The sequence below is a fragment of the Phyllobates terribilis genome, unplaced genomic scaffold (assembly GCF_046119375.1).
Source record: "Phyllobates terribilis strain yellow unplaced genomic scaffold, ASM4611937v1 Scaffold_5__5_contigs__length_657084704, whole genome shotgun sequence".
NCBI lineage: Eukaryota > Metazoa > Chordata > Amphibia > Anura > Dendrobatidae > Phyllobates > Phyllobates terribilis.
Window position 1 is genome coordinate 607,293,214 of NW_027362765.1, and position 72,089 is coordinate 607,365,302.

A 72,089-nucleotide genomic window follows, 5' to 3' on the forward strand; every position below is an offset into this window, starting at 1 on the left:
CTGCTCTACTCTCGCTCACCGCTCCAGGCGGTCTCGTCTTGCTCTGCTCTTGCTCGCCGCTCCGGGCGGCCTCACTCTGCTGTGTTTGTCCACCGCATCTGCGGTTCTGTTCCTGAGTCCCAGTCTGTACTGGGACCTATCCACTCTGTGCTCCAACCTGTTGTACCTGCCAGTACCTCCCTGCCTGCATACCAGTCGTGCTTACCAGCATCCACCTGCCTGCATACCGGCCGTACCTGTCAGTACCTCCCTGTTTGCATACCAGTCGTGCTTGCCAGCAGCCACCCGTCTGTGTGCCAGCCTAACCTGCCTGTTCCTGTATTCCCCGGTGTGGGTCAACAGCTGTGTCCGGGGTCTGACCTGGAGTAGCCCCTGGTCCCTCTGCTCGGTTCCTCCTTGGTGCACTGGCGTCGTATGCCGTCGTGCGACCTTGGTCGGATCGGGTGGATACTTAGTTACGCCCCTCCAGGCATTCACTCTCCGGTACGGTCTAGTGGAATCACTACATATACACGCACACGCCAGTCAGTCCGGGCGTGTGCATTACAGACAGCACCGCTTCTATTCCGATGTTGCTCGCGTCCGTGTGGAGAATAAAGGGCTGGCCGTAATCAGGGTACGCCAGGATTTCATCCCCTGTGAGGGCCATCTTCACCTGGCGGAAGGACTCCTCTTCCAGCTTGTCCCACCTGAAGGGTGGCTTCTGGTTTCTGGCCTTTCTGGACTGGCCGATTAGGAGGTCCTGCATAGGAGCGGCCATTTTGGTGAAACCAGGAATGAATCTTCGGTAGTAGCCTACCAACCCGAGGAACTGCCTCACTTCCTTTATGTTGGAGGGTCTTGGCCAGTCCTTAATCACTGTGATCTTATCGGGGTCAGGAGCTACTCCATCAGCACTCACCACGTGTCCCAGGTACTGCACCCTTGGTTTCAGTAGATGACACTTGGAGGGTTTCACCTTTAGGCTGAAGCCTGCCAGGGCATCGAACACTTCTGCCAGGTGCTTTAGGTGGTGCTCATAGGTCTTGGAATACACGATGACATCGTCCAGGTATAGCAGGACCGTCTCGAAATTTCTGTGCCCCAGACAGCACTCCATCAGCCTCGGGAAGGTCCCTGGTGCGTTGCAGAGTCCGAACGGCATACAGTTGAATTCACTGAGACCCATCGGGGTGGTAAACGCAGTCTTCTCCTTGTCTGCCTCTGCTACAGGAACCTGCCAGTACCCGCTAGTAAGATCCAAAGAGGAGAAGAAGTTAGCTGATTTTAATGCAGCTAAAGATTCTTCTATCCTAGGTAACGGGTACGCATCTTTGTGTGTGATACGGTTGATCTTTCTGTAATCTACACACATCCTCATGGTGCCATCTTTCTTTTTCACAAGAACTAGTGGAGCTGCCCAGGGGCTACAGCTATCCCTGATTACCCCAGCCTCCTTCATTTCTCGCAACATTCCCTTGGCATTCTGATAGTGTGCAGGGGGTACAGGCCGGTATCTCTCTTTTATGGGTAGATGGTCTCCTGTGGGGATTTGATGTTCTACCCCCTTTACTTGCCCAAAGTCTAGCGGGTGTTTTCTAAAGACCCTTTCGTACTCCTGAACTACCCGGTAGACTCCCTGTTTCTGGTGTGGAGGAGTGGAGTCAGTGCCCACATGCAGCTTCTGCCACCAGTCCTCCATTTGTTTCTTGGAGCCGTTACTTTCCTCTGGGGGAGATGGAGGCAAGGGTTCCACGGCCTTTACAGAGTTCTGGTTAATGGTGAACAATTTGGCTAGCGTGGCATACCGGGGCAAGTATACTTCTCTTTCCCCAATGTTTAGGATGCGGACAGGTACCCTCCCATGGCGGACATCAACCACCCCCCCGTGCCATCAAAATGGTGGGCCTACTGTCTGAGTAAACGGGTTCTGCCATAGCTTGGTAGTCTCTACCCCTCAGACCAATAGCTGCTCGACACCAGATCATCATCTCACTCTTTGGGGGCATGGCGATAGGGAACGGGTCACTCATCCTAACGCTACCAATCTCACCACCCGACAATTCTACCTGTTGCCGTTTCATCAGTGCCCGGATCTCCTTTTGTAGGACACGCTGCTGGCTGGAGCTGGCGTTCAACACAACCTGCTGTAAAATGGTAATTACTTCGGAAAGGCAATTCTCAATAACGTTAGTACCCAAGGTTATTTTAGGGTGACTTTCACAACAGTCAATGTCCACAATAATCAGTCCCTGCGCCGGCAGTTCAACTTTACCAATTTTGATGGTCACCTCCTTGAACCCGATCTGCGGCACTGGCTGACCATTACTGGTGATAATGCTCAAGTCATTATCTGGGTAACGGGTAATATCCGTGTCATCCCAGTATTGCTTGAAAAGTACATAGGGGATGGTGGTTACCTGCGACCCGGTGTCCAACAGTGCACTCATGGGAATGCTATCCAGTACCACAGGCAAGACCGGTCGTCCCCCCACATACTTGTCACGCCAGTGATGATCTTACGCCTGGGGGTTGGCCCTTTGCCCCAGGTTGGACTCGTTTAAATTACAGTACCTTGCCATATGTCCTGGTTGGTTGCGGCGGCGGCAGATGGGCTGTCCGTCCTCGTTGTAGCGGTCGCTGGGTCTTCCTCTGGACGATGGGATCCTCCTCTGTTGGCACCACGGGACGTCCTCCGGACTGGTGGCCAGCTTGATCCTTCCTGGAGAAGATACCTGTAACGACTGCACAGTCCTGGTTAATGCGGCAACGCTTTTGGTCAGTTCTTGGACCTGATGGTGCAGGACTGCAGCCAGGTCTTTAGCCAAAGCCTGCGCACCAGCTCCCACAGGCTCTGCAGACAAGGGCGCCGCCTCCTGGTGATAGGTAATAGCAGGGCACCGGTGGGTTACAGCGCTACCCGGTGCCGGTTCTCGGAGCACGCGGATGGCCCTGTCTTTGAACTTTGCAAAGTCTAACCCAGGGTTCTGTAAGGCCATTGCACGTAACTGGGTTCGGTGGGCGTTGGACAGCAGTGGACCCTCAATGAATTGCTCAGTCAACAGTTCATCTGCATTCCGCACACTGTCAGGGTCCGCCTGTTTAATGGCTCCCATGGCCTCCTGCAAATTCAAAGCATAGTCTCTTATACTGTCTTGGGCCCGCTGCTTGCACCCATAAAATCTCATTTTGATCTCTGCTGAGGTACGGGTATCAAAAGTGTCCTTCAGACGGGCTAAGATCTCCTTCACGGTCTCCTTGTCCCTGACTGACCAGGACTTTACTTCACGTTGGGCTGCGCCGGTTAGCTGGCCTATCAATATGCTCACTTTTTGTCCCTCCGTCAGGGGGTACACTTTAAATAGGCTGTACAGTTTCTCTTTAAAGTCGCTTAGAGTATTGGGGCAGCCAGGCCGCTCCGGGGATGTAAGGCATTGTAAATGGCATTACTGCGGCTGCAGCCGCGCTGGCGGTGGGAGCTCCGTCCATTACTGGTATCTTCCGCCCCCCTAGTTAACCGTGGCCTACCTTTTGTTGCTCTTCCTCCGTAGGCCGCGGCTTCGCTGGTGCTGCTCCAGGCGAGGACCTTGCGTCGCGTCCTCGTGACGTCAGCGTCGCTCTCTCCTTCCAGGACCTTGCGCAGCGTCGGTGCGTAGGGCGGGGCTTCAGGTCTCGCGCGGTTTGGACGTTCACACCCCTCTTCTTCCTGTGCGGCGTCCTGAAGATGGCGTCCGATGGCGGGAAAACGGCTGAAGACGGCCGGAAACGACTGAAGATGGTGGGAGACGACTGAAGATGGCGGGAAACTTCTTTTTAAGGTACGTGTACAGTCTTTTTCAGGCGCGCAATACCCGTTTGTGGCGGGTTGGTCACAATCCTGCCGACTACGTCAAAGCTGACTCGCCCCCTGGGCCGTGGGGCACTCGGAACCGGGCTTCGGTGCAATGTTGGGGGTAGTAGTGGCAACCCCATCCCGTGGCTCAGGGTGGTCAGACCAGTTTCAGTCTTTTATATGTTTTAGGTTAATGTCCGACTACGCCACCCGTGGATTGCGGTCAGGGTGTACCGCCGCTGCGAGGCAGACCACTGAGGGTGGTGTGTGCACAGCAGAGGATGGGACAATTCCCCATGGGAGGAGTATAGCCTCAGGGCAGTGAGTGTGGATGATGGGAGTGATGGTGCACGGGTGAAGCAGGAACGACTCAGAGTCTTTGCAGTGCAGTTCAGGGTCTTTACTGATGATGATAAGGCAGAGCCTCCCGGGAGTACTGGCTAGCATAAGGGGCCTGGTCAGTCTGTGAACAAACAGGAGTTCCCCTGGCCAGGTGGAGTTGTAGGCCTCCCCGTCTATCTGCACTCTTCCTGGCTACCTTGCTGTAAGCGAGTGGAAGTAGCCCACGTCCCTGAGTATACCGTGTTGTGCTCACCCGTATGGCTGGTGACTTGGACCCTCTGGTAGCTTCCGCTCCTCGATGGCGGTACCGGTCCCTTGTGTGTGACTGAGCCTCCGGGCTTCCTATGGCCAGAGGACCTGGAATCCCCTGCCGGCTGGTTTCTGCTGCTGGACTTAGAGATACCCACAGCCTCGGACTCCGTTGTCCAGTCGAAGTGTCTTCAGCCAGGACGAGCAATCTCTGCTTCCAGTCTCTGGCACTCAGCTCCTGCTCCTACAGAGCTCCTAGCTGTTGCTTTCCCTGTCTCTGGAACTTCACTCAGAACTAGATTCAGCTCTGTCTCAGTCTCCAGTCTCTAGTCTCACTAACCCCGCCCCAGACCCAGTTTATATAGGGCAGGTTCCTCCCCTATCTGGTCTGGGACAGGAGGTGTTGCATGTTCAAGGGCTCCTGACTAGGGAACCTCCCACTTGCTCTCAGACGTGATATTTCTATCACTGTGGCAACCAGACCCCTGGGGTGCCACATAGTCCCATGCACCTCTTCACACCCGCACATGGGTATACGCTTCCTAATTTTGTGAGAAACTAATGTATTTTAGCAGCCACTCAGTCTACCAAATAAAATTCCTGAGAAGGAAATTGGGGATGGCTTTGCTACTGGTACTGGGGGCAGTGCTAATACCATGGTGTCGTACCATAGTTTACTGGAAATATTCCAGGCAGGTAGGAGGCAAGCAAATTTCCACAGAAAAGTACAAGCAGTAATGTTCAGGGACCTGCGCTTGAAGAAGGCGGAGACAACACCGGGAGAAATAGTGACGGCTGGGGACCGAGTATGGACACGAGGCATGAGGCATGAGGTTGTGAAAAGTTTCCACCTCCACGAGCCTAAAAGGCCACATTTCAAGTACAAGCAGCTTCCCAGAAATCTGGCAGTTTAGTATTGCGGCCTGTGGGTGGATGGTTGGGTGGCTGGCTGCATACTTGCGCTTGCATTCCAAGTAACAGAAAACTAAGCAGATGGTGGCCTCTATAATCATCATGGCCTCACCTCGGCACTATGAACTCTCCTGAAGGAGAAGCCAGGGCCCACCGGAGGAGTCTCCAGTTTTCTGGTGGGTCCGTCCAACCCTGCCGAGAAGCAGTCCAGGCTAAGAAAAGTGTGGGGGAAGGTTCCCGGACATTCTATGGCTGCTTTTTTAATGTGGATCGGACGTGCTTATGCATGTTATTTCTCAAACCGCATTGCAGATCAGGCCATTGCCTAACTCTGTAGTCATGAAATTAAATGCGCAAAGAAAGATGTTTGTGTGTCAAAGCACCATCGACAAGTGTGAGTTGATTTTGGATGGGCTGCCATTGCTTCTGCAACAAGCTGCATTAGAGGACTTCCTGGGACAAATGAAACCCGGAGTAGATACAGTTTCCCTCTATGCCAGTCCTTTCACCAAGCTAAAGAATATGGCTGTGGTGAAATACAACTCTTGGCAAAAAAAGCTGTGGACTGGCTCTGTACCGTCCCTGGCCACATTCTCTTGACCACGTGTTTGTGGTTAGGTTGTCCTTCACAGTAAGTGCACTAGGGAGGGCACGGGTAATGTTGTGGGACCTGTGCTTGTGGAAGGCGGAGACGATACCGGGAGAAATAGTGGCAGCTGGGGACCGAGTATGGACACCCGGCCGCCGCCGGGATGAGGTTATGAAAAGCTTCCGCCTCCACGAGCCTAAAAGGCCACATTTCAAGTGAAAGCAGCTTTAGAAGATTTCCTGGGAGAAATGACAGCTGGGTAGATATGGTTTCCCAAGTCCTTTCACCAAGCTAAAGAATATGGCTGTGGTGAAATACAACTCAGCAAAAAAAGCTGTGGACTGGCACCGTACCGTCCCTGGCCACATTCACTTGACCACGTGTTTGTGGTTAGGTAGTCCTTCCCAGTAAGTGCACTGGGGAGGGCATGGGTAATGTTGTGGGACCCGTGCTTGTGGAAGGCCGAGACGACACAGGGACAAATAGTGGCGGCTGGGGACCGAGTATGGATACACGGTCGCCACCGCCATAAGATTGTGGACAGCTTCCACCTCCATGAGCCTAAAAGGCCACATTTCAAGTGCAAGCAGCTGTCAAAAATTTGGCAGTATAGTATTGCAGCCTGTGGGTGAGTGGCTGGCTGCATTCTTGCTTTTGCATTCCAAGGAATGGGGTAGGGACAACTGAACGCTGCACTGGGACAAGGACGTGGACGGTGATTGCAACGACAGGTGCATGGCGGGAGGCATTTTCGCATGCGCCAAGGATCACTTATGATGGGCACACTTTTAGGCAGTGACCTGGGAGTCAGAGATGCTTCCAGAGGTCTTCCCCATGCTGTTCCCATGTCTTTTCAGCACTGTATGGGTCTGATGATGTGTCACACACCACTTGGCCAGATAAGGTTGTAATATTTTAAAATGACATTTCCCAGTGAATGCATTTATCTTGGTTGAAAGCAATACAAAAGTGAAAAAATGCATCAAAATCGCTACGTGTGAACATAGCCCAAGGTGTGGAGGAGTATTTTTGGTTTTGGTTATTTATTTTGCCTTATATACAAGTCATTACCCTGGAAAGGATGTTCTTTAACAGGAAAATCCATTTTGGTTTTGTTTTTGTATGTTTTATTGTGAGTCTGCAAAAGTGGCGTTATACTCTGACAACATTGTTGACAGCAGTGACCTGGGAGTCATAAATGCTTCCAGGGGTCTTCCCCATGCTGTTCCCATGTCATTTGAGCACAGTTCCCATCGATTTGGGCAATTTTTAGGCCCCCTGCAGACCGCCAGGGGTAGCCGCATGAAAAATGCTCGCGTTTCCCATAGACTTACATTGGGCTCGTTGCTCGGGTCGAGCACCCGAGTATTCCAATTTGCTCGACCTGAGCATCGAGCACCCGAGCATTTTAGTGCTCGCTCATCACTAACCAAAACCACAGTATTGCCTGCAGATACCGGTAGGTCAGTAATAAAATCCATGGACAAGTGTGTTCATTGCCTGCTAGGAATAGGTAGTGGAAGAAGAGGACAAGATGGATGGGAATGCGATACTTTAGAATGCGTGCAAATACTACAAGCAGCTACGTGTTCAACCACATCCTGAGGCAAACCCGGCCACAAAAAACGACGAGAAAGTAGGTCCACAGTTGCCTTACCACCTGGATGACCAGCAAGCACAGAGTTGTGATATTCCCTAATTACTTTGCGGTGCAGATTAGATGGTACAAATAACCTCCCCGAAAGGCAGGAGGCAGGGGCATCCCCCTGAGCCTCCAATACCTCACCCTCCAGTTCAGGGTACAATGCCAAAATGATTAGCTCCTTCTGCAAAATCGGGGCAGGGTTCTCATGGTCACCACCACCAGGGAAGCTCGGGACAAAGCATCAGACTTGAAGTTTTTGACCCCTGGACGGAAAGTGACAACAAAATTGAACCTAGAAAAAATAGGGACCATCTAGCTTGCCTAGGGTTGAGACGTTTAGCTGATTGGAGATATGACAGGTTCTTATGGTCCATAATAACAGTAATAGGATGGACAGCCCCATCCAACCAATGCCGCCATTCTTCGAAGGCCAATTAGATCGCCAAAAGCTCCCTATTACCCATGTCATCATTTCTCTCAGCCGAAAATAATTTATTGTAAAAGAAAGCGCATGAAAGCCATTTACCAGGGGACGGACCCTGAGACGACACATTTCCAACCCCCACCTCCGACACATCAACTTCCACGATAAAAGATTGAGAAACATCGGTGTGATGAACCAATCCAGGGACGTTAGTGGAGTAGAGTGATATTGTAAAGGACATATCGATATTCATGCTATAGTTTCTTTTCTAGTTACTTCATTTTTGATTGCTTGCTTCTAAAATCATGTTATTATTACTCCTTGCATAGCATACATTCTTTTATTCTTTTCTCCTGCTTCACATGCAATTTTCTCACAAGAACCTTTTCTCTCAAGAACATTCTATGAAATACCCTGCTCCTGTTATCTAACTAGTCTGAGCCGGGATGTATAACCTTGTAACTTTCCATCATGTGCCAAACTAACAATAATATGACCATATGTGTGTTTCCGTAATAATTGTACTAACATTGGTTTAAGCCTGTAGTATGGCTGTAGGTGATTGGCTATTGATATACTCAAAACAATATATAATGCTAAGTAAAATAAACGGGATTAGAGATTCTCGAATCCTCCCATACAGAGCTTTGTCTCAGTCTGGTTCCCTGATTGCAATCAACCTTGTAACATAATAATTTGACACTCACTTGGTCAATCGTGAAGGGTCATTGCTGCCCTCCCTCAACAATATCAGATCAGCCTAGGAGGTTTCCACTCGCCCCCCTTTTCCTAGAGTCTGGGCTCCTTTCCCCCCTTCCCTTTGTGTAGCACTTAGTCTTTCACACACCTTGCGTGACACTCCCACAACCTGGCTGAACAAATCTGGAATCAGAGGAAGAGGGTATGTATCTTGGATGGTAATTTGATTCAATTCCCGGAAATTTAAACAGGGACGTAGACCACCATCTTTCTTCTTCACGAAGAAGGACCCGGCCGCCACGGGCGAAGATAAAGGTCTGTTATGTCCCTTCTCCAGACTTTCTGCAATTAAATCCTTCATGGCTTGTTTCTCAGTGCAAGAAAGATTATACAGTTTGGGCTTTGGTAGTTTAGCTCCGTGGGTCAGGTTAATAGGACATTCATATGCATGATGAGGAGGCAAATCCTGGCAACATTTCTCAGGAAAAATGTCCTCAAAACCAGACAAAAATGCATGTAAGGTCTCCATAGAGATTGCAGAAAGGGAAATGTTCAAACAGTTCTCATGGCAGTAATCTCCCCATACAATGATCTCTCTGGATTGCTAATCCACTATTGGATTATGTTTCACCAACAAGGGTAGACCCAGTACAATTGGAGTGGGAAGGCCATCCGGGACATAAAAATTAATTATCTCACAATGAACAGACCCCACCCTCAGTCTTACATTATGTACAATCTGAGTCAGAGCTTTCTGTGCAAGTGGCGCTGAGTCGATGGCAAAAATAGGAATGGGCTTAGCTAAAGTACAGCACGCAAGCCCATGAATTCCCACAAACTCAGCATCAACCATGCTGACTCCAGCTCCACTGTCTACAAATACAGAAATGTTCTCAGTCCTGCTCTCTAACACCACCCCTGCTGTCAGGACAAACCGAGAACTGCAGGTTGACGACAAACACACTCCTTGATTATCCAACTCCAGACTACCAAGGGTTAATTGAGTTTTATTTTGCTTAGGAACTGAGGAACAGGCCTCAATAAAATGTCCCTTTTTCCACAAAAAAACACACACCCTTTTTTTTGTGGATCTCAGGGGAAACCTACGATGCAGAGGCACCCCCTAACTGCATGGGTTCCTCCACTTCCACCAGTATTGGTTCACCCCCAGACCGCTCTCCCAGCAAAGGGGCACCACACCAAAAAGAGGGCTCTGGAGAAGGTGGTCTCACCCACCTATCCAGAAGGCGTCTATCAACACGTATAGCCAATGACTTGGCAGCCTCCAAGGACTCTGGGGTTTCATACACTGACAAGGCATCTTTCAACCTTTCAGTAAGGCCCTGACAAAATTGGCTTCTAAGAGCCGGGTCATTCCACTGCTAGTGCTCCAAGCCTGCACAGCAGTATATAGAACTATCACTGGCGACTCTCTGGAGAAACTGAGAGTTTTTAACTACCAAGCAAGGGGGTGTCAATCAGCAGCAGAACGTGGAGGTCGCTGCTGGGTCCTAAAGGAAGCAAAACCTACAAAAGACAAAAATATATCTCATACCCTACCATCATTATATATAAATGTAAAGCAAAGTTGCATAATAAATATAGGGTACTTAGTGAACTATTTTTGATCAAAAAAAGTATACAAGCCGTCCCACCAGCGGCAAGGTGACCCTAAATTGGGACGGTACCTATACTGTCTATATTAAAAACCTTACTGTATATCAAAGTTGAAGTAATGCATATAAAAGGGTAGACAAATAGGACCGGGTCCCAACTCCAGACCACCTAGGCCCGTGGTAAGCTACATATATACTGATCAGCTCAACAAAGGGGATGCCACACCCTTAAATTGCACAGAATGCAAACAAGACAAAAAACCAAGCAATGTGAACTGAGGTCTAAGATGGTAGACATGCAAGAAATAGGAGCATGTTCACACTAGCAAAAGGAAGCAAAACCTACAAAAGACAAAAATATATCTCATACCCTACCATCATTATATATAAATGTAAAGCAAAGTTGCATAATAAATATAGGGTACTTAGTGAACTATTTTTGATCAAAAAAAGTATACAAGCCGTCCCACCAGCGGCAAGGTGACCCTAAATTGGGACGGTACCTATACTGTCTATATTAAAAACCTTACTGTATATCAAAGTTGAAGTAATGCATATAAAAGGGTAGACAAATAGGACCGGGTCCCAACTCCAGACCACCTAGGCCCGTGGTAAGCTACATATATACTGATCAGCTCAACAAAGGGGATGCCACACCCTTAAATTGCACAGAATGCAAACAAGACAAAAAACCAAGCAATGTGAACTGAGGTCTAAGATGGTAGACATGCAAGAAATTGGGAGTTGGGACCCGGTCCTATTTGTCTACCCTTTTATATGCATTACTTCAACTTTGATATACAGTAAGGTTTTTAATATAGACAGTATAGGTACCGTCCCAATTTAGGGTCACCTTGCCGCTGGTGGGACGGCTTGTATACTTTTTTTGATCAAAAATAGTTCACTAAGTACCCTATATTTATTATGCAACTTTGCTTTACATTTATATATAATGATGGTAGAGTATGAGATATAGTTTTGTCTTTTGTAGGTTTTGCTTCCTTTTGCTAGTGTGAACATGCTCCTATTTCTTGCATGTCTACCATCTTAGACCTCAGTTCACATTGCTTGGTTTTTTGTCTTGTTTGCATTCTGTGCAATTTAAGGGTGTGGCATCCCCTTTGTTGAGCTGATCAGTATATATGTAGCTTACCACGGGCCTAGGTGGTCTGGAGTTGGGACCCGGTCCTATTTGTCTACCCTTTTATATGCATTACTTCAACTTTGATATACTGTAAGGTTTTTAATATAGACAGTATAGGTACCGTCCCAATTTAGGGTCACCTTGCCGCTGGTGGGACGGCTTGTATACTTTTTTTGATCAAAAATAGTTCACTAAGTACCCTATATTTATTATGCAACTTTGCTTTACATTTATATATAATGATGGTAGGGTATGAGATATATTTTTGTCTTTTGTAGGTTTTGCTTCCTTTTGCTAGTGTGAACATGCTCCTATTTCTTGCATGTCTACCATCTTAGACCTCAGTTCACATTGCTTGGTTTTTTGGGTCCTAAAGGAAGAAGGATAAAACTACACCACAGAGATGAGAGGATCAAGAAGGTGTCTGCAATGCCAAGCGCAGTCACCTTCTACAGCTGAATCCAGAGCGACTGTTACACCGGACACACCCGTAACAATTAGTTGCCTTTTTTTCTACAGCTTACATTTATTATGCCCTGGTGTCTCTTCAGACCTTAGATCATGATAAGGGACATTCAATTTGAGGAGAATAAGTTAGCTGCAAATTGTATTTCCCTTCAAATTCCACAAGATTTGGTGACTTCAAATCTCATCAGATCCACTCATCTCTAGTCAGAACAAGCAAGGGTCCAGGATGTGGCCAAACTATAATTTACAGTTAGTGAGAAATTAAAATATTTTTGGCTTAAAGGGGTTGTCCATTTCTTTTTTTAATTTTACAAGGGCCTAAGGCCATGCGCACACATTCAGGATTTGATGAGTTTTTTACCTCAGTATTTTTAAGCCAAATCCAGGAGTGGGTGAAAAATGTAGACTTTTTACTCATGTTTCTATTAGGCCATGGCCCAACTATCAGTATTTGGTCAGCATTTTTTCTCAGGAGTGGGAGCCAAAACCAGGTTAGGAACAATCAGAGAAAATGTATAATAGAAACAAGTGCACCAATTCTGCATTTATCACTCACTCCTGGTTTTGGCTCCCACTCCTGAGAAAAAATACTGACTGAATACTGACCAAATACTGATAGTGGGGCCATGGCCATATACTTTTCCTCTGATTGTGTCATGGGTGTGTCAGATGTGACAGACAGTCACCCTGCAGTTGGCTGCAGAAGATCTCTTCGTTTGGCATTACAGACACCTTGTTAGATCTGTCTCACTCTAGGAACCAGCATCTACCTCCCTCCTGCTAATTGACACACAGGCCTTGGTGTTTAAATACTTTCTGTTTGCTACAGGGAGGCGCCGGTGATATTCACATGTTTCCTTGGGAAGGCTTGGAGCTACTTCAGCCTGTTTACTTCCTCTCTGGTGCTAGGAAGATGTGTGGTGTAATCTCTCTGAAGTCAGCTCAAGCTATGTTACTTTCCCCCATGTTTGTCTCCCTTGTTGTTTTTAGTTGTTAGTGGGGACTGACTAGTGCTCATCTTCCCCTTCCCTATCCAGGGACAAGCTCTAGGGAAATACAGGGTTTAGGTTCCTGTGCGGCGATTGGTGAGGAATCAATATGGGAGACGTTAGGGGAGACAGGGTGATATCAGATCAGCTTAGGGGGTCTCCACTCCCCCTTACCCTAGCGTCTGCGCTCCCTTCCCCTTTTCCCTTTGTGTTGCACTTAGTCTTTCCCACACCTTGTGTGACAGATTATTCCACTCCAGGTTTTGGGTTACAATTATTGAGGTAAAATACTGACCAAATACTGATCAACATCTCACTTGGCCTTAGTGTGTTCCACAACTAATTGCAATCACATAATTACCTACAAGTCCCCCTCTGCTCTTTGGGACTGCTCCCTGGGTTCCCCACCAGTTTCCTCTATTATAACATTGTCAGCCTGTGACTGCTGCAGCCAATCACTGGCCACTGATGTAACCAATAGCTTGTAATTAAAGATGTTACAAGTAACAAAACTGTTCAGCTATTCACCACAAATATGCATGAGAAATAAGCTAAATTAGAGTATGCACATGCATAATGATTTGTACTTAACAAAGACATTACAGGTGATCAGAATTTTCTGATTGCTTTCAATAATAGGGCAGCATGGTGGCTCAGTGGTTAGCACTGCAGCCTTGCAGAGCTGGGGTCCTGGGTTCAAATCCCACCAAGGGCAACATCTGCAAGGAGTTTGTATGTTCTCCCTGTGTTTGTGTGGGTTTCCTATGGGTTCTCTGGTTTCCTCCCACACTCCAAAGACACAGTGATAGGGAATGTAGATTGTGAGTCTCAATGGGGACAGTGATGATGGTGTCTGTAAAGTGCTGTGAAATTAATGGTGCTATATAAGTGAGTAAAATAAATAAATGTCCATTTGCTATGGCCTATTTATTGTCTGTGGCTGCACACTGGCTTCCTGGTGTTTGCAGCTTGTATGCTACTAGGTTGAGATTTGCTTTTGACAGTTCTAACTCTACCCACTGGCTACAATTTGGGTAAAAAAATTGACTTGAAATGTAAATGTTGAATTCTTTAGGCATAGCTAAGTTGTTATGATAGCAAATATGATTTTTTTTTTCATTTCGATTAACAGGAAAAAACTGTTAAAGGAGGGGCATCATATTTAGGTACAGTTATCACTTATGGTAAGGGGTGGGCATGATAACTATAGTTTAGGAGTCTGTCTCAGAATATTTACATGAACTGTAGACACATTCTCCTCAGCCAAACTACATATACATATGCTTAGATATAATTTTTTTCACAGCTGACTTCACTGGTGGTTTAATTATTTTATGCTCCCAATCTTACAGCCGCACATTTCTACTCTTTTGTCTTTGCAGTATCAATAAATGTGATTTTTTTTAAATCCATCAGGGAGATTGATTTTATCCCGTATTGTACCAATATTATTGTTTTATATTTTTTAACTATAAAAATCAAAGCTAAAACAGTATTTTTTTCAATACATATATAGTATAGTTTTAAGACAGTAACATGCATTTACTGTATTGTTCGATTTCATTCATTTGTACGTCATATAGAGGTCTGTTCAAAGCACTCACTACTTTTTTTAATAAAAAATAATACTTTCTACTTTATTACTCCTGATCTTTCCCATTATACATAGCTTTTAATTACATTTGTCCTTGTTGTATGTGTTTTTTTTATGAACTAATTGTAACTGTTTTATAATGTGCAGCAAAGTGAAATATGATAATACCATGCAGATTGATAACTTTTATTTCTACACAATCCTTATAGATTTTAGCTTGCAATCAGGTCCTCACTCCTTGTGGTATATGTTGCACTACATTTTCCTCTGTTATGTGTTTGTTATCTGTACAAGCCCCCTCTGATTGTAAAGTGCTTCAGAATATGTGGGCGCTATAAAAATAAAATTATTATTATTATTATTATTATTATTATTGGGGAAGTAATAAACAAGAAAAATTTAAGGTAATCAAAACAAAAAAAAACTAAGAAAATTGGAGATTGTGCACACTAGTAGAAAAGTTTCATCTGTTCAGACTGCTAATGGCTGACAAGTAGTTAAAGCAGTTTCCTTCCAGAAAACCCTATAACAAGCAGGAGGCAGTGAACAGCTCTCAGATCAATGCTCAGTTTGGGGAATTAAAAACCACTCCACTAACAGCAGTTGGAACATTTCTAACCCATATGTCACCTCAGTGTTTTAAATAATTATATTTGCATGCAGGGAGTGATTCATAAATATGTCAGGCTGGTGAAATATAGGCAGGCATTTCAAACTTTCTATTTAAAAAACATGAATTATGGCCACGAAAAATGTGTTCCCATTTAAGGGTGATACGAAGTATTTGGAGTCTAGTACAGAGACCAATCCATCATGCAGACAATAAAGAGACTTTCTGCCTGACGCGGGAAATTTATGGCTGCCCTTCTCTGCCCTAATAACTCAGGCATTGTGTCAAGAGCTGACAGGCTCTGCGGAAAAACAGCTACCCTGTTATCAATCAAGAAGGCCTTTTACATTTTTAGCAAAACTCTGATCACCCATACACCCTTTTAATGTATATATTACATCATTATAGATCATTCTGCACTTTTACTGCACCTCACTCACATGATATATGGCTGTGGAGGGCTGCTGATGAGTGTGGAGATAAATTACTGTGCCTCCACTAATGATCCTCAGGAGGGAAAAATGCCTGTATGCAAAGTGGCATTCATTACATGTGTATGTGGCGGGTACACCCCATAGGCAGACACATATGAGCACAGGGTGACCTGTAATTCTGGGGTAAGTGGAACCAAAAAGCCCTTTCACTTTAGGATTGCAATAACACATCAGGGTCTTCTAAACACATAAGGTATTTACTTTGATTATTTCCATTATAAATAAGAAACAGGGCGAATGTATGGTTAGTGAGCGAAGACATGCTAACATGCATGATGATATAAAGGAAGAAGTAGCAATAATAAAAAGATGCTAATATTCCCAAATGTATAGATCAATGTAGGGATCATTGAGACCAGAATTCTCTAGACATGCCAGCTGAATAGCACTATAGATAATATATACAGCCAGGTAATAAATACATAATAATAGAGCAGATTCCATTCTTCTTAATCTATAGCCAACCAGAGACATACTTCAGCCTTACTGTCCATATATAACCAATAAGAACAAAAATTGTACAATGTATGAGTCAGAATAAAAAATGTAATTCTTTAAGAGAACATGTTGACAACACATATACAATGCATGGTATGTTTAGTATATTACACAGTACAGATATTGTGCTTTTTATCTCTCTATATGATATTGTATTATGTATGTTATATATAAATATGTTATTCGTATATATACACACTAATATGCAATGCTTTATGTACATGCATTCGCAACACAGTATACATTTAGCATAAGCAATGTCTTGAATATGTGTAGACATTTCTAACATATAACTAATATTTAAAACATTTTGCATGAAATGTAAATGTACCATATATACAATATACTTTCTTATTTGGTATAATATAGCATATATGTAGTATACAAGATATTAGCATATAATATCTCTCTATATATTATACAACATAGTATATGTATATTATATTATTCAACATAGTATTTAGTATCTACAATATATACAAACTAATGTAAGTATAGTTGTACTTAATGTGAGGCATATAGGCAATTGGACATATGATACAACAGACTGTATACATGATACCATATAGTCTATGAAAAATATCAGATATCTAACATATAGTATAATCTTTTAGGTTGTAAAGTTATGAATACCTGATAAAAAACGTTATGCTCTGAGATGTCAGATAGAGAGGGTATGTCTTGACATGGGCAGTGCCATGGTACAGAATAGGTAAGTGTGAGCTGCACATCACTGTACATAATTGATAGAAGTGTAGAGAGGATGAATGTCCTTGGTGTGGACACTGCTCCCATTTATCTTCCTGCTTACAGAAATACTTGTGTGACATTATGGTGACAACAGGAGATGTACACAGCACATAGGGCTTTCCAGTTTGCCAATAGAGCAGGGGATTCAGGGAAGAGCAGAAAGTCAAGATTGTCTCTTTATTTATTTGACTTTGTGAACTTTTGAAGGATTGCTGTAACTAAATATGTGCTGCTGCTATTCTTCCCCCAGCCAGCCCACAGGCTTCTATAGTAAATAGAGAAAAGAGCCGAGTTATGCTTTGAAATCTGCGCTTTTCAATCAAACTGTCTGAGAAGAGAAAAGCTGCTTTTTTCACATTGGAAATAAAATGCTAAATGATAACCATAAAGCAATGTCATTGAAGGCGTCCTGTCACTTGTGCTACAAGGGAAAGTGTCAGCCATTCAATAGGTAATGAATAAACAAAGAGGGGAGAGGTGTGAAAGTGGAAGCTTTGTGACATCGCCTTAAAAATCACTGCTTCCACTTTATCTAAAAACTTCTATTCTACTGCAAAATCGATTAGGACAAATTGCACTCAGCACAGGGAAAAATACAGACTGCAAGGCCACATATCAAAGAGAGAGGGGCTGCGAGGAACAAAGCTAATATATCATGTGCAATTAGAGGACGAGCAGGTCTGCAGCGATGGAGACCCGTGCAGGGGGGCTGTGGACCCCAGTAATAAGCACAGACATGGCGGCAGGGAACAGGTACATGGGCCCCCAGATGTGTGAAATAATGGTCATGTAATATATATATATATATATATATATATATATATATATATAAATACAATGCAGATCTCATGGCATGAAGTGTCTGAGACATTCAACAAATACACCCATACATTTTAACAGCTCATGATGACCACATCCATGGTCCATTCCTGGCTGCTGTAGGTTCCTTCTTTTCTAAATTACTGAAGAACCAACATTATAGATGTGACTATAAATATCAATACTAGAATTAAAACAGGAAATCTAGTTCATATTGCAAATATTCTGCATGTCTGTGGAGCACCCAAAAAGGAAAATAGATAGATAGATAGATAGATAGGAGATAGATATTTGATAAATATATAAATAGCAAAATATAGGTGCAGCAAAAGCAAAAAGCAAATAGTTACAAGTAGGTGCAATGTCTAATAGGCAATACCAAACCTCTGAATGTATCCAAAGTAGATAAAGGCAGAACTCCAAACTTGAGAAAGTTCCACACTTGGAAGGAAACGTGGCCCTGACATGAAAGGTCGTCAATAAACCACTATATTTTGAACTCTTGGAGTGCAGCCTTTATCTTTTTTGGATAAATAAATATTAGATAGATAGATAGATAGATAGATAGATAGATAGATAGATAGATAGATAGATAGATAGATAGATAGATAGATATTGGATAAATAAATATATAGATATTAGATAGATAGATAGATAGATAGATATTTGATAGATAGATAGATAGATATGAGATAGATATTTGATAGATAGATACAGTATATATATATGAGATAGATATTTGATAGATAGATAGATGAGATAGATATTTGATAGATAGATAGATAGATGAGATAGATATTTGATAGATAGATAGATAGATATTTGATAGATAGATAGATGAGATAGATATTTGATAGATAGATATTTGATAGATAGATAGATGAGATAGATATTTGATAGATAGATAGATGAGATAGATATTTGATAGATAGATAGATAGATGAGATAGATATTTGATAGATATTTGATACATAGATAGACTCTTTCAGGCTTGCTGTACATGGAGACTAGCCCTTCTCCCCCACCCTGTGCAGCAGGACAGCTCCTTGCCCTACCCAGATTGGAGGAATCCTGTCCAGGCTTTCCCTCTCACCAGCCTGACCTGTCAAGGGGATTATCCAAGTAGGAGATTAATAGGGTAGGCGGGCTGCAATAATAATCGTTTTGTTTGATGTGACAACTTTGATAGGCGTTGATTTACTTACAAACTGATAGGCTTTTAATTGAGCGCTTCCATACAGCTTCACATGAAAGGATAACCCGCATTGAAACAGCTGCCCAGTGCCCTGAGCCTCAATACTGATTAGCCATCTCCACTGTGAATAGTTCAAGGAATTCTCCAACTTTTTTCCCTTTCCTTCATCCTCACATTTGCGCCAGCCCACTCCTTTCTGAGAGAAAATAAATCATTCCCATTGTGTGCAAATAAAATCGACTTGACAAGCCTGGCTATAGCTGCTAGGTAAAGAGGCCACAGAGCTCTCTAATTAATTTTGCCTTCACTCGCAGCTTTTCTCTCGTTCTGAAATGTTACATTACAATGTTTCCATAAGAAAGCAGCAGCCAGGATCAAACAAGCCGGGGCTAATGATAACATGGCGGCAGGAGCGCGGTGCCGGCCATGGAGGGCGACTGTCCAGGCCACAATGGCCTAAGGAGCTGCTATACATCACATAGAAACTCCCCCCGACTGATCGCCCCGTAATTAAGGAATGATCGCCCCGTATCTCCGCACTGATTGCTCCGTATTTGCACTGATCGCTCCTTATCCGCACTGATCCCTAACATACATGCACTTATCGCTCTGTATCTGCACTGATCGCTCCCTATCTCCGCACTGATCGCTCCGCATCTCCGCACCGATCGCTCCCTATCTCCGCACTGATCGCTCCGTATCCGCACTTATCACTCCCTATCTCCGCACTGATCGCTCCGTATCCGCACTTATCGCTCCGTATCTCCGCACTGATCACACCCTCTGGAGCAGACACCAGCGGTGATATACGGATCCCCGGTCCCCTGCACGGCCGGCAGTGAGGCTTGTACGGCACATGTCCTTCCCCACCTCGGAACATCAGACTGCAGCTCTCTCTCTCTCTGTATTTCTCGCCCCCTCCCCTGTAAAATATAAAAGCCATTCTCACATCTCCCACCACCTCATGGTAATTAATCTTAAATATTTCACCCCGGGAGGCAGGGCAAACACACCGAGGAAACAGATAGCGGTCTCTCCGGTCCTGTAAGGAAAACAGCTGTTCCAAGCACTTTCATGCAAATGAACACAAATGAAGGGTTCAGCTCTTTTTTTGCAGATTTTTACTGCACTTCATTTATCACTTCGGCTTGACAACAAAAGAGAGAGAAAAAGAGAGAGAGGGAGATGTGGGGAGAGAGGAGTCACAGGCCCTGTATGGAGAGGGCACAGCCAAGCTGTCAGCCTGCACTCACATCCCTCCGGATTGTGGGGCACAGGAGGGATCCGGACCGCACTGCAATCGCTCATGTGTGGACAGGACAAGCATTCTGCAAGACCGGGCAATATAGCAGGGAAAAAAGTCACCCCTTGTCTGGGGAATGCAGTCTATAGGCAGCCCGGGGCTCCTGTCCTGCTGCTCCTAACCCTCACTGGTCAAAGAGACTTTATGTAGAGATGACCTACAATGCTGGGGTCACCATGTCACTACAAGGAGAGAGGGAAGGGGTTAACACATTGCTTCATGAAAAACAAGTATCTCTATGGGAAAGGTGAAGCACAATCATATATTATAATCGTAATAAGATATATAAGATATATATATATATATATATATATATATATATATATATATATATATAGTCATTGTAAAAAGTAACTATATATTGCAGAAAATTAAATATATATAACAATCCTATATATGTGTATATCAGATTTATATCGAATATGCATAAATATATATATAAGAGATGTATAAGTAAATATATATATATGAGCTAGGTATATATATAATCAGATATGTATAAGTATATATGTATATGTCAGATATGTATACGTATAAATATATGATATGTTTAGGTATATATATGCATATATCAGTTATGTATAATAATAATAATAATATTATTAGTATGTATAAGTATATATATATATATATATATATATATATATATATATATATATATGCATATATCATATATGTATAAGTATATATATATATCACATATGTATAAGTATATATATCAGATATGTTTACATATATATTTATATCAGATATGTATATTTATATATCAGATATAAATGTATATATTTATATATTAGTTATGTACTGTATAAGTATATATTTATATATCAGTTATTTATAAGTATATATATGTCAGATATGTATATTTATTTATCAGATATGTATAAGTATATTTTTATATATCAGACATGTATAAGTATACATATATCACATATGTATAAGTATATATTTATATGTCAAATATGTATATTTATATATCAGTAATGTATAGGTATAGATTTGTATATCAATTATGTATAAGTCTATATATATATATATCAGATATGTATAAGTATATATATCAGCTATGTTTAAGTATATATATATATCAGATATGTATAAGTATATATTTATATGTCAGATATGTACATTTATATATCAGATATGTATAAGTATAGATTTGTATATCAGTTATGTATAAGTATATATATATATATATATATATATATATATATATATAGATATGTATAAGTATATATATATATATCAGATATGTATAAGTATATATTTCTATATCACTTATGTATAAGTATATATATATATATCAGTTATGTATAAGTATATATATATCAGATAAGTATAAGTATATATATATATCAGATATGTATAAGTATATATATATATCAGTTATGTATAAGTATATATATATATATCAGATAAGTATAAGTATATATATATATCAGTTATGTATAAGTATATATATATATCAGTTATGTATAAGTATATATTTCTATATCAGTTATGTATAAGTATATATATGTCAGATAAGTATATATTTATAATATATCAGGTAAGTATAACGATATATTTCTATATCAGCTATGTATATATATCTTTCTCATGCATATATCGCACAGCATTTGGGCACATACTGTATGAACACATAAGAGCAGGCACACTGGCTCTCAGACTGGTGGGCAGAGGGCAGCTGTCAGTAACAGAGGGGGCTTCTTGTTTCCCCCGCACCTACACATGGAGGATGTATGTGCTCTGTGCAGGAGGCCGGGCAGGTGGAAGATCCATCTCCTTGCAGCAAGGATCCATGAACAGCTGAGCGGTAATGTGGTAATTGGGAGGGAATACCTACGAGCTGGATGAATGCTAGGAGACTTTTCTTTGATCCGGAGCAATCATTTGTGCAGTGTCAGTTTTATTGACATTCCAGGGCTTGTGAAGATGTGTCAGTCTTCCTCCCTTCCCCCTAAGATCAGTCAGAGGCAGCCGGGGGAGCGGAGAGAGCAGCTCCCGGGGCGGGGGGCACAGAGGTGGCTACCAGCAAGTATGAGCCCCTCTTCTCCTACCCGGTGCCGGTCCCTGGACCACAAGGAGTTAATGCCGGGCACATTTTCTATGGTGCAGGACAATGATGTCCTCGTGACCCTGCAGTGACCCGCGTTAACCCCCTGAGCGCCCGGTGGCCCTTCCTGCAGCCTGGGTGCCGGTCCGGGGAGGACTTGGGAGCTCGCAGCCTCAGGACTGCATATAAATTGAGTTTAGACTGTGAACGATCTATTTCCTTAAAGTGAATGACTCTTTTCAAACGCATCGTCTTCTCCCCCTTCTCTCTGCCTCGCTCTCTCCTTCCCTTCAAGTCACACCAGCCTTGTAATCAGCAACAAAAGCTGACATAAATCAGCAGCGGATTGACAGCGGCTGACAAATAACTGACTGATGGCGCTGGAGTCACATTGACAATTGATGGAGGGGAGGAGAGATGGCGGGTGAGGAGTGAGGGGTGAGGCCGCTCCACTGCAGACATGTGACTCACATTCCCCGGCCTTCGCATTGGTCTCATGGTGTCATCACAAGCTTCGGTGGCCAAACCTCCCTCGATTCAATGGTTCTAGGAAGATCCAAGTTGGAAAACTGGTGCGGTAGGGTAACCATTGTAAGAGCGAGCAATATTGTAGGAAGAGCGCTGTGTGTTCTGTATGCCGCTCGTCGTCCAGGCATCGGCCGATGCTGCTTGTACCGTTGTAGCGTATTGCTGGGAGGGCATGATGTCGGGCATTGGACGATCACGGTGGACTGTACAACCCGAATAGGATCCCGGTCAAGGGAATGAAGGGGCTAGTTAGCAGAGGATGAGCCCTCCAGGGTCTTGTGTCTATGGGGGGCAGGCAACATGAGCCAGCAGATTAGCATGGGGTCCACTAGGCTGCCCGATCTGGGAGTGGTGGGCAAATGACCAACAAAGTCCTCCAACTTTCTTGCCTGTCTGGGGGACAGTGAAGGTGGGCATCGTGTGGCTGAGGGCAGGGGTGCTGGCAGTCTCTATGGCAGTGCCCTCCAGCCTTGGCCAAGAATTGGCAAACATCTGTGCTGAAATTGGAACAGAAAATGTATCATCAGAAAATCACATAAGTTGTAACAATAAACTTATTTTCACCATCTTTGTTTTCTCCCATTTTTAGATTATTGAAGGCAATCTGTCAGTTGGATCAACCTTCCTAATCCGTCTATATGGGCATGTAGGTCATAGGAAGCTGAATAAGATCATACATTCATATCTGCGATCTGATGTTTTATTCCAGAGTAATCCAGGTCTTAACATGTAAAGAAGCTGATCAGGACTATGGGCCGGACATATATCTGCATGAGACTCCATCTCCAGAGATTATTATAAATAAAAAGCCTGTGGGACATGTAGATCAGAAGAGAAGATTGTCAGTAATTACTTGTCTCACACTGGTAACTCTCCCATTCATATAAAATAATCTCTGGAGGAGGATTCTCATGCAGATCAATGTCCCACCCATAGATCTTAACAGCTCACTTTCCATATAAGAAAAATGTTGATTTCTCTGGAATAAAACTTCAGATGGCAGATATCAGGGTGTCATTTAATTCAGCTTCCTATGACCTACAGGTGAAACCAAAAGTTTACATACTAATGAAATGTAGGTAAACTTTTGACTTTGCAGTAAGTAATAAAATTGCCTTAAAACATTCTCTCTCTCTCATTATTCTGGCATTTGGCAAATATTAAAAATTATGGTAATCCTAATTGATCTAAAACGGGAAAGGTTTATTCTGATTTCATGTCAGATATTGAGAAAAACATGCATATGTGTATTTTTATGCAGTGTATGTAAACTTCTGGTTTCAACTATACCTGCCCATATAGGAGGGCTGGTCCTATGTGTCCATATGACCTGTGTGCCAATATAGGAGGGCTGCTCCTATGTGCCATAGAGGGGTGGTGCCCATAGAGGGCTGATCTTAGGTGCCCATATGACCTAGGTGCCCAGACTTGCCTATGGAGGTCTGGTGCACATAGAGGGCTGATCCTACCTGCCCATATGACCTTCTTGCCCATATAGGAGTCCTGATCCTACCGACTGTTAAGTCTGAGCTATTTCACAGGATAGGCTGATATTTCCTACCTTCTGAGGCTTTAGTTTTCTGCTTTGCTGTATAGACCTGGACAGATTCTTTCTTGTCATTATCAGTGGCAGCCCTGCTGTAGTTCTGGAAGTATGGTAGCATTACACTATATCTACCTGTGTACCAGCTGTGCCACAACCTTCTGCAGATGGGGCTATCACCACACGCCAGCAGCACAGGACTAGGACCTTTAAACCAGACTTGGCAGCTTGCTCAGAAGTCTCATATGCCAAGAACCTATTTAGATGCCTTGCACAATCTTCCTACAATATTCGTTCTCACAACACTGATATGTATAACAATAAAGTAATCGCATAGATCGGCTAGCAATCTCCAAGCGACATCCTTTATATTGTGAGCTGCGCATTGCTCATTCTTCATAGGTAATCGCCAGTATGGGTAGCCTAGATGTCGCACATAGGATCGCATAGTGTAGCCTCCCAGCGATTGGATCTACAGACATCGATGAGACTGCGGTGACAGGCATGGCAGCATGCAGGAGTTAGGGCTGCGGCCCCCAATGTAACAACTGCGCGACCTCTTCTTCCAGTAAGGTCTGGGACAAGGGAACGACATGGCAGAAAAAAGTAAAGCGGTAGGGGACGTGAAACAGAAAATGTGAACTGAAGTCAGCGCTTTGAGCAAAGAGGCGAAACCACCGGGAGGAGGGAGGGGGATCAGAAAGAAAGAGCTGAACATTAGAGGCAGCGAGAAGGGGGACGTCACATCCCCTTGACCCTCCAATCACCTCGGGGTCCTATTTGATTGGAAGGCGGCAAAGGCTTTAATCTCAGCTCTAATTCGGAGGCTTTTGAAGTGAGTTTGTCTGGCAGAACTGCGGCTGCTGCTCACACTGCGCGCTCTGCACCAGGAGTGGGCGCTGGGACCGCGGCTCCTGCGGAGGATACACGACTGGATTGTACAGACCGCGTCCACACTGCCGATCAGGACGGCGCCGGGCATTGCCTGCCTCCACACGGATCGGGCATTGCCTCCACACGGATATAGCTGCTCCCCTGCTGGATACCGCTGCGCTGTCCGATCTCCTGCCGACCTGGGGCAGATACTGCGTCGGGCGATCTGGACTAGGATCGTTTTTTTCCAGGGCCGATCACTGTCTCATCAATCAGGACAGAAGCTCCGGGGCGCCTCCCCCTGCCTCCAAGTCACCCCAATGCCTGTGCGGGGGACATGATCTGCTCGCCACTGGCTTCTGCAAGTCGTGTGAGTCCATCAGCCCGGGAAAGCGCGGAGAGCAGGTCACTGCCGGCTAATACCCGAGCGTTCGTGCACACGGTGCCCCCCAGCGACCCCCTGCGCCAGGCCGGTCGGCTGCCCATCAAAGTGCTCAAGATGCTGACAGCTCGCAGTGGACACATCCTCCACCCCGAGTACCTGCAGCCGCTGCCGTCCACCCCAGTCAGCCCTATAGAGGTAAGAAGCCCTGAGCGCCCCTGTGCCAGCCTGCCCCCTCGTCTGTACACCGCTGACGGCTGGCAGCGCTCCGTGCAGCCCCCTGCTCCTTCATCCAGTCCCTCCACCTCTGCGTGCGGCCGTATGTGCGCTCCATACGGAACCGTGTGCGCGAGATCGCTCACATCCACCCGCTGGATATATTCTCACTGCCACTTTACTATTTAGGTCTTTTTTTTTTTTTTTTTTTTTACAAAGTCCAGTTCTTCTATTATTCTTCACTCTGTAAGATGTTTTTCACTATAAATAAAATATAATATATTCTCTAGATATAATATAGTCATCAGTATATATAATATTCACTCTGCAAAATCTATTCTTCACTATGTGTAGTATCTTTTTCACTACATATAATATGATATAATCTAATATATTTTTCTTTATATAAAATATAATATACTCTTTACTGTATATATAATATTCAATCTAAAAAAACCCTATATTCTTCACCGTGTATAATATACTTCTCACTACTTATATATTTTTCACTATATATAATATATTTCTGCAATATATAAAATATATCTTCACTATTTATAATGTATTATTCACTATATAGAATATATCTTCACTAAATAGAACATATCGTCATTATATATAGACTATATATTCACTATAAAGAATATATTCTTCACTATATATAATATATCGTCACTATAAAGAATATATTCTTCACTCTATATAATTAATTTATCGTCACTATATATAATGTATTCTCCACTATATAGAACATTTCTTCACTATATAGAATATATTTTCCCTATATATAATATATCTTCACCATATAGAACACACTCCGGACTCCTCTCACTCCCCCGTTGCCGTCGGGTGTGCTGACCCCTCTTTGCCTGCTGATAGCTGCGCTTTTCCGTGCTCGCTATTATATTCTGGTTATTGAATCCCATTAGTGGCGGTGATTCTGGAGGTGATTTATGGCTCAACAGCTGTCGGTCATTATATGGAGACATCCGCAGTTCTACATAGAATACTAACTTTTGGGAGAGGGATGAGCTTAAAACTCTATAGAACTCTCTGTGTTTGGCCCCGGCAGGGAAAGTTCTGGGCCGGCAGGGAGAGTCCCGGTAGGGAGAGTCCTGGGCCGGCACCCACAGCCCCGGTATGCAGAGTCCCGGCAGGCAGAGTCCTGGGCCGGTATCCACAGCCCCGGTATGCAGAGTCCCGGCAGGCAGAGTCCTGGGCCGGCACCCACAGCCCCGGTATGCAGAGTCCCGGCAGGGAGAGTCCTGGGCCGGCACCCACAGCCCCGGTATGCAGAATCCCGGCAGGGAGAGTCCTGGGCCGGCACCCACAGCCCCGGTATGCAGAGTCCCGGCAGGGAGAGTCCTGGGCCGGCACCCACAGCCCCGGTATGCAGAGTCCCGGCAGGGAGAGTCCTGGGCCGGCACCCACAGCCCCGGTATGCAGAGTCCCGGCAGGGAGAGTCCTGGGCCGGCACCCACAGCCCCGGTATGCAGAATCCCGGCAGGGAGAGTCCTGGGCCGGCACCCACAGCCCCGGTCCCGGCAGGCAGAGTCCCGGCGTCTCTTAACTGCATGTGGAGCTGGGATTTGGGGCGGCAGGACTGACCCTCTCGCTTGCCCTGAGGTGACTCTTTTGCCAGTGCATAGTACTTCGGACACGTGGCTGTGGGTACAGAACATGTTATCGGGCAGTAGCAGGTCAGGCTGGCACCGGGCACAGCCGGTATAATGTGTGGCATGATGTGAGTGATGGCAGGGTGGGGGTGTATGAGAACGGCCATGTAATTGGGATAAAATGTGACCCAGTCTAATTGCTCTTCCTCTCTTCACCCCCTCCCCAGCTGGACGCCAAGAAGAGCCCCCTCGCTCTCCTCGCCCAGACCTGCTCCCAGATCGGAAAGCCGGACCCCACACCATCCAAGTTGTCCACGGTGACCGGATCCTCCACGGCCGCTGACAAGGAGGCAAAGTCTGGGCCGCTGAAGCTCAGCGACATCGGTGCCGAGGACAAGTCTAGCTTCAAGCCCTATTCTAAGCTGCCGGAGAAGAAGGAGCCCACGTCCGGGGACAAGTCCGGCTTCCGGGTGCCCAGCGCCGCCTGCCCCCCGTTTACTCCCAGGACTGGCAGCCCCAGCTCACCTCGCACCCCGCCGCCCTCGTCTGAGCCCAAGAGCTCAGGGGACAGCGGGGACAAGAAGGAGACGGAGCAGTGCGCGAAGAGCGGCCAGTCCGAGGGCATCGCACACGGGAGGCTGAGCGCGGAGCTGCCGCAGAGCCACCAGGAGGGAGCCGCGGGCTGTAAGAGTCTGTCTGCGGCTCCTTCTCCCACCCCGGCCTCCTCCTCCTCCAGCTCCTCGGGCTCGGTGCTCGGATCCGGCCTGGTGGCCCCGGTGTCCCCTTACAAGCCCGGCCACACCGTGTTCCCGCTCCCTCCGGCTGGCATGTCTTACCCAGGAACCCTAACTGGAGCCTACGCCGGGTACCCCCCGCAGTTTCTGGCCCACGGAGTCTCTCTGGATCCCACCAAGGGGAGCTCGTTAGTGGGTGCCCAGCTGAGCAGCCTGGGGTGTTCCAGCAAGTCCGCATCTAGCCCCCTGACCGGGGCATCGCCTCCCTCTGTAATGACTGCCAGCCTGTGTAGAGACCCCTACTGCCTCAGCTACCACTGCACCTCCCAGCTGGGCGCCAGTGCCACCTGCAGCCACGACCTGAAGACCGGATACCCACTGGTGTACCCCAGCCACGCACTGCACGGGGTCTCCCCGCCATCTCTACCTGGGCACCCTCTCTACCCCTATGGCTTCATGCTTCCAAATGACCCCCTGCCCCACGTCTGTAACTGGGTTTCGGCCACGGGTCCTTGTGATAAGCGCTTCTCCTCCTCCGAGGAGCTGCTCGGCCACCTGCGGACACACACCGCCTTCCCCGGGGCGGCGGACAAACTCTTACATGGGTACCCGAGCTCTTCGTCCTTGGCAGCCGCCGCCATGGCTTGCCACATGCACATGCCCCCCGCAGGGGCCTCCTCCAGCCCCCTTACCCTGCGCAGCCCTCACCACCACCCCCTGGGACTAAGCAGCAGTCGTTACCACCCATACTCCAAGAGTCCCCTGCCCTCAGGTGGTGCCCCGGTGCCAGTGCCTGCAGCCACAGGACACTACTACTCGCCATATGCACTGTATGGCCAAAGACTAACCACAGCTTCTGCCCTGGGCTACCAATGACTAGCACCGGATGCTCCGCTCACCTGGACACTACAGACATAATTATGTATTTTTTTTATTTTCTAATGAAAGAAACCACCCCTAGATTTTGGTGTTCATCTGAGGACTGGATCCATGGACACGTATTTATTTCTGTTAGCTCCAAGCAGGACGCCCCCTAAAGTGCATTTGTGGATCGGTAATTCCCTGCAGAGTTCCAGCCAGGGACAGCCAGGCATCTCATCTCCATCCTTCTTCTACCAATGACTGCTTCTCTTGTATTGTATCTTATTTAATGTCCTGCAGAAATCTTTCTCCATCCAGTGCATGTTTCTTACTAAACAGCCAGCAGTTTGTCACCATTTCCAGTTATTTTTACGGTGTAAACAGTAAAACAAAAAGGAACAAATTGGTATTTTTTGTATGTATTCTGGGAGAAAAAAAACTACAAAACATTTTATTGCAAAAAAAAAAAAAATAATCCCTAATTTGCCTTATTTTGTTTTGTCATTTCCACCCTCCAGCGGCCATTCTGCATCTTGTACCAATCTCACCGTGTATTGCTTTCAAATATTAAAAAAGAACATTATATTTGCTTTACATCCGACTCCTCCTTATTTTATGTGGAAGCGCCTTATTTTCCATGGTGCATCCAATCTGCAGGTGTAACATGCTAATTCTTATCATTTCTATCATCATAACTAATTACTGGCGTGGGAATACCAGAAATAAGGAATTAACTAGAAAACACCCAACTAGATTCGGATTGCTCTGTGCATTTCTTTCTACCTTCTTTTCTAGGTATACAATAATCCAAAATGGCAAAGGTGGATTTCATATACAGGGATAATTTTTTTTCTCTTCAATTAGCTATTGAGAGATTAAGAACCAACAAAACTTAGTTCAACATATTTATTTTATAGTTGCATATGGTTTTATTCCAAGGCAGGCTGCTAAATATGCCAAATTCTGGAAATCAATAACAGATAACCAGCAAAATCTCTACTGTGGGAAGGTTCTTGTCACTTACAAGACAGAATTTCGTTTTCACTTTCTTGGATCTTTGTGATCAATGTTTATTAATAAATCGGTGGTATCGAACTGTAGGAGCAGAGGTCGGTGGTATCGAATTGTAGGAACAGAGGTTGGTGGTATCGAACTGTAGGAGCAGAGATCGGTGGTATCGAACTGTAGGAGCAGAGATCGGTGGTATCGAACTGTAGGAGCAGAGATCGATGGTATCCAACTATAGGAACCGAGGTCGGTGGTGTCCAATCGTAGGTACTGAGGTGTAAGGCAGATTGCCCAGTTTATATCGCAGAATGTGTGGCTATGTATCTTCTGTGTCCTGAGACCTGCATAGGTGAGTGTGGTATAGAATGTTCCTGCAGTTACATACTATATACAATCTGCATAATTCCACCATATTTCAGAAGCTCACAGCTTAGTTGGTGACAGACAGCTCCTTTGAGGTTAATACCTCTGATCACTCATCCAGGAAAATGAAAACAATATTTCCTGCAGGAATGTTATTTTCTGCCACCCCACCTTGTGGAGCAGGATATGGTCCTGTGTGTAGGGGTCATATAGAGAACTGCATTTATTGATACATAGGTCGGGGCACACATCTGATACACGCAGAACATTTACCGGGGCGGGCACCGCTTCTGCACCCCGGGTGTGCTGGGCACTTACAGCTGCGTGGCCCACAGGTTGGCACACTCGTGTTCAGCACATACCATGTCACAGTCCGCTACACAGAAGCCTGGAACTCTGCAAGACCTAATGCTTTATACACACCTTCAGCTTCTCGAAATCTTATTAATAAAGTATTCTCCAAGCCAGTCAATAAAAGAAAAAAATCCAAGGCAGAACAGGAGAGATGGGCACAGGAAAAAGCCGAGCCAGGCATTACAACAGGCAAAACCGTATAGTGAGAACACGCACTTATATTTTATGCGGTTATATAATTAGATATCACGCCATACAATGTGCTGTACCGAATCCATGACCTTGTAGAGACCTGAAATTCTCAAATTCTCAGCACAAGTTGTTATACCGTGTTTGGTGCTCACTATACTGTTATCTCAGAGCTGATGTATGAGAGAATAGCAGGAACGACAATACTAATAATAATGGGACCATCCTATGTCATACATAAAGCCATTGAACTGAGTATATATATATTATATATACATACATACAAACATATATAAAAAATATATATACAACATGTAAAGCTGGCTGTATACTGTATAGTATATATAATATTGTCTAGTATATATGTATCTTTTTATATATACTCATGCATATAAACATGTATGTATATATATATATATATATATATATATATATACACATACATACATATACACACGAGCCTTGTTTACAGCAATTAGGTGATATTTAGACATGATTATAAGCTTGCGAAAATAAAATACTATAACCATCGAGATACATGTTGCACCATATAAAACCGATTCCAGTAATAGTTCTAGAGTACTAATGTGTGTGCAGTTGCAAACCTTACTGCCTAGTCATAATCCATGGAGAGATGGAAGGACTGAAACAGGCATTTAGAAGATGAAGGAGAAAATGGCAAATTGGGGAAATATTAGGTAGGGGCTGGAGTGCTGCGTGTGCGTCTATCATATATATATATATATATATATATATATATATATATATATATATATATATATATTACACACTGACTTGACATCTGTTGGAATCCCTACCATATACATTCTGTGAATGTATATAATCAGGCAGCAGCTAGCAGATCTACTAGGAGGGAGCGCTGTCCAGACAGTGAAGTGTATCAGCATTCTAGAAAGTACTAAATATTTAGCATAATGTAATTTTTTTCCACCCTGAGACAAATCGAATTGTGTTTGAATCTTTTAAACTGTCTTCTTCCAACTGACGAGATGACTTAAAGATAAGCTGACAATTCTGTCACAAATCTTCAGTGTCAAATAAAAGCGCAAATTAATGATCACAATGAAATGAATGGACGCCTACAGGAACCTGCGAGTGCAAATACTTGAAAGAGTCTTAAATGGAATGCAATTATATACACGTCCCACTTTTCTGCTCATCAAGTCGTTTCATTTAGGCTTTTTTTTTGCAATTGTATTTTTTGATAAAGGAATAATAAAAAATAAAATAACAATACAGTCTTTTTGCTGTCACTGGATGTCAGGAAGAAATGTAATGTACCACTATGTCGGATAACCCAGGGTGCAACACACATAGATGTTTGATTTTAATCCTAAAATAGTTTTCACATATTACAAAACTGCACCCTGCTCCTGGAGAACAGATTCTACGGTGTAACCGCAAGGCGTCGCCACTAAACGCATGCAGTTTCAGGCTCATTTCCTCACATTGCGGTTTAGTGCAATAAGTTTACACAGCGATTGAAGCCTATAAGATTACTGTCATCGTCAAGAAAAAGAAAAGAAGTTGCCTTATTTATGGTTAGTACCAGTTACCTGTTTACATTAATTGTGAGTGTAACATTTTGTGGAGACATAGAAATACAACGTTTCTGTTTTCTTCTACGTTTGAGACAGGGACAAAAATAATCTTTGAGAGTGCCCACACTAATATAAGTTTAATGCCACCCTAGAACATGACTTCGTTTATTTTATACTAATATTGATAGGTAATATTTTTCTCCTGCCAGGCTTGGTTTGTAATTCCATGGCAATTCATTATTCTACAGTTAGAAGCAATCTCTGATCTGTAACAAGGAAAGTGTCTTCAGATAAATATATTTAGACAGATAAAAGGAGATGATGTGTTTGTTTTCAGAAAAGACAGCCTTATCTGGCATGTAATTCCAAAGCCCATGAACATCCATATAAATTGCAAGCAAAGAAAACAATTGTATTCAATGCGTTTTAGGATAGGGCGATCTTATCAGGGTTTCTGGGAGACAAATTCAGGCTACTGAAATTGTAAGTTTATCCACACCTAAATCTTGTGTTTTACAGGAATAATTCTTCAGATCTGTAGAAACAGTAAAAACCAATCCTGAAATATGTTATCTTGGGCCATTTTTATTTCTCCCTTCTGCAGCCTGGAACAAGGATGTAGCAGTATTCCTATTGTCTGGAACTAGGATAAAGAAGACATAAGTCATCAACCTCCTACCAACTAATGCCACTTTTTGGTCAATTAAACTAGTAAACTTCTTCATCTGTTCTAGTGCACACCTAGGCTCACTGTGACATGATTGTGCAATGCAGTAATGTTTGTGAATGACAATACACAGAAAAGATGCAGATGTGAGATGATCATTTTCTGCTTTTAGTGAAGCTATTAGGGCTGCTTCATATATGAAAAGATAAAGTAAGATGCAGGATGAACAAAAAAGTGGGTAGAAATACCAACTATGCTAAGGGCAATGATTTATTACTTGGATTCACTATCACCTCAAGGACTACTTAACAATGGCCAAATTGCATTGATACTAATAGCTGAAGACTGCACCTTTCTTGTTGTCAACTAAACCTTTTAAGACATAGATACAATGCAACGATTATGTGTTTCATTCTAATTTCTATAATATTTACCAAGTTTAGCTTAGCATAAATGATTGGTCTAAATATGGCTGCAAATAATAAATCCTAGTCAGCTGCTATTGACAATTTTAGTGTGATTAGTAGATCATTTAGTGAAAATGGGGTTAATGTGCTTCTCTGATGTCAGGAGAAACAGGGATCAGCCAGGATGGATTGTTCCTATTTATTTATTCTCATGCCATGAGAAGTGAACTGCACCATTGGTACTTATCTTAATCCTGCTGCCATAGTATTGATTGAATTGGGATTGCATAGCCAGTGGTATGGTGCCTGTATAGCCATCTTAAAGGAGACAAGACCTTAAAGCATCTATTTGTATTTGTAATATAATTAAGTCTACAATTCTATGCTGATTAATGTCATTATGTTAATTTTTGTCAATTTTCCGATTCAGAACTTGAAATAAACAAATTCCCTGCATAGGCAAAAATGATAAAATACTGTCTGCCTGCAAGCACCACTTATGTTATACTGTTCATACATTGCTAAACGCCCCCTAGTGGCAGCAACAGGCAGCCAAAATGTTATCGTTCACTGCTAAGTCTATTTTGGGGGATTGGAAGCTCTCTAGAAGAAAAAAAAAAACCTGACCATCTTACAATTACATTAAAAATGATATTCAGAGAAATTAGCTGATAATACTATAGCATTATATTTATTTGTTGTGTTATCTGCCATGATTGTTATACATTGTTTTATGTCAATTTTTTAAGATCTTAAAGAGTTCTTCAGGACTTTGATATTGACGGCCTTTACTTAGAATAGGCCATCAATATCAGATTTGTGCTGCTCTGACTTCCGGCAGCTTCACCTATTGGGAACATCCTGCTAGTGCCGCATTCTCCTCATCATGTACCAGGCACAGCGCCATATATTTTGTAGTGCCTGTTCCTGATGGTGCAGCTTAATGTTGCCCCATTCAAATGAATAGGATTTAAGTACTAAGTATGGTTGCCAAAAAAAGCTTTTCAAACAGCAAGCAAGGGTGCCAAGAGGTATAACACCACAAATCTGATTTTAATGCTGCATATATAGTACAAAGTAATATAACAAAAATCAAAAAGACCATAACCTCTTCTAAAGACATTGCTAATGAAAAAATATCTAGTATCGTTAAGTTTGATCAAACCAGAAGGAACCTCCTATACAAGCTTGGAATCTCAGGTTACGCTTGAGCTTGCAGCTAATTAGTATGCAAAGCTTAAATAAATTATCATACATCAGCATCAAGCAGACAACTATAACATTTGACACACCAAATAGAGCCTGGTGTCAGCAGACAGCAGAACAGTGTTTGATTAGCTGATTGTACAGCATTAATGGGCAGAGATGCATGTGCAGAATGTAGGAGATGTCACTCAGTCACTACAGGTAGCAAAGGATGTTTCCACAGGCACAAAATGGGCAGATGTTGTGGATAAAACATGTCGCAGCCTGCTGCAGAGCTCGGGCTTTGTTCACATATGTAACAGAATGCCAATCATAATATGCTTTATTATTCATTTATTGATTATACTTCGGACACATTTTGCAGCACCATAAAGAGTCTATTCATATCAGGCCTTATCCTAATGGAGTTTGCAATCTAATTTTCTTATCACATTCACAGAGAGACCTGTCAACCTACTAGTATAGAGAAACAAGAGTGGCAAAGGGAAATCCAATATGTAGGTTGGTACCCATACAAATAAGATGGATTGAATACCTCAACTTGTCCATTATGAAGTGATTGCATGACAACTCAATGTTTATGAATATCTTTAGAGAGCCCCAGCCAAGCAATCTCAGGAATCATGCCAGTTACTATCGATAAGGCACCATAAGCAGAAGACAGCATGGAGGTATTGGTTAGCACTGACGCCTTGGGGTATGTACACATGATGTCTTTTTTTCAGGCGGATTCTGCCTGGAAGCCACCTGAGAAAGCGTTTTAAAAAAACATATAAAAGATTGGATTATTATTGGATTGGATTATTAACTGATGCAGCCGTGAAACGGCTAAAAGAAGTGACCGGTCCATTCTTCTAGTAGCTTCCAATTGGAATCCACCACTATCTTATATATGAAATAAAAAGAAAATAGCCGCTGAAAAACAACACAAAGGACATCAAAGAAGATGCTTCAGCACTTTCCTGAAGTGATTTCCTATAGCAAAAATGATGCAGTCATGCAGGCGTCTAAAAGAGGTCGTTTGCATATACCCCTGCAGTATGGAGGTCCCTGGTATAATTGAAATCAGCCCACTTAAAACAAGGAACTTAGTTTGTTCTCCCCATGTTTGTTCATTTTGGGTATACTAGCTTCTTACTAATCTCCCAAAATCATAAAACTGTATAAATTATTACAAGATCCTTGACTTGTCCCTCTAAACAAGGGATGTCAAAATCAAACACACAGAGGCCAAAATGAAAAACTTGGGCAAAGTCACGGGCCAATCAGTGTACAGTATAATGGGCCCCACATAGTCCTCCACACAGTATAATGGGCCCCACATAGTCCTCCATATGGTATAATGGGCTCCACATAGTCCTCCATACAGTATAATGGGCCCCACATAGTCCTCCATACAGTATAATGGGCCCCACATAGTCCTCCATACAGTATAATGGGCCCCACATAGTCCTCCATGCAGTATAATGGGCCCCACATAGTCCTTCATACAGTATAATGGGCCCCACATAGTCCTCCATACAGTATAATGGGCCCCACATAGTCCTTCATACAGTATAATGGGCCCCACATAGTCCTCCATACAGAATAATGGGCCCCACATAGTCCTTCATACAGTATAATGGGCCCCACATAGTCCCCCATACATAGTAATAGGCCCAACATAGTCCTCCATACAATATAATGGGCCCCACATAGTCCTCCCTACAGTATAATGGCCCCACATAGGGGTGGTGGTTCTGGTGTTGCGGGCCAGATTTTGCCCACGGGCCAAAGTTTGACACGTATGTTCTAGGCCTATCATACCGTGAACATTGTTCGAGTTATATGGCACTTATTGTTCTTCTTGATGATGATATTACTGTTACCATGATTACATTATCTCAGCTATGACAAAAAGATACATACAGTTTAGCAATTAATACATTCGGAGGCCATTGCACATTAAGTTGCACAGAACGTTTCCTTGCATGGTGTTAGCAATATGGTTAGTTTTCACCCTTCTGCACACAGACAGATACAATCACACACATTACATTCATGGCTCTGGTAGGAAGAAATCCACAGTGTGAACGCCTTGTGGAGGTGCTTGCCTGCCTTGTATTTTACAGGACGCAGTGAAGATGTCACTGTCAACACTTTGTCAGAATCTTCACTGTGAAAGAGTTGCTTGTGTCATTTCACACCACCGTTCATGCCAGGGACAACAGTGTGTGTCCAAACTCATTAATCACTTCATTTAACTCCACTATGAGTTGAGAAGGAGTTAATGAGAGACAATTGCTTCTTAAAGGTAGAAGTTCTTCAGGTCCTTCCACATGCTGCGTAGTATAACATTTATCCTCCCATTAAGCTTACTTTTGGAACATATAGGTCTAACACATTATATTAAACTCAAGCAAATTCCTCAAAATGTAAGATATAAAGCAAAGAGAAAATGTAGCACAATGGCACACAGTCACATTTATACCATTTCAAATAACACTTGCATGCCCAAGGCATTGCAACTTCTGTATTGATTTTCCCTACTCATTCCCCAATAGGCAACATAACTATTTTCTATTCACTTTCAAATGGGAATTATAAGTGACTGATATGTAACTTTCCAGAGCTTCCAGTGAAGTCAGCGTTGATTTCTGTGTCTTTAAATCAGTACATTACTTCAGATATACCCCCTACTATATTCTGTTTCAACATCTGAAGACCATTATTTTAAGCTTGGGGATATTTTCATGTCCAAAGAAACAAACCCAATTATGTGTATAAAAGAACAGAATACCAGCTAGTCCTCAAGATCTAAATGCTGTGTTCCTATATGTAGAAGCAGTCTTATTCCTGCTGAATAGCACTTGCATGCCACCTAGTGGCTAGGGTGTTTTCTGCATTCATTGAATCAAGTCCTATATAGTTCAACTAAAACTATTTGTTTTCTTAGTATAAAAAAATCAGGTGCACCTAGATTGTAGTATGATATATCTAGGAGAATCTAGGTATATATGCTGTATATACTGTATGTATATAATGTTCTCCTATATAGAAATATTTACCGTTACAAGTGAGGACAGATATTGTATTATTCTACTAGTGCCTATTATTTAACAATGTGGACATTGTTCAATGAACTAAGGCTACATACAGTGGATTCACACTGGTATTTTGCAACCTAAGTACAGTATAATGCATACAAATAACATTGACTAAAACACCACCCGCATGCTGCAGAAATCAGTGCCGATTTGTGGACAGATTGGGATTTTCATATCTGCAGCATATTTGCTTGTATCCCATTTCCAGAGGATAACAACAACATTGCCTTTAACTGTCTTAAAGACTGGGGCTATATACAGATATCTGCAGCATCACAGCATCAGTATCAAAAGCTGAGAGCTGGTAGCAGTTCTGCAGATTGCATTTGCATTGTCCCCTATGGACTGCAACTGTTGCTATAAGGTGTATTTTAGTCTTTCAGGAGGCAGCTCTGCCATGTGTCAACTGTTAGTCACATCTGTTAGGCCTTCTTCACATGTCCGTGTTTCCAGTACGCGTTCTGGCTGTTCTTTTCACATGTACCCATTATAGCCTATGCTGCTATGCACATGTCCGTGTTTTTACTCGGACCGTGTCTGTGCAAAACACATGGAGACTTGTTCGTTTTTTTTCTGGCAGCATGGATGACAATTGCCAATACAAGTCTATGGGTCCATGAAAAACATGTATAGCACAACTGTGTGTCATCCGTGTGCTGTCCGTGTATAGCATTGCAAAGTATAGGAGAAGCGTTGCAATTTATTATTATTTTTATTCATACCCGAAAAACACTGATGACAATTGATGGTAAAAATGGACACACTGATGACACACTGATGACGTACTGATGACACACTGATGACACACTGATGACATACTGATGACACACTGATGACATACTGATGACATACTGATGACACACTGATGACACACTGATGACACACTGATGACACACTGATGACGTACTGATGACACACTGATGACATACTGATGACATACTGATGACACACTGATGACATACTGATGACATACTGATGACACACTGATGACACACTGATGACATACTGATGACACACTGATGACATACTGATGACATACTGATGACACACTGATGACATACTGATGACACACTGATGACACACTGATGACGTACTGATGACACGCTGATGACACACTGATGACATACTGATGACATACTGATGAGACACTGATGACATACTGATGACACACTGATGACACTGGTACCGTTTTTCATATACGTGTTTTTTATACGGACATGTGAAGGAGATATAATAATTTGTCCTAACATTGTGGACTTGTTCAGACAAGCATGTATTTGTGCTGTGTAATGGACCACACATGGAACAATTGTATCCAAACGGTTAGTGCAGATTGGCATTTATTCCACATTCACCAATAGTTTTTGTGGAAAGATATTGCAGCATGCGCCCTTCTGGTCCATCTGATTGACCAAAAAAGTGGATGCAACAGAAAGCAATTCCTGCACCCATGCTAGAAGCGGAGAAGCACATGTGACTGCGCACAAAGCCAGTGACTTGTACATTTTGTAGACATGACTGCCATGTCCTTAATTACTATTTATTATGCTTGCTGATATCATTAGAAGCTAAAATGAAACTCATTTAATGCTTCAGTAAACATTTAATAATAATCTTTCTATTTTTATAGCGCCAACATATTCCGCAGCGCTTTACAATTCACACAATTTAATATGAAACTCATGTAACGCTTCAGTAAACATTTAATAGTAATCTTTTTATTTATATAGCACCAACATATTCCGCCGTGCTTTACAATACAGACAATTTACAGACATTATCGGCACTGTTCTCATTGGGGCTCACAATCTACGTTATTTAATGGGGCTGTCCAGGAATTATATAGTGATGACCTATCCCGAGGATCGGTCATCAATATCAGATCGGTGGTGGTCCGACACCCGGCACTCACACCAGTGTATACTAAATCCTTTGTTTTTCATCAGAAGAATGACATTTTAACATGATATGTTCCATATGTTCATTTTTCCTATCAGTATTGCATTTGTGTGTCAGTTTTTTTTACATTTATGTGCCACCCGTATGCCCATCTTCTGCATGTACATTGTATCCAGTTTTTCCATGAACATTGTAATAAATAATAAAATTCAATACAGTTTCCTATCTTAATATTTGTAATGGATACGTGAAAACACACAACATACGGATGGTAACTTGTGATGAGCGAGCATGCTCGTTACTCGAGATTTACGAGCATGCTCGGGTGTTTTCCGAGTATCTTCAGCCTGCTCAAATGTTATGTTTGAGTGACTCTGTGCGCATGATTTGCGACTGTTTGACAGCTTTAATACATGTGAGGAACGCCTGTTTGTTAGGCATTCCTCACATGTATTAAAGCTGTCAAACAGTCGCAAATCATGCACACACAGTGACTGAAACATAACATTTGAGCACGCCTAAGATACTTGGAAAACACCCAAGCATGCTCGCCGAAAGGGTTAACAGAACATGCTCGCCCATCACTAATGGTAACCCATATGTGATCCATGTTTTGCACACCCCTCGACTTATAATGGGCAAGCCTATTCCATAATACGGATCATAGGACATTTTATATGGAAACCATGTGTCCGTGTGTAAAAACGTTGATATGAACTACCACGGTGACGTACACTGGCCCTTGTGTTGTACCTATGCGATCAGATTTGCATTCGGACGACACACGGACGTTTAATATGCTCGTCTGAGGGACAGAGATTGCAGCTACGTGTCCCAACGCCAGTCATTTCCTGTTCTATTAAAGATTTTACTAGACATTTTTCATGGACTAAGAAGCTTTCTGAATATTGAAACAGTTGCTATAAGCATGAAAATGGGACTGAGAGCGGACAGCGGGAAGGTGAGGACACACAAAGCACCATCCAGACGGGGCAAAGCTTACTACATTTTTGGCCTTTTGTATTACCCTGTAGTAAAGGCTCCTCTAAGCAGAAATATGCAGGATTTATTAACTCTTATTCTTTTTAGCAAAAATGAAAACATGCCTACATATTTTTTTTCCTTCGTCACTTTGTTAGAGCCGGCTCTCGGCGTACACATTTCTACTGATCACCCTTGCAAGAAAAACATTTACCTAACTGTTTAAATTATAAAGTAATTTCTTAGAGCTAATTAGCCGAGTGCTTCTTTAATCTCAATTAGAAGATGCAGGGAAGCTGGTTGCGTTTTCTGCAACAGTGAGAAATGATATAAATTAACCCCGACAATGCTAAAAGGAGAAGGCCAAAATCCAGCTTGTGCGAAGGAGACTGGTGAGTGACCACACAGCGGCCCATGGTGGCACAGTTGTTAATAAATAACAGGTGCCTGGTCTGAAGCATGGTTATTACGGTTTTCTAGCTGTGTGTAGGCACTGTGTTATTTCTGTGGGTATATAGCACATATTGTATAGTACTGTTACACTATGTATTGTATACTGTGTATTTTTGTGCCTGTTATGACATCTTAGCTACATGTTACAAAACTCTGTGCCATTAAAAATGAGAATTGATAACTGTTGATTCAGGCATATGCTGGTAAGACCGTGTAAGGTATGATATGCCATCACCAAGGTAGAGAAGACAATTATCAACCTTATTTTTAGTAAATTGAAGGTTTTCTTAATATACTGTAGGACTGGGCACCATGATATCCTATCGCATTTGATGTTGGTTCAATGAGATTTTGCACATGATCACAGTACAAAATGGCATACAATAAGAATGTGATGCGCTTAAACAATATTGCATAGCAGAAAGTCATGTGTAAAATCTCATCATATTTTTACATTCAATTTTATGCCCTTTATGGGAGGAATCTGCTACAGAAGAACAATAATGACTACTGCAAAAAAATACATGTTTAGATGTATGAGCCGTTGGCCCCGCAGCCCGGCCATAGCATTGGTCCAGTAAATATTAAGGCATTGATGTTGCGATTTATTATCCATTGTACAGACAGTAATTCATTCTATTAATAACAGAATAAATAACATTGAGTAGCCATGAAATGAGACAACAATCTGCCATCTAATGGATCCTTTGCATCCCTTATGGATCCAGCATTCAAACTATCCTTTATTATCCCTATTAAGTGTCTCTTTAGCATTTTACCCCTGAATATTTAGATATCGACACCTAATAAAGAGAACTTAATCCCACTTCATGTAAAGGCATTGCAGTCCAGCACTATTATCTGCTCATTTTTGTGAATCCTCAATATTTTTGACTTCTCTGATTCTCAGGTAGCATAAAATGTTTTTTTTTTTTAATGTATCTTCCACCAAACTAGAAGAAAAATTCCAAGGCGATTTTGTGTGCCTTTTTTGCCAATAGCTCCTTTGTGTGCGCCTGATAAACAGCTCCCACTGCTTCAATCTTAAGGAGTGATATATTGTGACATGATGTATGGGGGCATATTCACAGCTTCTGTGATTGCAGTAATGAAGCTGTAAAGCACAGAGCATGAAACAAGCTAAGTCTTCCAATTTAATCAGCTCGTAAACAGAGGCACTGCATCAAACCAACGACATCATTACACATTGGACTTAAATCATGCTAATCTGAGGATATAACATCAGCATCATTAATGGTCACACGTTGTATGCATCAACACTAAAGCATCTTCCCTGACAGATAAATACTGAGCATGGTTCCCACAATGGATGCTGCTCAGAATAAGCAGTTCTTTTTAAGCTCACACCCTCCTTTGTTCTTGCACTTTATTTTTTCATATTTTAATTCATTTACATATTTGACATTTTGCGTCAGCAGGAACAATGGTACCCATAAGTTTAGGTTTAGAAATAAGCAACTGGATTACAGATCGGCTGGGCAGTTTGCTCATGATAGTTCGGTATTTTATAGATTCCTTTCTGGAATGGTCACAAGGACTAATATTTAACCCCTAAGTGAACAAGCTAATTTTGACATTAAAGGGAAGGTGCCGCGATTTAAAATTTTGTATTAATAATTATTGATTATGTAATCAATTATTTTTAATATAAAATAAAATGTACCACTTTATTAGTTTTTTATTTATTCATTTTTACATTGGCCACTGGGGGCTGCCATTTTTATTTGGGGGGTGTTTAAGAACTAAGCAGCACTCTTACACACCTCACTTATGGCTGTCCTGGCCATAAGAGACAATAGTCGGTCACCGACCCTATCTCTAACATTAGAGGCAGCTCCTTCTGCCTCTAGCTGTGACCTGGGCACGTCACCTGGGCTCTCCAGGTCGCAGCTGTGGGAGGAGATAACAGCCATCTTTGTGGACCCCTCAGTGGAGTCCGCAGTGTAAGCTGCAAGCTGCACATTCCCCCTGTCATGGCACCTACTGCTCAGTGCGTGCGGTGTCAGGAGCTGCCGGGGAGACAAGGTGCTGGGAGTGGAGGTCCCGGGTGAGTATCTGAGGAGGGGAACGGTGATCTCAGCCTGTCAGCTGTTATCACTGCTCACCACTGACATCTTCAGAGCACACAGACACGGGGCTGCGTGGGAACGTGGAAGGTGAGTAGAACCGTTTTTTTTTCTTTGCATTGAATATATGGGAGACTATACCCAGGATGTGGTCATATTCCCAGGATGGGGCCAAATACCTAGGATGGGGCCATATACCCATGATGGAGGGGCATATACCTGGGATGGAGGGGCATATACCCAGGATGGGGCCATATAACCAGGATGGAGGGTTATATACCCAGGATGGAGGGTCATATTCCAGGATGGGAGCAAATATCCAGGATGGAGGGACAAATACCCAGGATGGAGGGACAAATACCCAGGATGGGGGCATATACCCAGGATGGGGCCAAATATCTTGGATGGGGCCATAAACCCATTATGGAGGGGCATATACCTGGGATGGAGGCGCATATACCTGGGATGGAGGGGCATATACCCAGGATGGGGGCATATACCCAGGATGGGGCCATATAACCAGGATGGAGGGTCATATACCCAGGATGGAGGGTCATATTCCAGGATGGGAGCAAATACCCAGGACGGAGGGGCAAATACCCAGGATGGAGGGGCAAATACACAGGATGGGGGCATATACCCAGGATGGGGCCAAATATCTAGGATGGGGCCATATACCAATGATGGAGGGGCATATACAGTACCTGGGATGGAGGGGCATATACCCAGGATGGGGGCATATACCCAGGATGGGGCCATATAACCAGGATGGAGGGTCATATACCCAGGATGGAGGGTCATATTCCCAGGATGGGAGCAAATACCCAGGATGGGGGCACATACCCAGGATGGCGGGGCAAATACCCAGGATGGAGGGGCAAATACCCAGGATGGGGGCATATACCCAGGATGGGGGGGCCATATACACAGGATGGGGTGGGCCATATACCCAGGATGGGGGGGGGCATATACCCAGGATGGGGACCATATTCCATATATCCAAGATGGGGGCATATACCCAGGATTGAGGCCATGTACCAGAATGGGGGCCATATACAAGGATGAGGGGGCATATACTGTGGGTCACTTATGGGGCCATTATACTGTGAGGCACTATATGGGATCATTATGCTGTGGGGCACTATATAGGGCCATTAGATTGTGGTGCAATATATGGGGCCATTACACTGTGGTTCACTATATGGGTCCATTACGCTGTGGTGCACTATATGAGGCCATTATACTGTGGGGCACTATATGGGGCCATTATACTGTGAGGCCCTATATGGGGCCATTGTACTGTGGTGCACTATCTGGGGCCATTACACTGTGGTTCACTAAATGGGGTCATTACGCTGTGGTTCACTATATGGGGCCATTACGCTGTGGTTCACTATATGGGGCCATTAAAGGGGTTGTCCACTACTTTAGATTACCCACCAATGTATCCCCCCAGTGCCCCTAATCCTTTTTGTAAATACCTTCTGTTGCAGATAATGCCTGTGAGTGACGCTATCACTGGCCACTCACAGGCATCATGTGACCCCCGGCTCTGACTTCTGCTGATGTCACGACAAGTGCTGGCAGCAGCCGGGGGTCTTTTTCTTCCTGGTTCCAGGTGGATGCCAGGCTGTGGGCGGGGTTACCCCCCGCGTCACACCCGGCATCCACCGCGCGCTCTGCCACTCCCCATTCATTGGGAAAGCGCACGGTGGATGCTGGGTGTGACGTGGGGGTAACCCCGCCCACAGGCTGGCATCCATCTGGAACCAAGAAGAAAAAGACCCCCGGCTGCTGCCAGCACTTGTCGTGACATCAGTGGATGTCAGAGCCGGCTGCAGCCGGGGATCACGTGATGCCTGTAAAGCATTCATTGCTTTTAAAAAACATCATAAAACGCATGCAAAACATGCATGCAAAAATGCACCTAAAACTGTGCAGCAAAGTGAATGAGAAACGTGAAGTGTTATGCACACGTTGAGTATTTTGGATTTGCAGATTTGGTGCAGAAAATAATCACCAGCATGTGAATTCTCTGTGTATTTTTGCCGCATTTTTTGCCTGCGTTTTTCAGTGCATTCAATGGGTGAAAAATGCAGGCAAAATGCACCAAAAGTCAAAATAGAAAATAATCTTCAGCATGTCAATTCTCTGTGCATTGAATGCACTGAAAAAATGCAGGCAAAATCGTGACAAAAAATTGTGACAAACTCATGGCAAAAACTCAAGTAATAACACATCAAAATCGCAGTAAAATCGCGGCATAAATGCAGGCAATAAAACGCATCAATATTGCGGCAAAAATTCAGCAAAAACGTAATGTGTGAACATAGCCCTATTCTGCAAAAAAATTATGCAAATCACAAAATCCTGATCAAACAAAATAAGTGCGTGAGATTTATAGAATCTCATAGACTTTGCTGGTACTGTAAAACGCAGCAGAAAATTTGCATAAAAAAAGCATAAAAAAACACAAAAAACGCAATGTGTGAACATAGCCTTATTGCTTGTGTTTTTGCCGTGATTTTGCAGCGATTTTACTGCAAAATTGATGCGTTTTAGCCGCAATTTGCCGGCAGGCGTTTTTGCACAGCAATGAATGCTTTTTGGAACTAAAGATATTTGAAAAAAGAAACGTGGGACAATGCTCTAAGGGTATGTGCACACGATCAGGAGCCGCTGCGGGTTTGAAGCTGTGTGCTTATGCAGCGTCAAACCCGCAGCCCCAGATGTTACAGCATAGTGAATGGGATTTGTAGAAATCCCATGTCCACTATGCGTTCATCTGAGACTGCGGATCACCCGCAGACACGGACGTGCGGCGCGTCTTTCAAGACCGCACCATGTCAGTTTCTCTTGCTGAGTCGCTAGTTTCTGCAAGAGAAATCTGAATCATACAATATTTTGAATGCGGTGAATCCGCATGGTTCAATGAACACATGCGGATTCACCTGCGTTCAATAGAATGCAGCCCTTTTGGACTCAGCATAAAGTATGCTGCATCCAAAACGCTGCCTGTCCAGATCGTATGCACATACCCTAACCCTTGGATCACCGTTGGACCAGGGGTGAGTATTTTCGCTGCGTCCAAAATGCTTTGTTCGAATGCAGCATTTGTTTTATCAGTACATGAGGATCCACCGCATGTAATGACATTTCAATTGGTCAAAATCTGCAGCGTCTCTGCTACAGAAATTGACATGGTGCGGGTGAGTTTATGCAGCGTCAAAAACAAGCACAGTGGGCATGGGATTTCTTATCAATGGAATAAAATGAAGAATTAAATAAAAAAGATGATGTTGGCTGCTGCATTATTTTCATAACCAGCAGAGCGAAAGCTGACTGCTGGGGGCTGATATTAGCCATTAGCCAAAGATGTTCCCTGGTTATTAATAACGGGTCACAGCTGTTTGCTTAGCCTTTACAGGCTAAATTACAGGGGGACCCCAGAAAAAAAATTAACATAGGGTCCCCCTATAAAATTTAACCAGCAAAGGCTAAACAGAAAGCTGTGAGCTGACGTTAATAGCCAGGGAAGGAGCCATGGATCCTGGTTCCCTCTGAGGCTAATAACATCAGCCCTCAGTAGACCCAAAAACGGATCTGGCGCTTAGCCTTGCTCTTCCCACTGCCGTGTAGCGGTGGCGAGTGGGGTAATAGGGTATGGTTCACGTCAGCCTTGTATTGGCAGCTGACATGAAGCCCAGGTTAGTAATGGAGAAGCGTCTATAAAACGCCCCATTACTAACCCCGTAGTAAAGGATTTTGACTTTTTTTTCAATAAAGACACGGCCAGAATAAAGTATTTTATTTAAATAAAATTCCACATGGTTTTAATAATTTATTTAAAAATAAAAAAACACTGTATACTCCCCTAATGCCTAATCCCCGAATCTCTTGTCTCCTGTAAGAAACCAAAAATAAAAAACAAGCATATCCCTCACCTGTCCACCATCATCATGTAATCCCAGTGTCCCACGGTGATCTGGGTCACTTCTACCGCAGTCACACCAGCAATTACTGATGTCACTGCTGTAGTAGACAGCACTGTATACATTGACAGGAGTGTAATCACTCCTGTCAGTGTATAGTGCTGCACTGCCGGGGTGAGGTCACTTGAGTTCAAACAGCTGAAGATTAGCTGAGAGCTCCAGTGATCTCATTTATGGCATTAGTCCTGATTGGGAAAATTCCCACGCAGCACTGATGCTGTAAGTGAGATCACCGGAGCGCTCAGCTGATCATCAGCTGTTTGAACTCCGGTGACCTCAGCCAGCAGCTTCTCGTGATACACTGCAGGATCCAAAGCGCTCCTGTCAGTGGATCGCCGGCTGCTGGATAGGACGGTCACATCTCCGGATGTGGCAGTGCTATCACTGAGATCATCATTGGACCCTCGCTATATGGACTAAGGTGAACAGGTGAGGATGAGGTAGGTTTATTATTTTACTTTTATTGCAGGAGACATGGACTTCGGGGATTAGCTGTAAGGTGAGCATATGGTGTTTTTTTATTTTTTACAGGGGACAAGAACATTGAGGTCAAGGTGTAGGTAAGTGGTAGGTGAGTATGATGTGTTTATTATTTTTAAATAATTTATTTGATCTTTTTTTTACTTTCACTTTCACTGCGCAAGCGCAGCTGATGAGAGATTACTTCTCCCATCAGTGACGCTTGGGCAGCTTAAGTACAGTGACTGCAGGCGCCGGATGATGGGGCTAGTATTCCCATCAGCCGGCACCTGTCACCCACGGTAAGCCCCTGATTCCCATACTTTCACGCAGATGACAGCGTGGGAAACCAGGGATGTTTGGGGCCATGTTTGGGTTCGTGATCGGGTGCCCGAACACTAACATTTTTTTGATGTTCGGGTTTATTCACCAAACCCGAATATCAAAACATTCGCTCATCACTACTTATCACTATTCCTTATATTATGGCTCACCTGTTGAGATGGATTCATTTTAGGTCAGGGTTAGCAGCATGAACTAAAGTCGTTGATGCAATGGAGTTGGGATAGGCCAGATGGCATGTGGAACAGCTAGGGTTAGCAGATCTGGAAAAGCAGACAGGCACTTTGGAATCACAGAGCAAACTTTGTGGATAGCACTTTGGAACAGCTGGGCAATGTAGGTAGTCAAGCATCTTGATACAATAGAGACAAGTTTGCAAACAGCACCTTGGTATAGCACAGCTAAGGTGTCAGGCAAGCACCTTGATATGGCAGAGCTAAGATGTTTGATATTCAACTAGATGTAACAGAGCAGAGTGCGCAGACAGCACCTTGGTATAGCAGAGTCAAATTGGTAGCTTGCTGTTGCAGAGCTAAGTGTGCAGACAGCACCTTGGTACAGCAGAGGTGAGTTGGTAGACAAACACCTTGATGCAGCATAGCTGAGTGTGTGGACAGTATTTTGGAATAGCAGATATTAGTTGGTTGAGATGCACCTTGATGTAGGAGAGCCGAGTGTGCAGGCAGCACCTTATTAGAGCAGAGCTGAATTAGTGACTAGGCTTGAATGCAGACACTGGTAGCAAGCATGCACTAACCACCTGATTGCACTGGCTATTCCAGCTATAAAAGGTTTAGAGTGATGACATCAGAGGTGACAGCTTTGGTAGGCAGAAATGCACTAAACAGAAAGAGATGTTTTTTTTGGGATGGAAGATGAGTGGACTGGCACTAGAGCCAGGATAAGTGAGTAACACCTGCTAGATCCACTTCTATCTTTGGCTCAGACCAAAAAAATCTTCAAAAACAGAATGTGTCTTTTCTGGAAAGTACTGCTGTACAATTCATATTAGTATTAGTTGTACATATAAGTGATAGGTGCCCCCATCAACAACACTGCTGACTGATGCACCCTGTCCAACTACAACGGTTGCACACCTTTGAATTGCAGTGCCATATTTAATAAAATCATGTAGAAAAAAATATCATAGGAAATTTGAGATACAGTAGGGACCTGTAGAAGTGTTATATTAGGCCTCATTCAGATGTCCATGATCTTTCTCACTCCTCTTGGTATTTGACTTATGTGTTATTCTGTAATGTCTTTATTGTCTGTACAAGTCCCCTCTGTAATGTAAAGTGCTGCGAAATATCTTGGCGCTATAAAAAAAAAAAATTATTATTATTCTCATACGTAAAAACATGGATCGTTGTTCATCAGTGTTTTGGATTGGAGTTTCCTCTGTGTTTGTTCCTTGTGTCAGTTTTTACCATCAGTTTCATCAGTGATTTTCATGTATGTATACATAATGACAAAGCTTCTCCTATACATTACAATGTTATCACAGGCAGCACACTTATAGTATACTGATGTCATCTGTGTACTGTCAGCAATTTTCATGGACCTATAGACATGCATTGCTAATTGCATTTGTAGCGCCTCGAGGGTTCGGTCGCTACAGAGGTATTGCACCTCACCCAGAGGTGTGATATCCCACTCCCGGGTAAGGATGGTGTGTGGACCAGGACTCAGTTAGCTGCATGCATCACACACACACCATTTCCGGGGGACAGCTCGACGGTGCTCCCATTAGTACAGTAATGCAGGCACGACAGATCATGTCCCTGGCTGGAGTGGGGAGGGGGGAGGAAAACCCAGTGATGTAGGAGCAGGAGGGGACGGTTTCTGGGCATAGGTAGGAGCTCATTGGTTGCTTGTCACCTGGGCTCATACACTAGGGGAAGGTATATAAGGTGGGCACCATCTGAGTTCTGGGTCGTTGAGTACAGTGCAGAGAGAGGAGAGGTTCAGCCAGAGAGGGCTGACAGGGAGCTGTGGCTCAGTCTGGGCCCAGCTCCACGAGGCAGGCCTAGGGTGAAGGCCTGAGCCAGAAGAGAGGAGCAGAAACAGAAAGGAAAAGAAAGGAACAGAAACAGAAAGGAACAGCAAAGAAAGAGAAGTACCCAAAGTGTAGAGAGGCCCAGAGACACGAAGGCAGAAGGAACCCTAAGGACCCAGGAGATTGCGGGTGACGGGTTGGCAGAACAGGGTACCGGATCCCAAGTTGGTGGAGGTGACTAATCCTTAACCAAGAACCGGTGGTCGTGATCATTTACTGGTGCGACCCCTCACTACACCTACTAGGAAGGCACACCACATAGGGTCAGGGAAGTGGACACCCAGTACTCCCAGGAGAAGACCCGAGGCAGCTGGACAGAAGTAGTGTCACTGGTGGGGCACGGCTGACGAAAGGATAGAAGGGAGTCCTGTGCCACACTCCGGAATTTCCTGGGGGTTGATCGAGCCCCCTGCCTGGTGGACGCAGCACGGATCAGGCGGTCCTATCTGTGCACAAGTGACCTGGATGAGAACTGTGAGTAAAGAACCTGAACTGCAACACCTTGTCTCTGTGCTTTCTCAGCGCATCAGCACTACTAGTACTGGGACGCCCCGCACCACAACCACCATCATCACTCTACACTGCCCTGAGGCTATACTCCTCCCGTGGGGAGTTGTACTACACTCTGCTGCACCCACAACACCAGCCTCAGCGGTATGCCCTGCAGCGGCGGTTCATCCTGACCGCAATCCACTTGTGGCGTAGTCAGACATTAAATCATCAAAACCACATAAATAGACTGTCCCTGGTTTGACCACCCTGAGCCACGGGACCGGGTCGCCACCACGGAGACTGCATCCCACAAAAGGCCCGGTTCTGGGTTCCCCATGCGGCCCAGGGGGCGTGTCACATTGAATGTTTGGCGCTCTTTAGATAGCCAATTAACATGCAGGAATTGCTTGCCACGCACTGTAATGCCGTATAAGACCTGGTGACCCTATATTCATCACAGTCTACCCCGGAAACAGGCAGAGCAGGAAGAGATGCTGCTGAGCTAGGGAGAGAATTGGCAGTTTATTAGTTAGGTATAGTTATTCCACAGCAATATAAATATCCATCTGAACTAACAGTCCTTCTGAGGACTAATCCAGCTGCGTATATTAATCCTGATAGCAGGAGTTAGGCAGGCAGGGTTTGTGGCAGTGTATACAGCACAATAGGGTCCATTGCACATTTTGTCTGCTGCCAGTGACTTCATTGTCCGCCGCCTTGTCTTACACTTCCGCACCCTGGTCCTCCTCCTGACTTTCTGTCCATTGTGTCTCATCATCATCCACCTTTTGCAACAGTAATTGCACTTTCCCACCGTCACCTTCGTGTGACCATGGCTGCTGAAATATTTGGGCATTGCTACATGTGAGAGGCCAGAATCTATAAATGGAAAGATGAACAAAACAGCTCTTTGGAGTGTCCAAGTGTGGGATCAGTGGTCTCAGGACAGTCGGAATGGTTGGAGGAAGGAGGATCAGGGTGAGGAATATGCCGACTCCAAGTAAAAAAATCTCCTGGATCCGCACATTCCTCAAACAAGAATCTGCAAAAACACTAGTGCATACCCTCATCATCTCCTGCCTCGATTACTGTAACCTCCTGCTCTTTCTTTCCTTCCTTCTAACACTCTCGCACCCCTCCAATCTATCCTAAACTCTGCTGCCCGACTAATCCACCTGTCCCCCGCTATTCCCCGACCTCTCCTCTCTGTCAATACCTTCACTGGCTCCCTATTTCCCAGAGACTCCAGTTCAAAACCCTAACCTTGGCATGCAAACCTATCCACAACCTGTCTCCTCCATACATCTGTGACCTAGTCTCCCGGTACTTACCTGCACGCAACTGTCTCGCCCCCGGTGGGGCCTTACTGTCTGGGGCAGTATAAATGTATATCACGGTGGCTGGCCCAGGGCGGACAGTGCGCCAAAAAGGGGGTTTTAGTAAAACGAAAATAAAAGTTCGTGACGCCACCTGTGGATTCTGGTAAGAGGTTACCAGCGCTGCGACAGTCCACTGAGGCAGATGTTAGGGGCAGCTTTGATTGGATGGCTCCCCACAGGTGGAGCAGGCCTCAGGGCAGATTAGGATGAATGGAGGTGGGTGCGCTTGGCGTTGTGGTGCAGGTAGGGAACGATGGCGCAGCCGGAGTAATGGACAGAGACAGGGGGTTTCTGCTTCGTTACCTTTACTGGTACAGCTGGTAGATATGGTCCAGGGTACTCTAGGTGAAGGGCGCACTTTTGGACTTCTCCCCAGTGAGCGGGTATAAGGCCTCCTGATCCGTGTCTGTCTCTGTGAAAGCTCCTGGCCAGCCTGCAACTGTGCCTAGCTTATGTGTCTTACTTTTCCCTCTACCTGTTGCTCTGAAGTAGGACCTCCGGTTGGTGACCACTTTCCCTGGACGTCGGGGCCTTTGTGGTACCTGGTCCTGTGAGTCTAGCTTCAGGTCTGCTAGGGACCTGTAGTTCTCCTGGGATTCCGGCTAACCCTACTGGGTGTGAAGGGTCCCTGTAGGCTCGGACCCGGTGTCTGGGAAATATACTGGGGTGAGCCTGGTATGCTCCTCTGCCCCCTTTATCACTCCTTCTCTCCTCGCCGTCGGCTACGTTCGGGGCCTTCACTACAAGGCAGCTGGCGTGCTGCTTGTTCACCGCTCTCTGAGCGTCGGCACGCTCTCAGCTCGGCTTCAGAGCTGCTGGAGGCCTAGCTTGCCTCTAACAGCAGCTTGTGTGCTGCTCATTGTCTGAGCACACTGTACTAAGGATTGAACTAAAACTAACTGAGCTGCCTGGCTCCACCTTCCCTTTATATATCCCTAACAGGGCTCCCTCTGCTGGTATGAGGTGGAAGGTGGAGGTGTTTGCATGTAGTGAGGGCCTCTTGTGGAGAAATCCGTCCGTGCAGCCCTCCAGGTTCTGTGGCACCATGTGCAGCAGGGCGCCACACAACCTCCGATCCTCACAAGATCTCCTTATTTACTCCTCTCTTATCTCCACTTCCCACAATCGCATACAAGATTTCTCCTGTGCATCCCCCCTACTCTGGAACTCTGCATTCCAACATAGACTCTCGCCTACTGTTGAAACCTTCAAAAGGAAGCTGAAGACCCACCTCTTCCGACAAGCGTACAACCTGCAGTAACCCTCGCTCCACCATACAACTGCATGACCAGCTTTATCCTTGTGGCACCCCAGGGGTCTGGTTTCCACAGTAACGGCAATGTTATGTCTGAGAGCAGGTGGGAGGTCTCTTGGTCAGGGATCCTGTGCATGCCACACCTCCTGCCCAGTCCTGGGAGGGGAAGAACTTCCCCTATATAAACCTAGGGCTGAGGCAGGGTTAGTGAGTAAAGAAGAAGTAGAGACAGAGAAGAGAAGCAGATATAGGAAAACAACATCAGGAGCTCTGTGGGAGCAGTGCTATAAGGAGTCAGGGGCTGGCAGCTGCAGAGCTCGCCCTGACTGAGAAGCTATCACCGGACCCGGAGTCTGAGGCTGTGGGGACTAATCTTTACCCAGCAGCAGAAACCGCCCGGCAGGGGATTTCAGGTCCTCTGGCCAAGAAACCCGAAGGCACGGTCACACGCGTGGGACCAGCACCGCCGTCGTGGAGCGGACGCCACTAGAAGGCCCCGAGTCACCGGCCATACGGGTGAGCACCACACGGTACACTCAGGGACGTGGGCTACTTATACCCGCCTCTAGCAAGGTAGCCAGAAGAGTACAGTCAGTTTGGGAGGCCTACAACTCCGCCTGGCCAGGGGAGATCCCATCTGCTCAAGGACTGACCAGGCCCCGATCGCTAGCCAGTACTCCGGGAGGGTCTATCTTTATCACCAGTAAAGACCCTGAATTACACCGCATCGTCTCTGAGTGATTCCTGCTACCCCATCATCCACGTCGGCTGCCCTGAGGCCATACCCCTCCCATTGGGGGTGATACTATCACGCTGCACAATCCTACCACCGGCCTCAGCGGTCTGCCCTGCAGCGGCAGCTCCTTCGCTGCATTCAACGGGTGGCGTAGTCGTCCAACATCTACCGCTAATACAGCGCCACTTAGTCTGACTCCCTGGGCACGGACCGGGTCACCGCCACGAGACTACAACCCTCAACAGATCCGGCTCCGGGTAAGCTCCCGTGCGCGCGACGAAGGCCCAGGGGTGCGTCAACTTTTGGCGTAGTCGGCAGGATCTCGTGCCCGCAACCACCGGGTACTGCGTGCCTGAAAAAGACTGTTCAAACTTACCAGTGGTGAAGATTCCCGCCATCCGGCGCCATCTTCAGCCTTCTTCCCGCCATCGGTGAAGATTCACGCCATCCGGCGCCATTTTCAGCCTTCTTCCCGCCTTCCGTGGAGTTTTCCCGCCGTTGGACGCCATCTTGAAAACGCCGCGCGGGAAGAAGAGGGGCGTGGGCTCCAAAAGCGCGCGAGAACTGAAGCCCCGCCTCACGTCCAGACGTCGCGTAAGGTCCTGGAAGGAGCCCAGCAGACGCTGACGTCACAGGAGCGCGACGGAAGGTCCTCAACCCTGACGATCCACTGCGGAGCCGCGGCCTACGGAAGAGGATCATCGCAAGGTAGGCCACGGTCCACTAGGGGGGAGAAGGATGTCGGATACGGAGGAGAGCTTCACCGCTTCAACCCCCGCCAGCGCCACCGCCGTTGCGGTCATGCCTTTCACCATGCCCTATATCCCGGGGGCAGCCTGGCTACCCCAGTACTCAGGGGAGTCACATACCCTGCATGACTTTAGAGAAAAGCTGGATAGCCTCTTCCAGGTGTATCCCCTCACAGAGGAGCAAAAAGTGAGCATCCTGGTGGCCCAATTAACCGGGGCAGCCCAAAGGGAGGTAAAGTCCTGGCCACCTGGGAGGAGGACTGTCGCAGAGATACTAACCCGGCTGAGGGACACCTTTGATACCCGCACCTCAGCCGAGATCAAGCTTAGATTCTACGGGTGCAAACAGCGGGCACATGAGAGTATAAGGGACTATGCCCTGAACCTACAAGAGGCCCTGAGAGCCATTAAGCAGACCGACCCTGACGGCGTGAGAGACGAGGACAGGCTGTTGACTGAACAATTTATAGAGGGTTTATATTGCAATGCCCACCGAACCCAGTTGCGGGCAATGGCCTTACAGGACCCTCATCTGGGATTTGCACAGTTCAAGGACAGAGCCATCCGGGTGCTCCGAGAACCGGCACCAGGTGGCGTTGTGACCCACAGACGCCCCACTACCACTTACCACCAGGAGGCGGCACCCTTGTCGGCAGGGCCTGTGGGAGCTGATGCGCAGGCTTTGAACAATGACCCGGCTCCAGACCTGCACCATCAGGTCCAAGAGCTAGCTAAAAGCGTTGCCGCGCTAACCCGAACTGTGCAGTCTTTACAGGTTTCCACTCCAGGGAAGATCCAGCTGGCATCCGGACCGGAGGACATCCCGTGGCGTCGACCAAGGAGGACCCCACCGGCCAGAGGAAGACCCAGCGACCGATACAACGAGGACGGACAACCCATCTGCCGCCGCTGCAATCAACCCGGACATATGGCAAGGTACTGTCCTTTAAACTGGCACAACCTGGGGTAGAGGGCCAAACCCCAGGAAAAAGATCATCAGGCCCATCGAACTGGTGCGACAAATATGTGGGAGGACGTCCAGTCTTGCCCGTGGTACTGGATGGCATCCCCATGAGTGCCCTACTGGACACCGGGTCACAGGTTACCACTATCCCGTACGTGCTCTTCAAGCAGTACTGGAATGACTCGGATATCACCCGCTACCCTGACGACGACTTGAGTATCATCGCCAGCAATGGTCAGCCCGTGCCACAGATTGGATTTAAAGAGGTGACCATTAAAATCGGTAGAGTCCAATTGGCGGAACAGGGACTGATCATTGTAGACATTGACAAGCGCGAGAGTCACCCAAAGATAACTCTAGGAACTAATGTAATTGAAAATTGTCTTGCAGAGGTGATTTTCCTTTTACAGCAGGTTGCCAAGAACGCCAGCTCCGGCCAGCAGCGAGTGCTCCAGAAAGAGATCCGGGCACTGATGCGACGGCAACAGATAGAACTCTCCGGTGGTGAGATTGGTAGCGTAAGAATGTGTGACCCTTTTCCTATTGCCATGCCCCCAAAAAGTGAAATGATGATTTGGTGCCGGGCAGCTATTGGTCTGAGAGGTAGAGATTACCAGGCAATGGCAGAACCAGTTTACTCAGACAGTAGGCCCACCATTTTGACAGCACGGGGGGTGGTCAATGTACGCCATGGGAGGGTGCCCGTTCGCATAATAAATATCGGGAAGAGGGAAGTGTACCTGCCCCGGTATGCCACGCTAGCCAAATTGTATACCATCAATCAAAATTCCATACAGTCCGTAGAACCCTTGCCTCCATCTTCCCCGGAGGAAGGTAACGGCTCTAAGGAAACAATGGAGGACTGGTGTCAGCAACTACATTTGGGTACTGACTCCACTCCCTCACACCAGAAACAGGGAGTCTATCGGGTGGTTCAAGAGTACGAGAGAGTGTTTAGTAAACACCCGTTAGACTTCAGGAGAGTCAAAGGGGTGGAACACCACATCCCCACGGGAGACCATCTTCCCATAAAAGAGAGGTATCGACCCGTACCCCCTGCACACTACCAACACGCCAAGGGGATGCTTAGGGACATGAAGGAGGCTGGGGTGATCAGGGATAGCTGTAGCCCCTGGGCAGCTCCACTAGTCTTAGTCAAAAAGAAAGACAACACCATGAGGATGTGTGTAGATTACCGGAAAATTAACCGTATCACACACAAGGATGCGTACCCCTTACCAAGGATAGAGGAGTCTTTGGCTGCTTTAAGATCTGCTAACTTCTTCTCTACCTTGGATCTCACTAGCGGGTACTGGCAGGTTCCTGTAGCAGAGGCGGACCGGGAGAAGACCGCATTCACCACCCCGATGGGACTTAGCGAGTTTACCTGTATGCCGTTCGGACTCTGCAACGCACCGGGAACCTTCCAACGATTAATGGAGTGCTGTCTGGGCCACAGAAACTTCGAGACGGTCCTGTTGTACCTGGACGATGTCATCGTATATTCCAAGACTTATGAGGACCACCTGAAACACCTGGCGGAAGTGTTCGAAGCTCTGGCAAGCTACGGCTTAAAGGTAAAACCCTCCAAGTGTCACCTCTTGAAACCAAAGGTGCAGTACCTGGGACACGTGGTGAGCGCTGACGGAGTGGCTCCCGACCCTGATAAGATCACCGCAATTAAGGAATGGCCAAGTCCCTCCAGTGTAAAGGAAGTGCGGCAGTTCCTCGGGTTGGTAGGCTATTACCGCAGATTCATCCCCGGTTTCACCAAAAAGGCAGCTCCTATGCAGGACCTCCTGATAGGCCAGTCCCGGAAGGCCAAGAACCAGAAGCCGCCCTTCAAATGGGAGAAGTTAGAAGAAGAGTCCTTCCGCCAGCTGAAGATGGCCCTCACGGGGGATGAAATCCTGGCGTACCCTGATTACAGCCAGCCCTTTATCCTCTACACCGACGCAAGTAACATCGGGCTAGGAGCCGTACTGTCCCAGGTCCAGCAGGGGAAAGAACGAGTAATCGCTTACGCTAGCCGAAAACTGCGACCCACCGAAAGAAACCCTGAGAATTACAGCTCATTTAAGCTAGAGTTCCTGGCAGTGGTGTGGGCAGTCACCGAACGCTTTAAGCACTACCTCGCTTCTTCCCGGTTCACCGTGTACACGGATAACAACCCGTTGACACACCTGGACACGGCAAGACTCGGTGCCCTAGAGCAGAGATGGATGGCCCGTCTGTCCAACTACGAGTTCACAATCAAATACCGGGCAGGACGCTCCAATACCAACGCGGACGCCCTGTCCAGGATGCCAAACCTACCGGACGTAGGAGAAGATCCAGAGGGACTGGAAGAAGTCGAACTCCCCGCGTTCCACCGTCATGGGACTATCCAGTATTCCCATCGGGTAAGGAGTAAGCAAGCCGCTACGTTTAACCCCTTGCCTCACTACAACTGGGAGGAAACGCAAGACAGTGACCCTGCCGTCCGGCTGGTAAAGGAGATGCTGACTCGTCCAGAGGCTCGCCTTGACCCAGACGCTCCGGAGAAAGCCAAGCAACTGTGGGCTGAGAAGAGTCGACTGTTCCTTTACAAGGGGAAGTTGTGCCGCAGAATGGTTAACTCCCGGACGCATGAACTAATCTGGCAAGTAGTGGTGCCACGGAGAGACGCAGCCATGGTGATGGAGGCATACCACGACGGGGCTGGACACTTCGGATGGAAGAAGCTGGAGTTCCTGCTGCGTGGGCGGTTCCACTGGGTAGGCATGAGGGGAACCATCGAGAGGTGGTGCAGAGACTGTGGCCCGTGCAACCTAAGAAGGAAGGACCGTGCCAGCCAGAAGACTCCCCTGCAGTCCATCGTCACCCGGCAGCCGTTGGAACTGGTAGCCTTGGATCATGTAAAACTGACCCCAAGCAGAAGTGGCTACGTCTACGCGTTAACCATTGTGGATCATTACTCCCGGTTCTTGGTTGTCGTCCCCGTTAAGGACTTAACGGCTCAAACAGCAGCTAGAGCCTTCCAGCAGCACTTCTGCCGTCCACACGGGTACCCGGACCAAGTGCTGACGGACCAGGGACCTGCCTTTGAAGCGGAGGTCTTCCAGGAATTCTGCAATCTGTATGGCTGCCGGAAGATAAGGACGACACCCTATCATCCGCAAACTAATGGACTTTGTGAGAAAATGAACCAGGTGGTAATGGATCTCCTGAAAACGTTGCCCCTGGAAGAACGCAGTCTGTGGCCTGAGAAGCTGCCCGATCTGGTGGACCTATACAACCACATCCCGGTAGGTTCCACCAACTGTACCCCGGCTTACCTAATGAGGGCGAGACCTGGTAAGTTACCTGTTGACCTGGAAATGGGAGTCCTGACACCCGAGGACACTTCACCAGAAGCAGACTGGGACACAGAGAGGCAGCAGCAGTACCGGAAAGTACAGGAGAGCGTGGAGCGAAGTCTCTGTCAGGCTAGGGAAAGACAAGAGAAAACTTACAACCAGTATGCTCCCGCTGTTCCCCTGGTACCCGGAGAGCAGGTCTTGAAGAGGAAAAGACGGCTCCACAAGTTGGACGACCAGTGGGAGAAGGACCCGTACACCGTACTGCCCTCAAGCCACGAGAACCCGAAAGTCTGTACCATCAGTAAAGACGGAGGGGAGACCATAGCCATTGTATCCCGGGATCACCTGAAGAAGTGTCCTGAACAGCTACGGAACCCTGAAGAGGAACAAGAAGACCATCGACCCGTAGAGGAAAGGGAAGATATGGTTAGTACTGTGCTCGGAGACTTCCCTCGGTCCTGGACTCAAGTCAATGGTGCAGTTGTGGTACCCGTCCTCACGTTCCTCCAACCAGCATCCCAAGTGCCTACGGAGCAACAGGTAGAGCTGGAAGAGCAGCCGGTCCAGGAGGCAGAAGACTCCACACAAGCAGAACAGGAGGATCAACCCTCTGCTTATAGTGAGCCTGCCGTACCCCTAGTGAGCCAAAGAGCCGGTAGACAGCTGCCCAGTTTACCCTTGACAGCTCCTACACCCTGTAGTTCAGGGCTAGACAGTCAGCTCCGTAGGTCCACTAGGGCCACTAGAGGCCAGTTACCCGCACGTTGGAGGATTTGAAGTGTATAAATTGTTTTATTTGTGGTTACCTGTTTTTCTTGTTGCTTGTGTATAATTATGTGCTTCTAGTTATTTATAGGAGTCCTTGGTGGATTTACCGGGAATCCTTGTACATGGTTGGAGCGTAACCTAGGAATGGACTAAAGACTGTTAAGGACTCGGGGCAGGACAGACCCCTACCTGGTTACGTCTCCCTGTTTTGGTGAAATGGACACCTTGCTTTTCTTCAAAGACTGCACCCGGTTGCGGACACCCGTAACCATCTTTATGTGTTTTTCTTATTGTATTATTATTGTTTATACCTTGTTATGTTTTTCTAAAAATATGTTTAGTCCCGGAGTACTAAATTTCACTAGGGGGGAATGTGGCACCCCAGGGGTCTGGTTTCCACAGTAACGGCAATGTTATGTCTGAGAGCAGGTGGGAGGTCTCTTGGTCAGGGATCCTGTGCATGCCACACCTCCTGCCCAGTCCTGGGAGGGGAAGAACTTCCCCTATATAAACCTAGGGCTGAGGCAGGGTTAGTGAGTAAAGAAGAAGTAGAGACAGAGAAGAGAAGCAGATATAGGAAAAGAACATCAGGAGCTCTGTGGGAGCAGTGCTATAAGGAGTCAGGGGCTGGCAGCTGCAGAGCTCGCCCTGACTGAGAAGCTATCACCGGACCCGGAGTCTGAGGCTGTGGGGACTAATCTTTACCCAGCAGCAGAAACCGCCCGGCAGGGGATTTCAGGTCCTCTGGCCAAGAAACCCGAAGGCACGGTCACACGCATGGGACCAGCACCGCCGTCGTGGAGCGGACGCCACTAGAAGGCCCCGAGTCACCGGCCATACGGGTGAGCACCACACGGTACACTCAGGGACGTGGGCTACTTATACCCGCCTCTAGCAAGGTAGCCAGAAGAGTACAGTCAGTTTGGGAGGCCTACAACTCCGCCTGGCCAGGGGAGATCCCATCTGCTCAAGGACTGACCAGGCCCCGATCGCTAGCCAGTACTCCGGGAGGGTCTATCTTTATCACCAGTAAAGACCCTGAATTACACCGCATCGTCTCTGAGTGATTCCTGCTACCCCATCATCCACGTCGGCTGCCCTGAGGCCATACCCCTCCCGTTGGGGGTGATACTATCACGCTGCACAATCCTACCACCGGCCTCAGCGGTCTGCCCTGCAGCGGCAGCTCCTTCGCTGCATTCAACGGGTGGCGTAGTCGTCCAACATCTACCGCTAATACAGCGCCACTTAGTCTGACTCCCTGGGCACGGACCGGGTCACCGCCACGAGACTACAACCCTCAACAGATCCGGCTCCGGGTAAGCTCCCGTGCGCGCGATGCCGCGCGACGAAGGCCCAGGGGTGCGTCATCCTCACCTACTGTATCCTCACCCATTCCTTTTAGGCTGTAAGCCCTCGCGGGCAGGGTCCTCTCCTGTACCAGTGGCTGTCACATTTTTGTTCAAGATTATTGTAATTGTTTTTGCGATATATACCCCTTTTTCACATGTAAAGTGCCATGGAATAAATGACGATATAGTAATAATGTGGTCCAGACTCACGGCTACTGACACTGGACCGTGTGGAAGACAGGGAGGTGGTGGTGACTGGAAGCATTATCTATTTATCTGCTATCCAACCAACAACCTTTTCACACTGCTCTGCCTTCAATAGCAGTGTTCCACGGCCCCTTAGAAATTGGAACAGAAAGGTATGTTGACATGATGTGGGTGTTTGTTGTGCCCCCTCAGAGGCACAGTTTCATCTTGTCCACGGCCTCGGCCTCCGCGTGCACCATTACGTCCACTTCCCCGTCCCATTTTAAATGGAGTTTAATATTTATCACATTGCCAAAAATGTCTGTATTATTATGGCAGTAATATAGGATCACGTCTGATGACCACGGTTTTAGGCAGTGACCTGGGAATCAGAGATGCTTCCAGGGATCTTCCCCATGCTGTTCCCATGTCTTTTCAGCACAGTATGTATTGTCTGATCATGTCTCACACACCACATTGGCAGATAAGGTAGTAAAATGTTAAAATTACATTGACCTGTGAATGTATTTTTCACCGTTGAAAGCAATGCAAAAGTGCAAAAATGCATCAAAAACACTACATATGAACACACTCCAAGGTGTGGTGGAGCATTTTTTGGGGGGGTTATTTATTTTGCTTTATATGCAAGTCATTACCCTGGAAAGGATGTTCCTTAATGTTTTCCCCAGGAAAATCCATTTCGGTTTAGTTTTTGTATGTTTTATTTTGAGTCCGTAAAAAAGTGGCGTAATACCTCTGACAACATTGTTCACAGCAGTGACCTGGGAGTCAGAGATGCTTCCAGAGGTCTTCCCCATGCTGTTCCCATGTCATTTGAGCACTGTTCCCATCGATTAGGGCAATTTTTAGGCCCCTCAGACCTCCATGGGGGGGAAGGCCGTTGGAAAAATGCTCGAGTTTCCCATAGGATAACACTGGGCTCATTACTCGGGTCGAGCACCTGAGCATTCCAATTTGCTCGACCCAAGCAACGAGCACCCTAGCATTTAATGCTCGCTCATCACTAGTAATTACACATTGCAGTCACATAGTGGTTTTGCAAAAGTTATGGCATGTTAATTTCTTCTTCGGGTCTTCACAGTGAAGGAAATCTATAACAAAGTCATATAACATCAGCCTGTAATTCAAGCCAGAATTTGCAAGTAATTTTTCCATCATGTATAGGCGTACTCTAAGTGTTAGCTCACACTGCCGTAAATTCTCTCATGTGAGGGAATCAGGCTGATTATGCTAATGATAGTCGGCTCAAACTCTGTCAAAGTTTGATCTGAGTGTCATCTGAGTGTGATCCGATTCTCTGGCATAAGAGAATCGCAGCCCAGGTGTGGAGAAAACAGAGAACTTAATTTTTCCATCTTCTCCATTGTCTCTGTGCGCGTACATCGGACTGCATTCGGGTGACATCTGAGTGCAGTTCAGTGTTTCACGTGCACCCATAGACTTTTATGGGTGCACGTGATCTGAATTCCAGAGCCACTCACAGCATGCTGTGATTGTTTTCTAATACTGAATCGGCATGAGCAAATAATTGCAGATCTGCACTGCCCTATAGTATAACATTGGGCCGAGCGCTATCAAATAAAACATCAGTGTTACACGCTTGTGTGAGCATACCCTAAAGAGGGTATCCAAGAGTGAGGTAACATGAATTCAAAAATCGCATCTCCTAGAATCTACGAATGTTCCAATAAACTAGACGTAACATGACTTCAAATGAAGTGTTTGGACCATTAATGTAGGTAATACTAATGAAGGATTTTTGTTACCCCTTCAGCAGGAGTGCACTACTCCCCAGCCTCATAGCTTCCTGATGGCTAGAGAGGTAGGCTCTCCTACTAGATTTACAGCTTAGACCAGCAGCATTGTCACGCTACTGGCCTGTGCACTGCCGAAGATGCTGTATGAGGCAACTTTGTCACTGCAGCTTTGGAAGTGAAGTGGGACTGCTGTTGGCTGGGATCGGAAACTAACAGTGTGTACCAGAGATCTGGACAGCTTCAGTACAGCGCATACAGTGCATAGAAGCTCAATAGAAAAGAACTTGCAATCACTGTGCATGTTCAGCTTCCGCTGCTAGACAGCAACAGTGGCCGGTCCCCGTGGTAACTAGCAGTATGCAATAAATAATGACATTGTAATTATCGGGGGTGGGGGTTTAAATTTAAAATAAATTGGAAAATTGCTTGTTTTTACAAGAACTATCCCAGCAGAAAGATGTGAATAACCTGTTAAGTAGACCGTACTGTTGCTCTAAGAAATGAATAAGCTTAGATCATTTTATATGATTTAAGGTACACTTTTTAGTAATGTAATATTTTGGACCAAAGTTAAACTGTAAATCAAAATATGCCTTGGTTAAAGCTATTATAGTCTTAAATGGATTGACTGTAGACATTTGGTAAAACACTGGACAACCCCTTTAAGTCTAGAAAAACTCATGTCTGCAATGTCTGCATAGTTAATAACTAGTGTTGAGCCACCCACGTAGTGTTCGGGTTCGGTTCGTCGAACACCCGTGTGTTCGCCAAACTGTTCGCCGAACTGTTCGCCAAACTGTTCGTCGAACACCTTCGAACACCGTTAAAACCAATGGCAGGCAAACAAAAACACATAGAAACACATAGAAAACACCTTCAAAGGTGTCCAAAAGCTGACAAACTGCTCAGAAGACATAACTAACACATGGAAAAGTGACAAGTACATATAGTCATGCGAAAAGAAAAGAGGTGGAGGAGTAAAAGGAGGGGGAGACACAGATATAGGCATGTCATGCCCTTCTAAAATCCAAAAAGTGAGAAGCCGGCACGGCCAGTCCGTTCCTGCCTGTGCCACCTCCGTGTCGCCGAGTTTGTGCCAGAGCCGCGGTGGACCCTGACGGCCAGCCCCCCTCTCCCAATACTGGTGCCTGTCCCCTGTAGTGGAGGCAGCTCTAAGCTTTTTAATTTAAATTGTCTCTCTAATTTGAATGAATATGACTCGCCCCCTGGGCCGCGTTGGGAACCCGGAACCGGGCCTCTGGTGGGATGCTGGGGGTGGTAGTCTCAGTGTGGCGGCGACCCGGTCCATGGCTCAGGGTGGTCAAACCAGTGGCAGTCTTAGTGTAATAACAAATGTCCGACTACGCCACCCGCTCTGTCCTTGAACTGTGCAAAGTCCAGGTCAGGGTCCTGTAAGGCCATTGCCCGCAACTGGGTTCGTTGGGCATTGCACAGTAGACCCTCAATAAATAGTTCGGTCAACAGCTTGTCTTCATTTCCCACGCTGTCAGGGTCTGCCTGCTTAATGGCTCTCAGGGCCTCTTGTAGGTTTAGAGCATAGTCTCTTATACTCTCATGTGCCCGTTGTTTGCACCCGTAAAATCTGAGCTTTATTTCGGCTGAGGTTCGGGTATCAAATGTGTCTTTCAGCTGGGCTAGTGTTTCTCTGACAGTCCTCTTCTTCCCAGATGACCAGGACTTTACCTCCCTTTGGGCTGCCCCGATTAACTGGGCCACCAGGATGCTTACTTATTGCTCTTCCGTGAGGGGGTATACCTGGAAGAGGCTATCCAATCTATCCCTAAAGTCACTTAGGGTATGTGACTCCCCTGAGTACTGGGGTAGCCAGGTTGCCCCCGGGATATAGGGCATGGTGAATGGCATGACCGCTGCAGCGGTTGCGCTGGCGGCCGGTGTGGCGGTGGAGCTCCCCTCGGTATCCGACATCCTTCTACCCCCCTGGCCCCCTGGAGGACCGTGGCCTACCTTGCGATGCTCTTCTTCCGTAGGCCGCGGCTCCGCAGTCAATCGTCGGGGTAGAGGACCTGGCGTCGCGCTCCGATGACGTCAGCGTCGCTCTTCCTTCCTTCCAGGACCTTGCGCAGCGTCAGTGCGTGGGGCGGAGCTTCGGATCTCGCGCGCTTTCGGCGTCCACGCCCCTCTTCTTCCCGTGCGGCGCCCCGAAGATGGCGTCCGATGGCGGGAAGCGGCTGCGGATGGCGGGAAGACGGCAGAAGATGGCGGGAAACGACCCAAGATGGCGTCCAATGGCGGGAAACGACTCCGGACGGCGGGAAACTTCGCTACAGGTAAGTACAAAAGTCTTTTTCAGGCACGCAGTACCCGGTGGTTGCAGGCACGAAATCCTGCCGACTACGCCAAAGTTGACTCGCCCCCTGGGCCGCGTGGGGAACCCGGAACCGGGCCTCTGGTGGGATGCTGGGGGTGGTAGTCTCAGTGTGGCGGCGACCCGGTCTGTGGCTCAGGGTGGTCAAACCAGTGGCAGTCTTAGTGTAATAACAAATGTCCGACTACGCCACCCGTGGATTGCGGTCAGTGGGGACCGCCGCTGCGCTGCAGGCCGCTGAGGCTGATGTTGTAAGCGCAGCCAAGTATGGGATAACTCCCCACGGGAGAAGTATTGCCTCAGGGCAGCTAGTGTGGATGATGGGAGTGATGGTGTGAGCGTCCCAGTACTAATGGTGCTGGTGCGGCGATGAAACACAGAGACGTGTGGTGCAGTTCAGGGTCTTTACTGATGGTATAAAGCAGACCCTCCCGGGAGTACTGGTTAGCAGTAGAGGCCTGGTCAGTCTGTGAGCAAGCAGGATCTCCCCCTGGCCAGGTGGAGTTGTAGGCCTCCCCGTCTATCTGCACTCTTTCCTGGCTACCTTGCTCTATGCGGGTAGAAGTAGCCCACGTCCCTGAGTATACCGTGTGGTGCTCACCCGTATGGCCGGTGACTTGGGGCCTTCTGTTAGCCTCCGCTCCACGAAGGCGGTGCTGGTCCCTTGCTTGTGACTGTGCCTCCGGGCTTCTAAGGCCAGAGGACCTGGAATCCCCTGCTGGTTGGATTCTGCTGCTGGACCTGGATGTCCCCACAGCATCGGACTCCGTGTCCGGGTTTAGTGTCTTCAGCCAAGGCGAGCTATCTAGCTTCCAGCCTCTGGCACTCACTCCTGCTCCTACAGAGCTCCTGCTGTATCTTTCCCTCTCCTAGCTCTGACTGACTTAATCCCGCCCCAGACCCAGTTTATAAGGGCAGATTCCTCCCCTCCCAGGTCTGGGCGGGCAGTGTTGCATGCTTAGGGCTCCTGACCAGAGAAACCTCCCACTTGCTCTCAGACATAATATTTCTATTACTGTGGCAACCAGACCCCTGGGGTGCCACATTCCCCCCTAGTAAATTTTAGTACTCCGGGACTAAACACATTTTTAAAGAAACATAAATACAAGGGTATAAACGATAATACAATAACATATTTACAAGAAGCTTTAGTTCTTTAAAGGTCACGGCGTGTCCGCAACCGGGTGTCCATATCACCCAAGGTGAAGTTTGTGAAACAAGAGGGTGTCCATGTCACCCCAGGTGAAGCTTTAAGCGAAGTAGGGGACCTGTCCAAAGCAAACCCCTTGCGTTGGCCTTGGGCGTGGCTGCAAGGCTGAAGCTAGCTACTTTGGGCCGCAAGGAGGCCACGCCAGACAGGTTTTCTCTTCCGCGGCCGTCTTCGCAAGAGGCACAATGTGCAACTATCTACAAAACTGTTCCGGTTATCCAGCGTCCATAACCTGTTAGTCCAAATAAATCTGCAGGGTAACTGAGAAACATAATTAATAACAGGCAACAACAAAAACCATAAACATTTTCAAGAAACAGGTAAATTTACAGTGCATTACTTTATATTTTCCAGCGAGCGGGCATCTGACCTCTAGTGACTCTAGTGGACCTACGGAGCTCACTAACTGGTCCTGCACTACAGGGTGTAGGAGGTGTTATGGGTAAGCTGGGCAGCTGTCTGCGCACTCTTTGGCTCACTAGGGGCACGGCAGGCTCACTACTAGCAGAGGGTTGATCCTCCTGCGCTGCTGGTGTGGACTCTTCTGCCTCCTGGGCCGGCTGCTCTTCCAGCTCTACCTGGTCTTCTGTAGGCACTTGAGGGGCTGGCTGGAGAAAGGTGAGGACGGGCGCCACGATAGCGTTGTTTACTTGTGTCCAGGACCGGGGAAAGTCTCCGAGTACGGTGCTGATCATTTCCTCCTTTTCCTCTACGGGTTGAGGGTCTTCCTGATCTTCATCCGTGCTTTGCAACTTCTCGGGGCACTTTTTCAGGTGGTCTCTGGAGACAGTGGCTGTGGTCTCTCCTCCATCCTTGCTGATGACGTACACCTTTGGATTATTGTTGCTTGAGGGCAGTATGGTGTACGGGTCCTTTTCCCACTGGTCGTCCAACTTATGGAGCCGTCTTTTTCTTTTCAAGACCTGCTCTCCAGGTACCAGGGGAACAGCGGAAGCATGTTGGTTATAAGTCCTCTCCTGCCTTTCTCTTGATTGACAGAGACTTCGCTCGACGCTCTCCTGTACTTTCCGGTACTGCTGCTGCCGTTCTGTATCCCAGTCTGCCTCTGGCGAGGTGTCCTCGGGTGTCAGGACTCCCATATCCAGGTCAATAGGCAGCTTACCAGGTCTTGCTCTCATTAGGTAAGCTGGGGTACAGTTGGTAGAAACTACCGGGATGTGGTTGTACAGGTCCACCAGATCAGGCAGTTTCTCAGGCCACAGGCTGCGTTCTTCCAGGGGCAATGTTTTTAGCAGATCTATCACCACCTGGTTCATCTTTTCGCAGAGTCCGTTGGTCCACGGGTGATAGGGCGTTGTTCTTATCTTCTTGCAGCCATACAAGTTGCAGAACTCCTGGAAGACCTCTGCTTTGAAGGCTGGTCCTTGGTCTGTCAACACTTGCTCCGGGTACCCGTGTGGATGGCAGAAGTGCTGCTGGAAGGCTCTAGCTGCTGTTTAAGCTGTTAAGTCCTTGACGGGAACCACCACCAGGAACCGGGAGTAGTGATCTACGATTGTGAGGGCGTACACATACCCAGATCTGCTTGGAGCCAGTTTCACATGGTCCAGGGCTACCAGTTCCAGTGGCTGTCTGGTGATGATGGGCTGCAGGGGAGTCTTCTGGCTGGCACGGTCCTTTCTTCTTAGGTTGCACAGGCCACAGTCTCTGCACCACCTCTCGATGGCTCCTCTCATGCCTACCCAGTAGAACCGTTCACGCAACAAGTACTCCAGCTTCTTCCATCCAAAATGTCCTGCTCCGTTGTGGTATGCCTCCAGAACCATAGCCGCGTCTCGTCTTGGGACCACTACCTGCCAGGTCAACTCATGTGTTTGAGAGTTAACCATTCTTCGGCACAGCTTCTCCCTGTAGAGGAACAGCTTACTTTTCTCCTTCCACAGTTGCTTGGTCTCTGGGTCAAGATGGGCATCGGCCTGTGTCAGCATTTCCTTCACCAGATGGACTGCGGGATCACTGTCTTGCGTTTCCGCCCAGCTGTAGTGGGGCAAGGGATTGAACGTCACAGAGCGCCTGTCCTTCACACGGTGGGAATACAGGGTAATCCCATGACGGTGGAACGCAGGGAGCTCGACTTCTTCCAGATCTTCTGGATCTTCCCCTACGTCCGGTAAGTTTGGCATTCTAGACAGGGCATCCGCGTTGGCATTTGAGCGTCCCGCCCGGTATTTCATGGTGAATTCATAGTTGGACAGGCGGGCCATCCATCTCTGCTCCAGGGCACCGAGCCTTGCAGTGTCCAGGTGTGTCAACGGGTTGTTATCTGTGTACACGGTGAACTTGGAAGAGGCAAGGTAATGCAAGGTAATGCTTGAAACGTTCGGTCACTGCCCACACCACTGCCAGGAACTCCAGCTTGAATGAGCTATAATTCTCAGGGTTCCTCTCCATGGGCCGTAGCTTTCGGCTGGCGTAGGCGATTACCTGTTCTTTCCCCTGCTGGATCTGGGACAGTACGGCTCCTAGCCCGATGTTGATTGCGTCCGTGTGGAGGATAAAGGGCTGGCTGTAATCAGGGTACGCCAGGATTTCATCCCCCGTGAGGGCCATCTTCAGCTGGCAGAAGGACTCCTCTTCCAGCTTTTCCCACCTGAAGGGCGGCTTCTGGTTTTTAGCTTTCCGAGATTGACCTATTAGGAGGTCCTGCATAGGGGCTGCCATTTTGGTGAAACCGGGAATAAATCTTCGGTAGTAGCCTACCAACCCGAGGAACTGCCGCACTTCCTTTATGCTGGAGGGTCTTGGCCAGTCTTTAATCACGGTGATCTTATCGGGGTCGGGAGCCACTCCGTCAGCACTCACCACGTGTCCCAGGTATTGCACCTTTGGTTTCAGGAGGTGACACTTGGAGGGTTTCACCTTTAGGCCGTAGCTTGCCAGGGCGTCAAACACTTCTGCCAGGTGTTTCAGGTGGTCCTCGTAAGTCTTGGAATAAACAATGACATCGTCCAGGTATAACAGGACCGTCTCGAAATTCCGGTGTCCCAGACAGCATTCCATCAACCGTTGGAAGGTTCCTGGTGCGTTGCAGAGCCCGAACGGCATACAGTTAAATTCGCTGAGACTCATCGGGGTGGTGAATGCGGTCTTCTCCCGGTCCGCCTCTGCTACAGGAACCTGCTAGTACCCGCTAGTGAGGTCCAAAGTAGAGAAGAAGTTAGCAGATTTAAACGCAGCTAAGAACTCTTCTATCCTTGGTAACAGGTACGCATCTTTGTGTGTGATACGGTTGACCTTCCTGTAGTCTACACACATTCTCATGGTGTTGTCTTTCTTTTTCACTAAGACTAGTGGAGCTGCCCAGGGGCTACAGCTGTCCCTAATTAGCCCAGCCTCCTTCATGTCCTTAAACATCCCCTTGGCGTGCTGATAGTGTGCAGGGGGTACGGGTCGGTATCTCTCCTTTATGGGAGGATGGTCTCCCTTTGGGATGTGATGTTCCACCCCCTTCACTCGCCCAAAGTCTAGCGGGTGTTTGCTAAACACTCTCTCGTACTCCAGAACCACCCGGTAGACTCCCTGTTTTTGGTGTGAGGGAGTGGAGTCAGTACCCAAATGCAGTTGCTGACACCAGTTCTCCATTGGTTTCTTAGAGTCGTTACCTTCCTCTGGTTGAGATGGAGGCAAGGGTTCCACGGCCTGTACAGAGTTCTGGTTTATGGTGAACAATTTGGCTAGCGTGGCATACCGGGGCAGGTATACTTCTCTCTCCCCGATATTTATGATGCGGACTGGCACCCTCCCATGACGTACATCGACCACCCCCCGTGCTGTCAAAATGGTGGGCCTACTGTCTGAGTAGACGGGTTCTACCATTGCCTGGTAGTGTCTAGCTCTTAGACCAATAGCTGCCCGGCACCAAATCATCATCTCACTTTTTGGGGGCATGGCAATAGGGAACGGGTCACACATTCTCTCGCTACCTATCTCACCACCAGATATTTCCACTTGTTGCCGCTTCATCAGTGCCCGGATCTCTTTTTGGAGCACACGCTGCTGTCTGGAACTGGCGTTCTTGGCAACCTGCTGCAAAATAAGAATCACCTCTGCAAGACAGTTTTCAATTACGTTAGTACCTAGGGTTATTTTTGGGTGACTCTCGCAACGGTCAATATCCACAATGATCAGTCCTTGTGCCGGCAGTTCAACTTTACCGACCTTGATGGTCACTTCTTTAAATCCTATCTGTGGCACGGGCTGACCATTGCTGGCGATAATGCTCAGGTCGTCATCTGGGTAGCGGGTTATGTCCGAGTCATTCCAGTACCGCTTGAAGAGCACGTACGGGATGGTGGTGACCTGTGACCCGGTGTCCAGTAGGGCACTCATAGGAATGCCATCCAGTACCACAGGCAAGACCGGACGTCCCCCTACGTACTTGTCACGCCAGTTCGATGGGCCTGATGATCTTAGGCCTGGGGGTTGGCCCTCTACCCCAGGTTGTGCCCGTTTAAATGACAGTACCTTGCCATATGTCCGGGTTGATTGCAGCGGCGGCAGATGGGTCGTCCGTCCTTGTTGTACCTGTCGCTGGGTCTCCCTCTGGCCGGTGTGGTCCTCCTCAGTCAGCGCCACGGGACGTCCTCCGGTCCAGATGCCAGCTGGATCTTTCCTGGAGAAGAGACCTGTAAAGATTGCACAGTTCTGGTTAGCGCGGCAACGCTCTTAGTCAGCTCTTGGACCTGATGGTGCAGGTCTGTAGCCAGGTTATTGTTCAAAGCCTGCGCATCAGCTCCCACAGGCCCTGCAGACAAGGGCGCTGCGTCCTGGTGATAAGTGATAGCAGGGCGCCTGTGGGTCACAGCGCCACCTGGTGCCGGTTCTCGGAGCACCCGGATGGCTCTGTCCTTGAACTGTGCAAAGTCCAGGTCAGGGTCCCGTAAGGCCATTGCCCGCAACTGGGTTCGCTGGGCATTGCACAGTAGACCCTCAATAAATTGTTCAGAGCATAGTCTCTTATACTCTCATGTGCCCGTTGTTTGCACGCGTAAAATCTGAGCTTTATTTCGGCTGAGGTTCGGGTATCAAATGTGTCTTTCAGCTGGGCTAGTATTTCTCTGACAGTCCTCTTCTTCCCAGGTGACCAGGACTTTACCTCCCTTTGGGCTGCCCCGATTAACTGGGCCACCAGGATGCTTACTTTTTGCTCTTCCGTGAGGGGGTACACCTGGAAGAGGCTATCCAATCTTTCCCTAAAGTCACTTAGGGTATGTGACTCCCCTGAGTACTGGGGTAGTCAGGTTGCTCCCGGGATATAGGGCATGGTGAATGGCATGACTGCTGCAGCAGTTGCGCTGGCGGCCGGTGTGGCGGTGGAGCTCCCCTCGGTATCCGACATCCTTCTACCCCCCTAGTGGACCGTGGCCTACCTTGCGATGCTCTTCTTCCGTAGGCCGCGGCTCCGCAGTCAATCGTCGGGGTAGAGGACCTGGCGTCG

At 46.5% G+C, this 72,089-nt stretch overlaps 1 protein-coding gene across 2 annotated transcripts; it reads left to right on the plus strand.

Annotated features, from left to right (window-relative positions):
* The first annotated feature begins 20,052 nt into the window (after positions 1-20,052).
* ZNF503 (zinc finger protein 503) lies at positions 20,053-29,554 on the plus strand. 2 transcript variants are annotated; one of them, XM_073686062.1, is made up of 2 exons: positions 20,053-20,398; positions 27,593-29,554. In XM_073686062.1, exons 1-2 carry the CDS (start codon positions 20,390-20,392, stop codon positions 28,973-28,975), a joined length of 1,392 nt encoding a protein of 463 aa, XP_073542163.1. In that variant the 5' UTR covers positions 20,053-20,389; the 3' UTR covers positions 28,976-29,554. The 2 variants fall into 2 exon arrangements, with proteins under 2 accessions (XP_073542163.1, XP_073542162.1); XM_073686061.1 differs by lacking the exon at positions 20,053-20,398 and adding an exon at positions 24,736-25,731.
* Positions 29,555-72,089: the final 42,535 nt, after the last annotated feature.

Excerpts from the sequence above, each read along its gene's own strand:
- ZNF503 (XM_073686061.1), top strand. The coding sequence starts at position 25,489 with ATGATCTGCTCGCCACTGGCTTCTGCAAGTCGTGTGAGTCCATCAGCC. Across the intron at positions 25,732-27,592 it reads CCCCAGTCAGCCCTATAGAG|CTGGACGCCAAGAAGAGCCC; the intron begins GTAAGAAGCCCT and ends CCCCCTCCCCAG.